General features: G+C 43.6%; 2 long non-coding RNA genes across 4 annotated transcripts; one reads left to right on the top strand and one right to left on the bottom strand.

Annotated features, from left to right (window-relative positions):
• Nucleotides 1-27,319: 27,319 nt before the first annotated feature.
• LOC120888972 (uncharacterized) lies at nt 27,320-28,497 on the bottom strand. The gene is made up of 2 exons (XR_005732616.2): nt 28,078-28,497; nt 27,320-27,771 (listed from the first exon to the last, which is right to left on the bottom strand). It is a non-coding gene; the product is annotated as an uncharacterized LOC120888972 (long non-coding RNA).
• Nucleotides 27,591-37,023, top strand: LOC144366328 (uncharacterized). 3 transcript variants are annotated; one of them, XR_013425357.1, is made up of 4 exons: nt 27,591-27,826; nt 35,724-35,816; nt 36,274-36,427; nt 36,563-37,023. It is a non-coding gene; the product is annotated as an uncharacterized LOC144366328 (long non-coding RNA). The 3 variants fall into 3 exon arrangements; XR_013425356.1 differs by having other exon boundaries at nt 27,664-27,826; nt 35,724-36,427; XR_013425355.1 differs by lacking the exon at nt 27,591-27,826 and having other exon boundaries at nt 33,510-36,427.
• The last annotated feature ends 35,066 nt before the right edge of the window (nt 37,024-72,089 follow it).

Below are 72,089 nucleotides of genomic sequence, written 5' to 3'. Positions count from 1 at the left end.
CTTAGTGTAGTTTTAATTTGCATTTCTCTAATTGATAGAGATGTTGCAACCCCTTTGGAAAGCAGTATGGAGATTCCTTAAAAAAACAGGAAAGGAACCACCATTGGACCAAATGATCCCACTCCTCAGTGTATACCCAAAGGAGTTGAAATTGAGCATACTATAGTGATATGGCCACATCAATGTTTAGAGCAGATAAATTCACAATAGCTAAGCTATGAAACCAACCTAGGTATCCTTCAACAGATGAATGGATAGAGAAATTGTGGATATACACAATGGAATATTACTCAGCCACAAAGAAGAATGACTTTATGACATTTGCCAGTAAATGGTTGGATCTGGAGACTATCGTACTATGTGAAATGAGCCAATTTCCAAAAAACCAAAGGTTAAGTGTTTTTCCTAATATGTGAAAGCTAAACCACATTAATAAAGGCAGGGAGGGGAAGAAGAGAAGTACAGTAGACTAACCAAAAAGGAATGAAATAGAGGGATGGGGGTAGGAATAAGAAAAATAATAGAATGATTTTCCTATGTACACACCTGAAAATACTTAAGTGAATCCCACCATTGTGTCCACAAGAATAGGGTCCTAATTATAATAAGATATAGTATCATTTTATCAAAATGGATTTTGCTGTCATGTATAACTAAGAAGAACCAAATTAAAAAAATACTGACATTACCAAGTGCTAATGTGAATCAAAACAACTGAAATTTTAATTAGTTGTGAGAAAGTACTCAGGAAATCAGTTTGGTAGATTCTTACAAAACTAAACATATACTTAGTATATGACCCAGCAATACCACTCCCAGGTCTCTATCCTAGAGAAATGAAAACTTACATCCACACAAAAGCCTATACACAAATATTTATAGCAGGTCTATGTAAACTAACCAAGACTGGAAACAACCCAAACACCCTTCCAGAGGCAAATGGATAAAGAAACAGGTGGTAGATCCATTCAATGAAACATTGTTCTGCAATGTAAAATAAACGTATCACTGATACTTGCAACAACTTGGATGAATTTTAAAGACATTGTGCTAAGTGACAAAAGCAGGCTTAAAAGGTCATATACTCTATGACTCTATTGTATGACAGTCTTGAAAAGACAAAATTATCATCAAGGACATGGTATTCATGGTTGCCAGGGGTTATGTGCTGAGGGTAAGGGGTCACTATAAAGGGATCACATGTGAGATTGTTTTCCTTTGGGGATGGAACTGGTCTGCATTTTAATCAAGGTAGTAGTTATATTAATCTATGCATGTATTAAAACTTATGAAACTGAAACAAAAATGGTCAATTTTACTGTATGATAATTTTTAAAAAAACATTTTAGGCATTAGGAGTGGTCAGGATGAGTCTAAAAATTAAAGGAAAATCTTAAATCCAACAAATCTCATTTTCTGGTTTCAGATTGCTTTGAAACTGCTTTGTTTTAGTCCTACTTGAAAGATACTGAAATAATCCTGGAAAATTCATTGCAAGCAACATTCATTCAGGAAAGATAATGGGCAACTCCAATCAGTAGACCAGAGAGAAAGAGAAGGTTTTGGTCCTACCTCAAAAGATTACTGAACTCACGTTTACACATTTTAAATTTTAAAAGAATATTATTGTAATTTTATTTCCATTGCCTGAAAATGTTTATTAGCCAATTGACTCAGAATCTCACTGGATACGAGTTTCAGAGGAGACCTTTGATTGTACTGTTGTACTTATTTGCTTTTTAAAAGTATCAAGATCATAGCGTTACTGTGTGAAATACCTTTCATTTGGGATCAGTTTTCTTAACAGTACATTGCTCCCGCCTGCTCTTCAACTCAAGGAGTTGTGGGTTTCAGGTGGACACCATCTGCCCTCGTGGCAAATGGATTCTGTGGATTTTATGGGTATGGTATTGTTCAGAGACAGGAGAGGGTGAGGACCACATCGTGTTAGTTTCTAGGTGAGCACTTTGGTTGCTATGCAACAAGGTCAAGATAATAACAGCGAGTTTGACCTATTGATTTAATTTCCCAAACCTCAACCTTTGGTAATGGGACAGTTCTCTCTACCCTCTTCCCGTTCAATGATCACCTAGGATTCAAGCAGTTAAATCTAACTAAGATACAGAATACTTGTGATAGCAATTCTGGGCTGAATTGAGAGAAAAGAACTTTAGACATGTCAAAGATAAGAAAGATGAAGTCTTGTCCACATCCAGGAGTATCCCATCACCCTTGCGGTAGCCGTCATAATTGCTCCATGCAGGGATTCCTTCTCGACATTTTTCTCCAAATCCCTGCCCTACCCCCCAAAAAATCAGCCAAGAAATTGGGAAAACTGGAAAAAGTGTTACAGCCCTCCCACAATCATCAAAGCTTAACCATCCACAGAGATGTTACTTGTTTGAAGGAATCCACTGAAGTGAAGCAAGATCTGGCTTGAGGTGAAAGTTCAAGTTGATGTTTCTGGAAACTGGGGCAGGAACAGAATGGTCCCTGGGCCCATCAGTCATGGCTGCCTGTGCTGCTGCCCATTGTCTGCGTCTGCTATTCCTCTGCTGCAAGTGGTGAGTCACGCTTGCAAATAAAATAGTTGAAAAAAAGCCCGGACACACCGTGCACTGTGAGTGGTGTTCTTCGGCAGTTGCCAAAGCCGTTCTGCACAGTGCTTGCTGTTCACCTTCTGGGAGACTGGGGGTTACACCGTTCCAACATCAGCCAAAGTCTCTGGCCTTTTCCATCATTTGAATATTCTCTGTAGCTGAGCTTCCCAGTGGAGTAGTTGTGGAGCGTCCTTGTCTGTTGAATGCATGAAGTGTGGCTGGTCCAAATGGAGATGTGCTAGATATTTGTAGACATAGACCAGGCAGGCCCCGGGGTCAATTTTGCTGACCCCTGAGAAGCCCAGGCAGGCCAGGGGCAGCCCTGCTGACCAGCGCTGAGCCCAAGTCCAGGCCCAGGACCATCCCTGGAGGAGCCCAGGCCCAGGACTGCCCACTGCACTGAGGACCACGCCCACACATTGCAGCGCTGCATCTCCAAACAGGCCGCCCAAAGCCATCATCAGCTTGTCTCTTCAGCAACATCTCTGAAAGTGGTCACTGCCATCTTGGGACACCTCCAATGCCATCTCAGGTTAACTCTCACTGCTAAGATCTTGGGACAACAGCCAGTAGCTGGAAACCCAGTACCAAGGTACTTACAGGTTTGATGCTACCCTGCCACCAACTAAGGACAAGGCTGCTTCCATCTAGGGACAACATCCAGCACCCAGAAGACCATCACCAAGGTCCCCGCAGGCCTGGGTACACCATAGGTGTCCTTGCTAGGTGTGCTAACAGCCACCATTCTGTTGCAGAGGGAGGAAAGAGCCTTGCTCTGGGCCACCTCTTTCTCTCTTTTCTCCTGTTAACAGTCAACGTCTTTTGATTCATCTTTCACTCTTCCTATGATCTAACACCGCGACATTCTTACCTCTTACCTCATGAACATCAACCTCCCCCCTCCGCCCCCATTTCTCACTTTGTCCACCATTAGAATCTGCAGACCCTTTTGCAGACCTACTGTTTGTATTGCAGATGATAATTGAACACATCATTCCTGTTTATTGTGATAAAACTGTCATTGTCGAAACAGGAGCTATTTGGTTTCAGGCTGTACATCGTTTGCAATGGGCGCTGTTCATATTGATCTCCCCTTTAGAGGTGAGACATGGTTAACCTGCAGGGACACTATAAGATTATAGGGTAGAGACTAATACCTCGGATCCGCACGGCGAGAAGGGAAGACTCACAGAAAGCGTGAAAAGACCAGGGAAGAAAGTGCCCCAAACACACCAAGATAATACAATAATAGAATGCATTGTCAGCACAGTAGATGGAACGCCAGAAAAGGAGTTTAGAAAGTACATAGACTGGATATCAACAAAAAGAAACAAAATACCTCGTTAGCAGTTTTACCATTGACTCCATGTTGAAATAATGACAACAAGTTGGATATATTGGTCTAGATGAAATGCATCATTGAAATAAATTTCACCTATTTAGCATGGCTACATTTAAAAGTAGGCATGGATATCACATTGCATCTGTTATTTAACAGTGCGGTATGTAGATTCCAGTTCTTTGTAAATGCAACTAAACAGCTGCTGAGAGCCATAGCCGAGTCCGAATGACGCATGGCATTTTTGCCAGAACGAGTGGTTGAGAGGTGACGCCAGCAAGCCACTGAGATGATAATGGTTATGTTAAGCTGTGTATATTAGTCCCCTGCTGTCCGCCGGCCTGCTACTTTGGAGTTCGCCTGGGGATTCCCGGAGAGTTCCCATTGGTTGGGGAAGTGCCGGAGGAGGGATTTCCGGTTGGTGTGTGGTGGGTCCCGAGAGAAGGCCTAGTGTGTGGCATCTGCAGGAGTGTGGAGAATAAAGGAGTTCCTGTTTTGAACCTACAAGGCTGTGTGGTGGCTCGGTTATTTTGTGCCCAGCCAGACTGCGGCAAACAGCAATTTTATTTATGAGACAAGTTTTGAGATATTAATAATAATTAGCGACAAGTATGACGAATGAGGTTTTAAGCACCACGTGATATCAGGACTCACAGAGTGTTGAAGATGAATACGTGTTGGGAACACGGCCACCCTGGTTAAGGGTCACACTGCTGCTAACTCTTCTCATTGCCATGAATGCATTGTAATAAATACCACTCAGTGTCCAGAGCGTTCTAAGGATCATGCAGGGCACCTCTCCTCCTGTTGAACTTCCTCAGGATTCCATAGCCCTCTTGCCCTGCGGCTGGGCTCCTGCTGTCTGCAGGACCCTCAGCTGCTCCATCAGTCAGATAGCTCCTAAAGCCTCCGAGTCCTTGTACCATCGCACTGAGAACAGTCAGCAGTTGTGCCTAAGACCAAAGCGCTTTCCATTGGCTAAATATTTGTGTCCCTCTAAATCTGTATGGTGACATCCTCTGGGATTAGTACTGGGGCCTCTAGGAGGTAATTAGGTCATGAGGGTGGAACCCCCATGGATGGGATTTGTGCCCTTATAAAAAGACTCTGGGGAGTCTGCCTCCCCTCTCTCAGCCATGTGAAGACACATGAGAAGACGGCCATCTGCAAACCAGGAAATGGGCCCTTACCAGACACTCTGTCCACCAGTACCAGCTGACGTTGGAATGCCCAGATTCCAGAACTGTGAGAAGTACGTCTGTTGTCTAAGCCGGCCAGGCGGTGGTCATTTCTTATAGCAGCCCAAGCTGACCAGACATCTGTGTCTCCTACGTGCCTCATGCAGCTCATGAAGTTGGGACTGTTCCTAATCCATCTTCGCACAGGTCAGTGGAAGCCCCGAGAAGTTACTGAGCTCATTCTGCCATGCAGCTTGTCAAGAGCAGACCCTGGACTCAGAACAATCCGTCTAGAGTCTGCAGACTTTTCCTCCCTCCCTCCCTCTCTCCCTCCCTTCTATCCCCCTCCCTCTTTCTCTTTTTGGCAGCTGAGTAAACACAGTTGTCTTTGTGGCCAGGCCAGGCCCCCTCGTGCCCCTGGCTCGCTCACTCTCTGTGGTCCCCAGCACAACCCCCTCCTTTCTCCCTCCAGAGACAATCACTTTAATATGCCTAACATGCCTCTCTGGGTTCTTACAGAATGCATGCTGGGCTTACCTGGCCATGGATAGAGCAATAACAGGAACCACCTTGCTGGCTTCTTACAAGGAAGAAATGACCACTTGTACCATACATGCATCTGGACTGGCCCCAGCATTGCACGAGAATTCATGGACCATCAAAGCCCATCATCACTCCTCTTAATATTTTATAGCCTAATCTCAGAAAGTGATAGCACACAGCAGGTTTATTTCTCTGATTACTAGCAGTTTTCTACAAATGTTTGCTAACCTCTGGGATTCCTCCTCTGAAAGGTCTTTGTTCATGTCCATTGCCCATCGTTTCTAGTAGGATTGCTGCCTTACCTTAAGAGGACACAGAACAGGATGTGGTCCACAGTTGGCCCTCCACACCCACTGACCATTTACAACTCTGGAGCATAATACAGATGCTCAGGCCCCACTAGCCCTCTCCTCCGGTTGGCCCCACTCCTCCTGCCCTCTTTCTCTCTCTCCCCCACCCCAGCTCCTCTGTGGATCCTGGGTGGGTTATTTTTTATTTATAAACAGCATTCCCTTGGGAGGAGCAACCCGTCTTAGATGCAAGCAATAAGGCAGCGTATATCTTCTCTGTGGAGAATCTTAAAATGATAACGACACTAAGAGGAGGTTTGGTTTTTATTATCTCCATGTGGCAGCAACTTTAAACAAAGCCGGAGAGGATTCACTCCTCCCAGAACAAAACAAAACGTTCTTTCTTTCTTTCTTTTCTTTTTTTTTTTTTTTTTTTGGTCTAAGTTGCAATCGCTCGAAGTGACTATTGAGTTGAGTAACATATTATATATGAGCTTATAAATTAGCAAATGTCTATGAATTCCCCCTTGAACAAATATTTTATTCTACATTGAAGGCAATTTGGAAAACTTGTAGTTATTATAGTTAACACTGATTTATCTACACACATTCCTTTTCAAAGTAAATTCACAAAGCTGGAACACTAGATTTGAATCACACGAGAAGAGCACAGGAATCGTAAAAATGAAGAAACAGAATTATTTCTTTTCTAATGTTCCATATGACCACCTGGAGTTTCCACGAGCCTTTGAAATTTCTAGAATTCATTGTAAAAATGGAACGTTTATGCTTCATTACTAAATTTCTTCTCATGTGTAAGACCTTTCCAACCTATGTATTTATCTTTTCTTTCATGTGAAAGAAGCATTTCAAAAATGAAATTAATAAAAATTGACTTTCAGGAGGGAAGGCAGATAGATGGGCCCATCTTGCTAATACTTCTATTTTGATGAAGCCAATGACAAATTTGGAGAAGCAAAGGCTCAAAACCAGAAATCACAACCCTTTTTATTATTATAATAGAGCATATGCACGTATATGTTTTCATTTTCCAAAACTAATTAAAAAGTCGTAATCTATTAATATTCTTTTCTGTGCTATTATACTTATTGTTAGAGCAGCCAGAGCTAAGATTCTGTGCAACTTACAATGTATAATTTAATCTCTCTACGTATATTATACGTGTGTGTGTGTGTGTGTGTGTGATCAATTTATAAGTGTTATGAAAAAAAAATTAAGCTGAGAAGGATGCTTCCTAGCTGGTCAGGGAAGGCCTGTCTGGGGAAGTACATTTGCGCAGAGACCTAAGGAAGTGAGGGAATGAGCCGTGAGAGACTTGGGAGAAGAGTCTTCCAGGCAGACAGAATGGCAGGCACTAAGGTCCTGAGACAGCAGAAGGTTTTGTGTGTGTTCTGGGATCAGCAAGCAGGACTGTGTGGCCGGGGCTGAGTGAATGAGAGAATAACAGAAAATGGAACAGGAGAAACAGATTATGCAGACGTGAGCTTATAGGCCTTAGTAAGGACTTTGGGTTTCATTCTTCTCCTGAGTGACCAGAGACATTCTTTTTCCTTATCCCAATCTTTTCTTTTAAAGGGACTGGGCATATCACCTTGAACTCATTATATACCCATTTTAAAGTTTAAAACGAGAGTCGATCTTACTGTCCTACGAGTCCATCCCCTGACCACCAACCACCAGTTACAGGAGGTTGAGAAGTTTAAATAACAAAAATCCGTGTAAGTGATGGATCAGCCCCTATATAAATATAGTACATGATCATTATTGGAATCGTGCATATTGGCACCAAGAAGCCAGAGAGATTTTTAATTAGCCAAGATACATCATTTTTAACCAACGGAGAGTTCAATAACTCTTTTTCAGTAAGACTGTTGAAGCAGTTTGGGATAAATTAATCCTTTGAAAGCTGGAATTTAAAAAAAAAGAAAAAAGAAAAAGAAAGATTTCTTTAGCTCTAGCCCTGCCATTTCCTGAATAATTTAGTGCCGTATTCTATTGGTCCAAAAAAATCTTCTCAATTAAGAAAGACAAAATTTCCTATCCTGGATTAATCAAAATTCATCTTAAGTGACTTAAATTAGCAACAGGAAAGGAAGCTTCATCAACTTGAAAATTAACTAAGTAACATTTGGCTTATTATTTGGAAGTGCAAGTCAAAAAAGAAAAATTAATAGAAATTTCCTAATAAAACAGCAGGCAGTGTGCTTTAAATTTCCTACTGCAAAACTCAGTAACAAGAATCATATGAGACACTGTATCAGGTGGCACAGTTGAGAAGACATCTCCGGGAACAACCTTAACCCCAGGGGAGGCAGACCGGACCGTGAAGGGTCTGGGCCGCTTCCTTTGGAGGTTGATGCAAATAAATTCGAGGCCTTTGTCAAAGGCTTCTGTATGGTCCTGTGTTTTCCTAACTTTTGTGGTACCATGAGCCCATCAGCATAAACACCAGTGGGGAGCTCTTAAAATCAGAATGTCGGTGAGCTGGCCTAAGGGTGCATGTTAGGGTTTAAATATGAGGTGCCCCCCGCAAAGCTCATGTGTCAGGCAATGCAAGATGTTCAGAGGGGACATGATTATCTGAGAGCTACAACCTCATCACTGAGTTAGTTAATCCAGTGACATGGATTAACTGGGTGGTAGCTGTAGGTAAGTAGGCTGGAGAGATGGGTCGCTGAAGGTGTGCCTTGGGGGTTTATATTTGATCCCTGATGAGCAGAATCCTCTCTCTGCTTCCTCCTTGCCCTGTCCTTGGCTACTCTCCTGCACCACACCCTTCTGCCATGATCTTCTGCCTCACCTCCGGCCCAAAGCTACGCAGTCAGCCAACTGAACCTCTAAAACCATGAGCCAAAATAAAGTTTTCTTCCTCTAGGATGTTCTTTTCAGGTTTTTAGGTTACAGCAACACAAAAATGACTGAAATAGTTCCTTTTTTTTCCTTTCTTTCTTTTTTCTTTTTTTTTTTTTTTTTAATGGTGCCTACATGCACCTTGCGGACCCTCTGGCTTGAGAACCACTGAGCTCGTTGGAGACACACTCCAGCATCTCCCAGCTGGGGAGGTGAAGCAAGGAGACTGAATGCCTGCTGGCCTTCCTCTGTGACCACCGTCAGACACAGAGCCTTCAGCACAGCTTGCTCATGCCCCAAATAAAAGTGTTCTTCCTGCAGACCTGCAGCTCGGCTGTTCCCTGCTCATACTGTGCCGAGGTCCCTGGGACTAGACGTCTGTACCGTGGGAACTGGCTACAGTACCAGACACTGGATCCCAACGGGTGGGACTGGGGGCTTTGAAAATGGGCTCCCCCAAGGGTCCCTGCTGAGTCCCTCATGGGTGGGAAGGTGGGAAGCTAAGGGAGACACCCGAGGAGAAGGAGGACAGCTCACTTCAGCAGAACACTGAGGCCAGCACACAATTTGGGTAGCAACTTCCCTGTGTGTGTTCAAAATAATATCCAGCTGGTCCTTGGAGCTGAGAGCGTGTTTTCAGATGGACTGCAAAATTCCACAGCCTGCCTGGAATGCCTCTAATGTCCTTAACGTTCCAGCTCTGCCGTGTCTTTGGGGCACACGGTCTCACCGAGGTCCGGGAAAACCCACCCAGGAGCGAAAGGCTGCGTGATGGACGCAGACAGCCAGAGTCCCTCTGCCCTTTAGAAATCGATTTCTTTTCCTTCCCAGAACCGAGAGCTGTGTTTACTGAACACCAGGTCCTAAGTAGGAAGTCTCACTTTCTCGCGGTGGGGGACTCCAGGGGAAGGAAGTAGCTATTACTCAGAATAACTTTCCCGTCTTAACCGAGAGTTTAACTGTAAAGGATGAGCTTGAGAAACCTCCCCTCCCCTCGGGAGCTGAGCTGTGCATGGCTTTAGAAAGCACAGGGTGCGCCCCCCCCTGCGAAGGTCAGGGGTCAGACCCCCGCCCTCTTCTGCTTTTCATGGCTGGTGGCATTGGTGCCACAAACCAGTCCCTGTTGTCCGCTGATTCATTTTAGTTGAGATGAGATAAAAAGTGCTACAGAGTCAACCTGCAAATGAGGAGGGCGTCAGTCCACACGTGGGAATGTGGCCAGGGCTACGCTGCCAAGGGCAGAGTTCAAACAGATCAGTGCAGCATCCCAGGCCAAACAGGGCTCGTCTTCCTTTCTGAGAAGAGATGATGATTCCTGGGCCATGCTCATGGAGTGTGTGCTCCCACCCGTCAGTGAACTCTGCTCCCCTGGCACCCCCTTTCTGCTCATTCTGGGATGTCCTCTCCCGCACTTTCTCTGCAGCCACTGAGCCTTACCAGACAGGGAGTGGCAATGGGATCACGTGAGCCCAAGGAATCGGTTTAAAAGTGAAGAGATCAGAGGATAAATGCAATTAACGTAATTAAGGAAGAATGTCCTGAGACACAGGTCGGTGCAGGTAGCTCTGCAGAAGGTTATGCAGGGGTCGGATAAAAACAATATAGAAGAAATCTTCACCACCACTGAAGCCAGAGCCCCAGACCTCACTTCTTCTGTTAGCGGTGGGGATTGTTCTTCCTGGAGAGGGGTTCTGGAGGCCCCAAAGCTTCAAGATGCTATAATGTGTGAAAACTAACAATGCAAGGGAAATCCGAGGAACCACATCAGGAGGAGGGAAGACAGGGGGGAAAACAGAAGGGACTGGAGCATGTTAGGTATCAAATTGTGTCAGGTGCATGTACCAAGACAGCACAATAGATCCTACTATTATATACCATGATAATGCACCAATAAAAATAATATTTTAAAAATGCTATGATTCGCTGGGCACGGTGGTGCGCACCTGTAATCCCAGCGGATGGGGAGGCTGAAGCAGGAGGATCATGAGTTCAAAACCAGCCTCAGCAAAAGTGAGGAGCTCAGCAACTAAGTGAGACCCTGTCTCTAAATAAAATGCAAAATAGGGCTGGGGATGTGGCTCAGTGGGCCAGTGCCCCTGAGTTCAATTCCCAGTAATAAAAAAAAAAAAAAAAAAGAAACTGCTGTGATAGATGACAGGCAGGAGCGGACATTGTATCTCTGGCTTGCTAATGTCCCCCATGGGCACTGATAATGACTGCTTCACCTGCTTTGGCCTGGGCCCCTGTGGACAGAGAACACAGTGGCCATCTGGGTAGATGGGACTTCCCTCGCTCTGCCCTTCACTAACTCGGCCACTAGGATTGGGTCCTATTCACTGAGGTTCTGGAAAGACGATTGAGCAAGTCCTCTTTTCTCCAGGATAAGTGTTCTCCCCCATGCCTTCCATAGACTGGTCTCAAGATCTGTCCAAACTGGCGGCCCACTCTGGTGTTTGGAAATGCCAGTGTAGAAAGGACAAATGTCCATCATGCCCCTGCCGAATCCAGCTACACAGGACCTACGCTGGTTGGACAACGCAATTGCCACGGAGAGGCTTCGACACTTGATCTCTGCAGTCCCCTCTTAGGTTTGAAACCGCACTGCAACCCAGGTAGCAGTCACAAAATGGCCATGGGAGAGGGACATCCCCAATACACTGCCCACACCCTTCTGAGTGTAAATTTCTCAGTCTTATTTCTTGTGTTCTCTCTTAGGAAGACCATAGAATGGTAAAATGTGGACTTTTGGGGGGTAACTCCAAGTTATTACATAGACACATGTTGGGTCATCTTCCTCTACCAGCGGTTTCCCTTTCTGAGGTTTGTTATTCAAGCTACAGCCACAGCCTCCTCTGCCCTATCCCAATATCATCTGACATCCAAAGAAGAGTGGGAAAGTGCAGATTTTTTTCATCTTTAATCAGTAGCAGAATGGTCTAGAAGGTGAGCCTCCAGTGGGAAGAGAATTTTCTTGTACTTTCTATTGCACTACCTAAGAGTATACACAAGGGGGCTTTTGTATTTTTATCTGAAGGATAGTATCCTCTGTGGGTTGGATGTGGTTTATTTCCTCTGAAACTCATGCTGAAATTTGGTTGCCACTGTGACTGTGTTAGGAGAAGGGGGCTATGAAGATGTGATCTGATTTTTATTAAGAGGGATCAATGCCTTTCTCATAGGAGTGAATTCTCACTCACAATGGAGCAGATTAGCTACCATGAGAGTGAGTATGTAGATTGTCCTGGCTCCTCTGCACCTGCCCCACTTATCCTGCTTTCTACAATGAGTTGAAGTAACATGAGACCTTCATCAGAGGCAGCCACCCTTAGACTTTCAGCCTCCACAACAGTGAGCCAAATAAATCTCTTCTCTCTATAAAGCAACCAGTCTCGGGCATTTTGTTATAGCCATAGAAATGAGATGAAAGCAATATCATTGAAATACTCTATTGTATTATTACATAGTTAAGTGGAAGAACCAGGACTGGAATCTGGATACTTTTGTTCCAAGGTCATTTCTGATAGAAAGACCTAGTTCTCTCAATAAAATAGGTCTGAATGACACGACTAAATGTCACATCTTGAAGAAGAGAACAAGACTTTGTGTAGAGGAGCATCCTAGGCGTCCATCCCAGAAGGTACAATGGAGTAGAGAAAAGCGTGATCTTGGTAAATTTTAGACCCAGGGATCTGGAAATTTCTAGGACAAAGCAGTTTTAATCATCAGGAAAAACTGCCTCATTCATCAAGGCTCAAGTCTGGAAAACGTTTGAGACCCTACCAATAATATCCAAAAAATTAAAAGGAAACCATTCTGCCAGAGAGGACTAACTTATCTGAGAAATATCCTTTAGAAACTGAAGGTAGTTTGACTTATCCTGAATAAGCCTTGGGTCAGGAAACACCCCCACCTGTTTACAATAATCCCCAAGCAAAAATATACTATTTAAATGAAGACCTTTACCTTGCCGCCACTCGGTGAAATTGTCTCACGGCTTTGGTGCTGGAGGGAGGGCCCTTCGATCATGCATTACCCAAGCTACATGGATTTTGAAGGCCCTATTAAACTCTTGACAATTTTTCTAATTGAGGGTGGTGATGGTTAAATGAAGATTTGAAGCAATTGAGAGATTTTTGATGCAGAGAAAATAGGATGGGACACATGAGATGCTCTCGTTTCCAGTGCTGTAGTAATCAGAGAGCAAAGGGGACCGTGGAGAGGGGCTGGTTCTCTTTCCCCACGGAGAAGGAAACGGCAGCTATCATCCAAAGAGTGACACCTACGTCAAGACACTGGATTGTCTGTTCAGCTCTAGCATCCCACAGACAAGACCAAAAACTCTTAACCGAGAAGACATTCGAAGGCACAATATGGCCACGGAAGAGGGGTGTCCCAAAGACACTGCTTGCTCCATTTTGAATGTTAATTTCTCAGAGTTTTATTTCATGTTTTTCCATCTTAATTAGCACAATAGCATGGGTAAAATGTAGACTGTGATTGATGATTTCAGTTCTTATAAAGGTAAGTATTCAGTGGTTTTACTTTCTGTGGTCAACTTTATTTTGATGATTTTTTTTGGGGGGGGGGGCGGGGTACCAGGGATCGAACCCAGAGGCACTTAACCACTGAGCCACATCCCCAGCCATTTTTTTTTTTGAGACAGAGTATCTCTAAGTTGCTTTAGTCCCTGCTAAATTACTGAGGCTGACTTTGACTTTCCAATTCTCCTGCCTTATCCTCCCAAATCACTGGGATTATAGGTGTACACTACCCATGCCCAGCTCATTCTGAAAAATGTTAATGGAAAAATATCAGAAATAAAAATTTGTAAGTTTTTAATAGCATACTATCTGAGTTGCAAGATGAAGTCTCATATTGTACTGCTCTGTCCCACTCAGGATATAAATCATCCTTTCGTCCAGTGTATCCACATTGTATATACTACCCACCCGTCAGTCACTTAGTAGCCATCTCAGTTATCAGACTGATTGTTGTAGAATGGCACTTATTTTACTTCGTGTAGAAACACTTATTTCAATTCATGGAGTCCAAAAGTGCAAAATTAGTGATGCACAGAAGGCACGTAAAATATGGAAGAACAGATCAACTCTGTGTGGCAATGCTACAGAGCATAGTATGCATAGGATTGGGCACTATCCATGGTTTCATTCATCCACTGAGGGCGTTGGAATAAGTCTCCCACAGATAACAGGGAAAGGCACTCAGTTGTATGACAGTAACAGCTTGGGGAGCAAATGCCCTTTACAAACATTTTTGAAATTTCAGTTAATCATCTATCTACACCTGACCTTCATTTCTCACTTTGCGTGATACCATTGCTTCTAAACACAAATGCTGAACTCTGGAAGTGGTGAGTAGAAGAGTCGCCACTTAAAGAAGGAGCGTGCAATGTGAAGTTTCTACGCTGTTATTTATTTTATTCTTAAGATTCTTTAGACTGTCCTTAAACATGAATCACGGTGATCCACAAATAGCAATTGTGCTGTATCACCACGTGCTTTGCAAAACCACAGACTTACCACTTCATCAAGAATTCTCTGTGTTCACGTCCCCACCTGTCCAGGTGTCTGTCCATGGCTGCAGGTGGAGTGTGGTTGGTTTTTTATCTTTTTGCCCCCTCTGCCTCTGGCAGCTTCTCATGGTTGTGCTCACAGTAACCTATATCTCATTTCACGAAAATTAAACGACTTGTGACTTTCTGTGTGAATTTCTGTTTGAAACGTGGATCCCCAACTCAACCATAGGCTTACGGAAGGGCAGGAATAGTACAGTCTTGATTTGCCACTGCCACCTCAAGCTGAGCACACCGTGTGGGACCCGTCATCAGTTTCCAGTTAAAACATGTTGAAGGAATGAATGACAGGAGTCCCCAGGAGAGGCTGCATCACCCAGGCCAGGCCTTGACCAGTACGCTGCCCTCACATCACCAGTGAACGGTTGCTTCCCGGCTGGGTTCCATGAGTAGTTACTCCAGTTGCATTATATGGTTCCAGAATAATTCTCTTCTTCCATTTTTATCGCATACGTCTCTTCTTCCCCAGACCCAGACTGCTGGGCCTCTGGAGCCCAAAGCAAATCACAGGGTGTGCACAGACCCTCCCCCACTAAGTCTCCAGACCCGCCTGGAGGGCTTAGTGAGACCGGAATTGCCAGGCTCCACTCCAGAGTTTCTGGTTGGGTAAGTCTGGGCTAAAGGCTGTCAATTTCCATGTCTACGGTACTTCCAGGTGATGCAAGGCTGAATCTACTGGTCCAGGGACTCTCTCCCCGGGGCCTTGACTGAAGTCCTCCTCCGACTCTGCTGAGCTGCTCCTGTTTTAGAACACTTGAACGCCTTCACCTCTACTCTGAAAGTATGTCCTATCAGCTTGCAGCTCTGGAAACTCAAGTGCCCGGGAGGATCTGACTCCGCAGCCTGGACGCGCTCTTTATTTCGTTCTTTTCAAAGCCCGTGGCAGGCAGGGCGCTGGAAGCTTGAGCTCACACAGAAAAGCAGCCTGGTGGCCTCTGGGACGGAGGGCTTCTTCCTCAGGAGCCGCCGGAGCCAGGAATTCATTCCTGGTAGCACTTGGCACCGTGCCAGGCGGGGTCAATTTTAGAGAAATCCCCCAGTTAAGGAGCCCAGGACTATCAAGTGGAAACTTCTAAGATCAGAGCTCCCACACCCTAAATGCTGTGAGTCCAGCTGAGCAGCAGCCATCAGAGGTGGTAAGCCACCTTCAGCCACCCCCTGAAGGAAAAGCCAAGGTGAGGAGAGTCGACAGTGAGAGATCCCTCCAGGAAGAAATGGTGGAGAACTGCAGCCCCCCATGCCCCTGGCCCCTCACGGCCGTGGACAGGAAGTGGCAGTCTGATTCCCCAAGTCCTAGTCCAGGGGAAGGCATTCAGTGTCTTCTTGACTGGCTTAGGATGCACCCCTGGGGATGAGGGTGCAGAGACACAGCTTGCCACCTGGTGCACACCAGCCCCCAGGCCCAGAGCAGGGAACCAGCTTCGCCTACCCAAGGGCGAAGTTAGCTGGAGACGAGACTTCAGCCAGTCTCCAGAGGCAGCCTACAGGCACCGAGCAACCCCGGAGGAGGGTGGATTCCAACGCCAGGCACTGAAGGGTGTTTCAGAAGTGACCATGAGCAGGGGGCATCTCCTGCAGGGACTGACCATGCAGAAGTCACCGAGAAAGAATCCCTCCCTGACCCCCAAGATAGAACTGTGAGCATCTGCCGAGCGAAGGGGACATCAAAGCAGAATGTGCCATCCAGACACGGGAGGCGTTGCTCTCTTCTCACACAGGTCTGGGTGATTACAGGCGCAGCCTCTGGGGAACAGGGCGAGGAGGAGAGAATCCCCCCAGGATCCCTTCCCAGGCAGCATGGGGGAGTGAGTGCGAGACACACTAACTGTAAGTTCCGAGTCATATACATTAGATCCGATGTTTTATTTATTGAACTGAGACTGTGTTGTGGCTAGGAGACCAGAAAAGGCTTGAGACTGAGGGGTTGAGACTTAATCCAGGTCCTGGAAAAGAACTCGCCCAGACAACCACCACAAGACACAGTGGGGAAGACTCCAGTTCCTCCAGCCCAGCTCCTTCCTCATACCAAGCACATTGAGCTATGACAATGCTTCTCTCCCCGTATCTGGGGATGGAATTTCTCCCTTTTGATAATGAAAACTCACACAGTCATTGTGCATTTTACTCCAGGCCAGGCACGGTACCAGTCATTTGTACGTACATTTCCAACCTCATTCTCAAGCCAACCTAGGAGGGACCATCATCGGTTGTGCAAAGAATCTCCAGCACGGTCAGTTTTATTTGCAAAGGGTATGAATGGCTCACCTGGGATTAAAAGACAGGAAGCAGGATGCAGGAACCCGAGTTTTTAATCCCCTGCAACAACTGGGGTGATTCAGCCCCCCAAGAGGTCAATGTCTGAAAAACCTCTGGAGGGGTGTGCTCCTGGGACCTAGTACTTAGTTAATGACCAAGGAAAGTGCGGCACATCCTATGAAGCACAGGACAGCTTCCTACAAGACTATCCTGCCTCAGATGTCAACAGAGGCATTTCTCTGTATCTGCAGGGTATCGGTTCTGCGAAGGCTCAAGTTCCTTATATAAAATAGCAGAACACTTGCCTGGAACCCACACATATCCTCCTGTCTACTTTAAATGATCTCTAGATGGATGGAGTAGGGGCAGGAGCAGGGAAGAGTCATCTCTAATGACTTACAAATAACTGATACATTGTAAATGCTATGGACATGTTCAGTACAGATGCAATTTTTTTTTCCCTGAATATCTTTGATCCCACTTGGTTGAATCGAAGGCTGTGGAAACCATAGATGTGCAGGGCTGAGGGAACTACAGAGTTTTGAAAACCCAGATCTATGGCCTCTCTCTTCTTTTGTTTCCCAAATGGAAATAGTTATATTTTTTTCTGATTATAAAAGTAATATGGTATCATTTAAAAAAAAACAGTCAATACACACATTAGAAAGTGGAAGTGAGCTGTAATCTCACACACCAGAGACAACAGTGGTTAACACATTTGTTTGCCTCAGATTTTTATCTCTGTGGACCTGCATAGGTACACATACACAGATTTTTTTTTTATTTAGGCAGTCTTTCTTTATGTTTCTCCTTTTTTAAAAATGGAATCTTGGATGTCATCCTTAAGCCTACATTTTTCCTTAACCATGCATTATATTTCACACTACGTATTGTAGATGTCTTTCTCTGATCAGTAGTGACTGGTTCACAGAGAGGCCATTCTGCCTCATAGGAAGTGGGTGGTAAATTGGGGGGGGAGTCTTTTCTTCCTTCCTTCCTTCCTTCCTTCCTTCCTTCCTTCCTTCCTTCCTTCCTTCCTTCCCCCTCCTCCTCCTCCTTCTCCTCCTCCTCCTCCTCCTCCTCCTCTTCCTCCTCCTCCTCCTTCTTCTTCTCCTTCTTCTTTTTTTCTTTCCTGAGGCACTCCTGGTACTTCGTAGGTGAAGTAGAAGGATGATGGTCATCCTATACTGTTCGAGCCAGCCCCTCCCATGGAGATTATCCCATATAATTGTGAATCTCACACCCAACATTCAAGCAGCTGAAAAGTCTGCTTAGGATGTTCTAAGCCAAGATACAAACTTCATTTTAATTTATACATAATTTTTGCATGTTTTTAACTTATGCTATATTTTAACTCACACTATATTTTCCAGAAATATTGAGAGATATTGAAGAAGGAGTGCACCTTGCTTTGTTCATTTTAAAAAATTTCATCATCAATACCAATTCACCCACCAATATCTGAGCTCCCAGCACAGACACCTGAAGAGTAAGAATTCCTGGCTGGCCAGTCATGCAAAGTCTCTACCTGGGGCAAACCTCTGCCACTCGGGGCATCTCCCCGTGTACTCACATCTTGCATTTATTTGCACAATGTAATACTTCATTACAGATTCTTCTTCTTTAATTCTCCTTTATGTTACAATTCTGTCAACATACATATTTCTTTGACCTATTGGAGATTTTGAAAATCATACACAGATGATATGATATATAAATTTCATTTTAAGATGGCATCAGGAGCACTCCAAGAATTTTTTTTTTAAAAGGCAGGATTGAGTGTGACCAAACTGAAAAACACAGATTCATAACACCACACTTAATGTACTCCCATTCCTGTGCACAGTTGTATCATGGTTTATTTAACAAATCGACCACTAATGGATATTGGGGCCTTCTGGTTTGATTACATATGAGCAATAGCTTGATGAACAAATATATTTGTCAATACATTTCTAGGCACTCACTGAATCATTTCGTAAGAAAGAAACCCTCATGGGACTGAAATTGCTAGGTCAAAGGGCATGCACATTTTCTACTTCAGTGTAGTTTCTCCAAATTATTCTCTAAGAGTAGATGAGACATACCTGTCTAAGACTGATGAGAAAGAAGACGTTGTCAGGCAGCGGACACTACTGTTGCTGATTCCGGGGGTGGAGGCAGTGACCTGGCTCCCACGTAGATCAGCAATCATTGCTCTTTGGGCTGCATTGTCTGTGCTCAGTGGTGGAGGCAGGGCCCTATCTAGAGCAGTGCCACCATGCATGGGCATGTACTTCCTGATCTTGGAACCCTTTGGAATCGGCAAGTAGCCTTTCACAAGTTCTTTTCCAGCATAAACTGAAACGAGTGGGTTTTACTGTTTGCAACAAATATTCCTGACTGACACAGAAACCTAACTCAATTTCAGGTGACTTTGGTTCATCTGAGTGATGTCTTTCACTTGGATCTTATCATGTGTGTTAAATCCAGTCCCCCAAAACTTATGTGGAAGTCTCAACCCCTGATATGTGATTAATATGTATCCCCAAAGTTCACGTATTAGAAATGTAATCCTGAAGGTCATATGTTGATGATATTTGGAGATGGGGCTTCCGGAAGGTGATTAGGATAAGATGAGGTTTCAGATAGGCCCCCAGGATGACTTTAGTGGTTTTATAAGAAGAAGAGAGACCTGAATTAGCATGCTTGCTCTGTTCACATATTATGATGGAGCATGAGGGCCCTCACCAGAGGCCAGCACCATGCTCCTAAACTTCCTTCCTCCAGAACTGTGAGCCAAATAAACACCCATTCTTTATAAATGACCCAGTACTGGGTACTTACTTATACCCTGGTATCTCAGACTGTGACCTTATTGCAGATGTCATTAGGATGAGGTCATACTGGAATAGGTTGGGCTCCTAACCCAAATTACAAATTTGGACACAGGAACACAGGGAGAATGCCAAATGAGGAAGGCATAAATTGGGGTGATGCTTCTAAAATCCAAAGAATGCCTAAGATTTCCAGCAGACCACCAGGACGTTCTTGGAGAAGCACAGAGCAGATTCTCCCTCACCAGTCTGCCAGCACCTTGATTTTGGACTCCCCGCCTGCTGCTTCACCCCAACTTCCAGTCTGTGGTGCTCAGAAATGAACGCAGACTCCTCATCTTTAATTACTGAATTTGTCATAGCCTAACAGCCGGGATTCAGTCACTGCCTAGCAGAACCATTGAACGGTGAAGCCAATGACGAGGCAGTCTCGGGAGTCATCCGGTCCACCCCCGCCTCTGACACACAAGGAATGAAAATCCAAAAATGCCACACGACTCATCCAAAACCAGAAAGCTGGTTGGTGGCAGTGCCAAGTCAAGCCCCTTGCTGTGGGCTCTGCCCAATATCCCTTTGCTGTGTGAGCCGAGGCAGCAAAGCCATGAGGGTGGTTTTGGACAGATAATACCCTTGGAGGCTCAGAATTGCAATGCCATCATCGCCCATCAAAATCACCTGGGAAGTCTTTGAAATACAGAGTGCTGGCCTTTCCCCCAGACCCACTGCAATGCATTTCCGACAGTGGGATTTGGGAATCTGCAAATTTTTAAAGGTCAGCTGGTGTGAGAATCCTTGCATGGCACCCAAATCCATGGCTATGAGAGGGGTGGGCTAGAGCTATGGGGCAGACAGACCTGTTGAGAACTGTCAGCTGTGTGACCTCGGGCACAATACAATGGTCCCTTGGTATCAGTAGGATACTGCCGCAGGTAGCAAAATCTGCAGATGCCCAAGACTCATATAAAGTGGCATGGAACCTACACGCATCTTCTCGTACACTTTAAATCGTCTCTAGAGGACTTGTAGTACCTGATACAATGTGAATTGTGTGTAGTGGTTGGGATTCTGCTATTCAAATCCCTAGATGAATTGATGGCTCCCTCCCTTGTCTGAGCCCCACTCCAGGCCCATCCACAGTCTGATTAGTTGTAGGGTTGGCTGTCCTCTCTCTGTCACTAGGCCTCTCCTGTAGCCCGGGATTGAGTGTTGTGGCAGAGAGGAGGCACTCAGGACACATAAATTGAATGGCATTAAATATGAGTGCTCAGTCTGGTCCAAACGACGCCCCCGCTGAACTTCTCAGTGGGCCTTGGGTCAGGACGCTGGGTGTCTCTGATTCACCGACGATCCTTTTCATTAGGAGGACAAAGGGTGAACAGGCAGAGCATCCAGGGTTGGCACTCACCTCCAAGGTAATTACCAGGGGATGGTGAGAGAATTCCGGGTCATGGGTTTCTGAAATATTCTTTCAAGGCTGCAATAGGCATCTCGTGGGGATCTCCGGGGAACCCACACGGCATATCCCCTCTCTCCTAGAAGATGCAGCTTGTCGATCCCCCACAGGAAAGAGTGGTAGTTAAGGAGTAAAAAAAAAAAAAATCAGTTGTGTGGAGGAGCTGAATTAATCATGGCCGCTGCTGTGTAAGAAGGCCACTTCAGGGAACACTATCTGCGCCTACATTTCTTATCGCAGGTAATTCGGGGTATTAGGTCAGGCAAGACGAAAGACAGAGACCGTGAGAACGAGAGAGAGCAATTGATTAATGGCATTCAGCTGAGTCATTTTTCTCTTGACTTTCTGCTCCTTCTCATCCATTATAACATCCTGACCTAACGGGAAATCTCTGCCTCTCTCTCCTCTTAATGAAATGTAGCCACGCAGGTTTGAGATAGACAGTAGCACTCGTGTGGACAGCTGTGAACAAAAATAGAGGAGCTCTGAAGGGTCAAGGTCACGGGCACAAAAGATGATAGGGGGTGATTAAAGTCCATTAAAAATCTCCGCGCTTCTATTTACCATAACTTTGGATTGCTTTCCCAGTATTACCACCGTGCTAACGAGTTGGTGCTGGGTGACTTGTGATTTTTCTGCTACTGTGTAATAAACTAGCGATCCCTGGAGAGAAAAGCATTTTCCATTTCTTTCTAGATGGCCTCTTCCTCTCGAAACCCAATTTCCAAACGTTCTTCCTCCTGCCTTTCTTTCGGCTCTAGGTTATCTGTCGATGGTCCTTACTCCTCCTGTGTGTGGTGTCTCTGAAATTCATTCTCTCTCTCTCTCTCTCCCCAACGTCTGCACATTGGCCAAGAATCTCATCACTTCGTTCTAAGAGCTCCGCAACCTCCCCTGCCCCAGACCTCTCCCAAACAACCTCCTCCATGGTTTGAATGTGTTCCCCCAAATTTCCTGCGCTGGAAATTTTATCACCAAATTCATGTGTTAATTGTATTTGGAGTTAGGTCACCTTTGGGAGATGACTGGATCATGAGCGCCCTTAACTTTTATGAATGAATGAATCCATTCATGGAGTAATGAATGAATGAGTTACCAAGGGAGTAGCTTTGTTATAAAGAGCAAGTCCTGCCTGGTGTGCCTGCTTATCTTGCCATGTCATGCCTTCATCATATTATGATGTAGGAAGAAGGCTCTCACCAGATGCTGGCAACATGTTTTTACACTTGCCAGTTGCTAGAACCATGAGCTAGTTGAACCTCTATTCTTTATAAATTCTCCTGTCTGTGGGATTCAGTTACAGCAACAGAAAAAGTCCTGACATACTCTCTCTGCCCCCTTCATTTGTCTGTCTATCCTAAGTATCTACCTATCCTCTCTATCATCTATCCATCTCCCTATCATCTATCTATTTATCTGTATCTATCATCACCACCCTATGTCCCCATACACTTTCCCTGAGTCCGGATCATGTTCTAACTCATGTTCCCTCTGCCCTGGAACACTTCCATTCAGCTCTGAAGTCACGCCTATTTTTCCGACTTTTTGCAAGATGCTCCTCCAATCAATCAATAAGTTTGGCAAGTGCTGCATACCTCAGGCCCTCTGGGTGTTTGCAATGCATATTTATTCATAAAGTCCCTTAGAAGTCCTTGGGTCTAATGTATGCTATTCCCTCCCTCCTCACCCACTTCTGAATAACTAAATCTTTTCACTCATCTTTCAGGCTTCTGCTTAAATGTCACTTTCTTGGGGAAGAATTCCTTGGCCCAACCTAAGTGAGACCATGCTATAACTAATTTCCCTAGCACTTTCCACTCCTCCTACAGCCCACCTGTCTGCTTTATAACTCCCCTAACGTCTGTATTTCCCACTGCAATGTTAGTTCCACAAAAAAGGGGACCACAGTTCTCTTTTTCTGTGTCTTATTCCCGGTGCACATCACAGTGCCTGGAATACAGTGGGTTCAGACATATTTATTGACCAACTAATGAAAAAACTGTAACTTTGGAAAACACTGCAACAAACAAATATTTTTGCCTTGAGAACTTTTCTCCCATTTTATAAAACAGACCTTGACTGGCCATGATGCATACTTTGTCCAAAATGCTGTGGTTTCCTTGATAAGCAACAAATCCAACCCATTGAAATCATCAATGACTCTTCTTGTTGCAAATCCAGAAATCCAGTTAAACAGATTAACAACAAAGGGGGCCAAAAGGTCTAGAGCTAAGACTAGCTTCCAGCAAGGGTTTATGCAGCAAGTCACATAATGTCACCAACGGCCTGGCTTCTTCCTGACTCCATTCTCTTTCTCCAGACTGCCTTCCATGCTCCATCCCCAGCTTCCCTCCAGGCCATACTCTGAAGAGGAAAAAGGGTTTTCTCTTCATATCACGCCGAGCGTCTTCTCAGCCTCCCGATGAGAGCTGGAGCTTTACTTTCCAAGAAGTCTTGCGTGTGACCTCCAGCCTCCTCGGCAATCATTATGGTTTAATCTAATCAGGGCTCTCTCTGGGGCTGGGGCATCACCACAGACCCAAAGGGCTGAGAATAGGAGGGAGGAGATTTTTGTCCGAGGAAATGTAAGGTATTTTTTGGAATATGAAGTGAATGCAGGGTGGCTAGCAATCCTTCAAGTTCAGACTTCTCCAAGAAGACTTCCATGAAAACTCAAGTGTTGTGAAGTCCTCTTTCCATGATCTTCCTTATAGGTGTCACTTGTCATCTGTAGCACAATGCCAGTCCTTCCATGTGCAGTACACCATTGTCTTTTGAGAGAATCAGCTACGAAAACCTGCTCTCTACTGCAAGGGTAGCTTATTTCTTCATGACAAATTATCCCAAAGCTGAGTGGTTTAAAAGAACCAACTTACTATGCTCATGGAATCTGTGGGTCAAGAGTTCAGAACAGGTGAGGATAGCTTGCATCTCACATAGCTGACAGTTGATATCAACTATCAAGTAAAACCTCAGCAGGAACTGTCTATGGGACCTCTTCATGTGGCCTGGGCTTCCTCACAGCATGGCGGCCTTGGGTTTCCTAAATAGTTAATGACTTCAAAGATAAGTATCCCTAGAAAACCAGAGGGAGTCTTTCTTATCTTTTGTATCAGTCCATTTTCTGTTGCTACAATGAAATACTTGAAGTCAGATACTTATAAGGAAAAGAGGTTTGTTTAGCTCACAGGCTTAGAGGCTGAAAGTCCAAGACCCAGAGGTATCGTCATCCATTTGGCCTCTGCTGAGGGCCCCTTTGGTCCCATGACAGGAGAATGGGAAGGAAAACGTCTACAGGCAGAAGGGGCCAAGCATGTAGAGTGAGCTTGGTTAATTACAACCTGCTCTTATGAGAACTCACTCACTTCACAAGCCCAGCATTAACCCCTTCTTTGTGCAGCACCCCCAATAACCTAACTGCCTCTCATTAGGCCTCACCTCTTAAAGGTCCCATCACTTCTTAATGTGACCACAATGAAAACCAAGACTCCAGCACATAGATCCTTGGGGGACACACGCAAAACACGACACCTTTTACAACCTAACCTCAAAAGTCACACAGTGTCCCTGGCAGAGTAGCTACTTACTTTCTGTCCCATATAAAGTCCATTTCTCTTTGGGAGGAATATCTATCTATTTATCTATACCTATCATCATCACAAGTTCCGTTGTGAGATGAGTTTGGATTAGGAGGTATCATTGCTCTGTCTTTTGGAAATAGAACATGCCCCACCTCACTGCATATGTTAAATATCTTAAGGGCAAAGACTGCTTTAGAAATAGTACTTGGATCAGTCGTTTAATTAAAAAACAAAAAATGTGTCCATTATATATTACTGTCAATATCAAGGCTTCTCTGTCTGAAATGCTTAAAAATTCCATTAGAATTTGTGCAAGATAAAAGGTTGTACACAAGATCAAAATAGGGAGGGAGGTGCTAGGGATGAATTAAGAACTTAAGAACTTGAAATCATCACTTGACATATTTTGTTTTGGGAAGAAAAAGCCTCTAGGAACTATCTAAGCAGTTTTCCAACTTCTCCACCATCTAGGGCCCCCTCATATGGATTCTTTTTTTTGTAGTTTCTCAAAAGTTGCTACAAACTCACTCACCTCAGGATCTTTGCACATGCTGCTCCCCCTGTCTATACTTATAATCCTATTCACGTCTAACCTTCTGGAGGAGAGTTTCCTTGACAAATTTCTCTTTGCTAACACCATTAAATATCCCATCTTTGGAGGCACTGCATGGATACTATTTTTTATCTCCTCCGCTGAGCTATAATCTCCACAAAGGCAGAGACAAAGATCTTTCTTTACAATCGTTGTAATAATGGCACACAGAAGTCCTCAAAGAACAGGTAGCAGATTCCATCACTGCCCTACCCAAATCCCTTTGTCCTTATCTCTTTGGTCCAGTGTGGACCAACTTCCCAAGGCCAGCACCTGCATTCCTCTGCCTCAGCTTTCCCTGACCACCAAAGTCTTTTTTAACTACTCCAGGAGCAGAGCAAAAGTTCCAGAAAATCCATGTTCCCCTGGAAGCAGTCTTCAACCAATGATTGAAGGGGATTGGTCTCTCACCCCTTGGGTAGGATAACTTTAGGGCATGTATTCAGAGAGAGGTTCCAAAGCATGACTAAGCTCCCTCAGTGGCAGCTGACTCAACAATGCACCCTTTCTCAGCGGCCTTCCTTTCTCTGTCTTCCTTCCTCACTTTCAGAGTGCCAATCAACTCCTTGTTCCCGAATTCTTGACTCAGGAGTTTCTTCCCTGGGAAGCAACACTGGAACACAAAATGCTGGCTGAATGAATGAGTGAGTCTCCTTGTCCCTGCACCCACTTAATCTACCACAGCTGGTGCATGAAAACTGATTGCCAGCAGCTACACACATTCCGAGCCAGGGAGAGCACATACACAGCAGGAAATATTCAAACCCTCATTTCCACCTCTACTGACATTTGTAATCGAGACACATGCAAAGGAACGTTATTTTACTTTAAAAGTGGCGCTGAATGAGATGATTAAATCAGTAAATAGCATTGCACCTGTGAATGGAATTAGCTCTAGTAATAGACAAAGACGGGTGAGATTCATTGCCAGACAAAGAATACTACTTGCTTTTCATCTGCTTGGCACTTGACTGGTATTAAACAGCCCTTCCATCCTGCTGCAGAAATGGAGACTAAGAGCCACTCCAGGTGGGTCCCCAACAATGGATTGGATGCAAACGTTGGAGAAGGAGAGGAAATTCGGCACGCCTTTCCTCTCTTTCCTCTGCAAACTGTGGTTATAATTTGGACAGGGTGCAGTGGGTTACTTATAGCTCTGGGGTCTGTGAGGATGCTCCTCTTTCATGGCCTGCCACTTCCCTCTTCAACTTTCCATCTTCTTCTTTTCCTTTCCAGTTAATTAATAGGTGTTGGCTGAGCGCTGGAATAATGTTGCACTGGTTCTATGGGAGATGAACACTAGAGAAGCTTGACATCATGTGGCTTCATCCTGCAAGGAGCTCTCTAAGCTCAGAAAATCAATGTTCCAAGATTTGGAGTTCTCCTTGAGCTACAACCCAGCTCTATCTCTATGGGTGGAGGCAAAAGAGGAGCCGTAAGCCCAGGGGAAAAAAAAAATGGGTTTTGCACTTCTCTCCCATCCAGAAAACGATCTTAAAATTTACTTGAATAATCCTTGACAGGGTAAAGAAATCGTAAGAAACCTAAGAACTCAAAGTATTGAAGAAGAGAGAGCAGTTTTTTCCCACAAAGTGTGACCCTGCACATACTTGAGCTGGGCTTGCATTTCTGACTATTTGATTCGGTCCCCTCCTCTCCACGGCTGATTGACAGGTCTGGGTTTCAAATGCTCTCCTCTCGAATTCAATCATCCTCCCATTTCACCAATCCAAATCTTACTTTGGGACCCTTCTATTTCCACCCAGTGGCTGCAAGTGGCCTCCAGGGGAGGTAATGACAGCTTGCAGAGGCCCAAGGGAGGCAAACAGAGCCCCTGCTCTAACCTGGCACCGACTCATGGCAGCATCGTGAATCCAGTGATGTCACGGCTTTCGATTTTTTCCAAGAGCTGCCAGAAGGGAGCTGACTTTCAAAACTTTATAAAAACTTAAGAAAAACAAACCCTTAGAATTTAAAGAAAAAATAACAAGCAAACTCATGGTCAGCAGTTTGTAAGCTTCAGTCTACAGGCAAAGTTTAAGCCTTTAGTTGGGTACGCAAAGCCCTTTATGATCTTGTCAAGTTTCTGACCCTGGCATCCTGAACTGCTTGTCAACTCTTTTGTCCCCCAACCCCTAGCCCCCCCCCCCACACACATCCTTGGTAGCCCAAGTTAATAAGTACAAATGACAGGGGAGGAACAGATGTATGCAGAGCAAATGTGTCATTTTTACTTAGAAAGCTTATTTAGGGTGGCCTTGAAGGGTGCCGAAGATGATGAGGGTCACCAAAGCCCCTTCCACCCCTCTAACAAGAATGTCCTAGTCGCTGGTCCACCTGACAACGTTGCACTCACTCTTCAAAACTCGCTTGGGGCGTCATCTTCTCTTCCTTCAAGGCTTTCTTCTCTCCCCAGGAAGAATCACCCTCCACCCTGGGGCCTTGCAAGCGCTGTCACAATTCCACCTGTCATTCAGGAGTCTCTACGGCCCTCCCAAGTCTGAGTCTCAGGGACTGTGAACTCTCTTGGGTTTGAGGGCTGCTGCGTCTTGCGGTACTTGGGTCCTCCATCTGGCTCGCAGAGACCGCCCTCTACTTCTGTATTCCGACATCGACACTCGTCCATCCCACTTCTGCAAACACACCACACATCCCGTAGCTTCTCGTGGAAATGAAACCAAAAGGAGAACTGAGAATTCAGCCCTGCCAGGCTCGTGAGTCACCACCTCCTTCCAGAGCGCACCTCGCCCGCCACCTGCCTAACCCACTTATGTAACCCAGTTTGGCATTTCCGATCCCTCCCTCCTCCGCCTGCGAGGCTGGGCAATGGGCCCACCTGCTGTGGGGTCAGGGGACTGCCGCGGGGGGGGGGGGAGCAGGTGGACAGCGGGGCTCGATCGCGGCAGAGCTGCGCCCGGCCAGATTGGAAAGCAGAACCCCTTGGTGGGAACGCCTGAGCGCGCACCTGGGCTGCAATAAGATCAGCAGGAAGGAGAATCAGCGCGCTCCCAGGTGCGGGCGAGTGCGCGCTACTGCCGCGTGGGCAGGGGCTGTGGGGTGCCTTACAGGGATGAGCTCAGCTCCCTAATAACCGCTGGGGGTTTCTGGAGAGGAGGAGTCACGGGAAAGGCCTTGACGGTGTGGATGAAGCAAGCTTCTATTTTTGGTGCAAGCCCAGGGGATTAAACAAGGAAACGCCTTGACCTTGGGGGCTGGGAAGCAGCACGCATTCTTTTGCTCCTGTGCTTAGTCCCAGCCAGGCCAGCCCCACGAACAGAGAGAAGGTCCGTCATCCCCAAGTGCCTGGCCAGGTGAGGAAGGAATTCTGATTCCAAGATTCATCCACATCCTGCCCTCAAAGGAAGCCATGTAAATCCACAGGAAGAAGGGGGTGGCCCCCCTCTTTCCTGGAATCACAGGCTCAAGCAGATTTGCACTGGGGTAGTAAAAAGTAGTTGGAAAGATAAATGCACCTTTCTGGCAGAAAATAGACCTTGTCCCCTTTGATATTTTGGAACCCTGAGGGAAATATCTTTTTCTGTGCTTTATTACTATATTTACATTATTTCAGTTAATCTCAAGACCACCTTTTGGGGTAGGTACCATTTTTCACCATGGAAAACTCACATTTGCTCCTAGAACAGGTCCTCGCTGCTGGGGGTGAGGTGACCACCGCCCTCCTTTACTCCAGGTGGGCTTGCATTCATCCATCTGTGTGGTGACCTCGGAGGAAGGGCCAGGTGGGTCAGGTGGGAGGGTGAAGAGCTGGCAGAAGGTAGGGATGAGGTGGTATCTTCCACCTCTAAGGGCTTCAATCTGGTTGGAGTGCACTTGGCAATAGGAGGGCCTGGGGCTTATGGAATTTTGTAGGAATGACTCAGGGATTCCAGATCTGGGCAGAGTTGCTGGCTGCATTTAGAGAGGAGGACACCACTCTCCTTTGCTGCATACAAACAGCACTGCTCTGGTGCTTCTAGGATGGGAGCCTCGGATGAGTGTTGAAATAGCACCCTTGCCTGCATTTAGCAATGCAGTGACAAAGACTGCAGACATGAGGTGCCAGGAGGGGACCAGGTGGGGAACAGGTGCAAAACGGTGAGGGTGGGGGTGTGACATGTCGGTGCAGGTGCCTGCCACTGCAGACTGACTCAGGGCACATGAGACACCCCCTTGGGAGACACAGAAACAAGCAGGGACACTGGGAAGGTGCATTCTGTCAGCCAGACTGGGAAGGGAGGTGTTCAGGCAACTCTATAATTTGTCATTAAAAGTAAATGTGACTTATATTACAAACACAGGCCCCTGAGGTCACCTGGGCACCTGAATCGTGCCATTATTTAAGATCAGGAAACAGATTCAACTCAGGACTTTAAAGTTGCACACTGCTGCTGTGATGTGGTTTGTTCCCCAAGGATTATGTGCTGGAAGCTTGGTCCCCAGTGTGGCAGTGTGAGAGGTGGTAGCCTAGGGAGACCCTTAGGTCACTGGGGGCACTACCCCTGAAAGAGATTAATGTAGTTCTCACAGGACCCAGCAATTAGTTTTTGCAAAAGCAACGTTTTGAAATTTTTTATTGGTACATCATAATTATATACAGTAGTGGGATTCATTATGCCATATTCATAACATGCACATAACACCATATGATCAATCTCATTCCCCCGAACCTTCCCTTTCTCTCCTTCCTCCCTCCTCAAGTCCATTTGCTCTCCTCTACTGATCTTTCTTCTTCTTCTATTATTATTATTATTATTATTATTATTATTATTATTTAAAGCATTATAATTACATACATAAGAGGGATTCATTGTGGCATATTCATACATGGACCACATAATTTGGTAGATTTCATTCCATAGGACTTTGCAATGCCCTCCCCTCTTTACTTTCTCTCTGTCCCTTTTCCTCTACTCCATTGGTCAAAAGCAAATTATTTTAAAAAGAGCAAGACTGACCCTAAAATTCTCTAGCTTCCTGCCTTATCATGTGATCTCTCCCTTGTTTTCCTGGTAGCACCGTCACCTTGTTGTTTTTCAGCCAAGTGGAATCTCACCAGAGCTGGTGCCGTGCCATTTGAACTTTCAGCCTCCAAAACTGTGAGGTCAATAAACCTGTTTTCTTTATAAAGTACCAATCCTTGAGTATTTTGTTATAACAACAGAAAATGATCTAAAACACACTACTAGGCAGAAGCACAGTTAGGCTTTGAAAAAGACTCTTCCTAATCCCCCAGGAGAGCATTGCAGTCTATGACTCCAGAATTGTCCATTCCTGTTACAGGTCCACCAGCCTTTCTATGTACAAAATATAATTGTATTTGCATGTTTGTTTTTTGCCTTGGCTTTTCCACCTTATAATGAAATTTATATAGAATCTACTGCTAGCAACTTTACTAAAACAATTAATAGGGCCAGTCAGGAAATACATATATATATGAATATAAAGATAATTCATTTATAAGGCAAAGTATTCCATTTTAAAAAGATGCTGGAGGAAATAGGCGTGTCGATGTTGCAGAGAAACCTAAGAATTATTGCTTATGTGAATTGAGTAACTGTTGAGGTTTGTGGTTTGTTTGTCTTTCAAGAATAACACTCTGGAAGACTTAATAATGTTAAGATAGCAATACTTCCTGAATTGATCTACAAATTCAGTGCAATCCCTCTCCATATCCCAGCTTCCTTTTTTTTTTTTTTTTTGGCATCAATTTACAAACTGACTCTAAAAATTCATACAGAAATGCAAGGGGCCCAGAATAGCTGAAACAATTTTTAAAACAAAACAAAGCTGGAAGACACAGACCTCCCAATTTCAAAACTTATGCCCAGTTTGAAAAAAGACTCTTCCTAATCCCCCAGGAGAGCATTGGGACACCGGCATAAGGAGACACATACACTGAAAGCACAGAAGTACAACCGTATATTTATAGTTCATTGATTTTTTTTGAACCAACATGTCAAGACAATTCAAAGGGGAAGAATAGTCTTTTCAATAAATGGTGTTGGGATACCTGGAGATCCTCATGTCAATCAATGAAGTTGGACCCGTACTTCACATCATCTACAAAATTAACTCAAAATGAATCAGAGACTCCAGTGTACATGCTAAAATTATGAAATCCTTAGAAGAAAACAGGAATAAATCTTTATGGCCTTGCATTAGGCATCAGTTTCCTAGATCTGACACCAAAAGCATGAGGCATGAAAGAAAAATAGATAAAGCCAACCTCATCAAAATTAAAAACTTTTATGGTGCACAAGGTAATAACAAGAAGGTGAGAACAACTCATAGAATGGGAGAAACTATTTTCAAACCATCTATGTGATAAAGGTCTAGTGTTCAGACTAGATAAATCTTATAACTCAACCATAAAAAGACATAAAAATTTTAAGTGAACAAAGGATTTGAGTAGAAATGATTTGCAAAGCTATACCAAAGAAGAGATGCAAATTGAAGTATTTAATGGAAAAAGATATTCATGCATCATCAGGAAGATCCAAATCAAAACCACAGTGAGATGCCACTTCACACTTTCTAGGATGACTGTTATCAATATGATGGACAAATGAAAGTTGGGGGGGGGTGGAGACATTGGAACCCTCATACACTGCTGGTGGAAATGTAAAATTATGTTTCTCTTTGGAAAATATGTGGCCATTCTTCAGTGAGTTAAACATGGAGTTAAATAGTAATTCTAGGTACATACCCAAAATAATTAAAAATCGATAACCCTGCAATAACTTGTACACAAATGTTCATGTCAATATTCACAATAGCCAAAGAGTGAAAATAACTCAAATGTTATTAATAGGACTTTAATGATGAATGGATAAGCAAAGTGTAGTATATCCATATGATGGAATATTATTCAGACATAAAAAGAACGATGTATGTATACATTTGATAATATGGATAAAGATTATGCTAAATGAAATAAGATAAACCCCAAAGGCCAAGTATTACAGATTCCAGTTGCCTGAAGTCTAGACAGACAATCCATAGAAACAGAAAGTAGGTCAGTGTTCACCAGGGGCCGGAGGGAGGCGAGTGTGGGGAGTTGACACTAACAAATAGGGGGCTCTTTTCAGGGGTGATGAAAATATTCTCGAATTAGTGGTAATAATTGAACAACTTTGTGTTTATATTAAAATTCACCTGAACTACATAATCTAAAATAGCGACCTTCATGATGTTACTTATATATCAATAATTTGTTTTAGAGGTCAAAAGAGAAAAAAAATAAAACCTCAAGAAGTGTATTTTCTGGTCCATCAGCACAGCCAACAGTTCAGGAGACATAATCCCCAGACACTCAAGAAAATTGGAAGATATGCCTCCTGCAGAGGAGTAGGGGGGCCCTCCATTGTACCTTGCATTAATCAAAGTTCTCTGGAGAGACAGAATCGATAGGATATATAGATACAGATAGGAAGATAGGTGATAGATAGATAGATAGATGGAATTTATTATGGAAATTTGGCTCACGTGATCATGGAGGCTGAGAAATCTCATAATAAGCTGTCCACAGGCTGGAGAACCAAAGAAGTTCCTAGCATGGCCCAGTCCATGTTCAAAGTCTAAAACCTGGGTGCAAAGACCAGAGAGCTGGAGCTCTGATGTCCAAGAGCAGCAGAAGGTTGTAACAGCTGAGACAGGAGTTGTGGGGCGGAGAAACTTGCCTTACCTTGGCTTTTTTGTTCTGTCTGGTCCTCTACGGATGGGAGATGCTCACCACACTATGTGACTTTTAGTCCCACTGATTCAAATGCCAATCTCTCCCAGAAACACCCTACAGACACACCTGGAAAGTCTTACCAGCTATCCCTTCAACTAAAGTTAGTCATCACATCCCTCATGATAGGACAGCTGTGCACCTCTACCCAGAGCTGGTGTGAAGAAGGACTTCCCTTCAGTCTCCAAGAAACTCAGCCATCCATAGCCCACAGTTGACCTCCCGTGTTGTTGCAGTCCACATGCCACACTGTGCCTAAGAAATGCAAGGGGCCTTGATGCACGACCCAGGTCCAAAACCTGCATGACCTTGGAGAATCCTGACTGGAAAGGAAGCGATCCCGTTGACAAACAGGTTCATGGCAGCTCTTCTTTGACGCTGAAAAACTGGAAACAACCCTGTGAAAATCACGGAGCATCCTTCCAATGGGATAGAGTGGAGCTCCTGAAAGTAATGGCTACAAAGAGCTTTCGGGCCATAAACTTAGATTAAGGAAAGCAAAACATCTGATACCAGATACCAAATCTTATTTGCACTGTGTTCTCAACTCTGAAGATATATGTCTATGTGTACACACACACATAGACATGTATATTCATATATATGTGGAGATAGATATGAAATATGGGGAAAATGCCAATATTAGTACTGAAAATTTAAGGGGGTAGACATCTTTGTTCAAAATTTTTTCCCAAATATTTCACAATAAATCGGTGTCTTAGTCCATCTTCCGTTGCTATAGCTGAATATCACAAAGTGGGTGATTATAAAGACTGTAGGTTTATTTAGTTCATGGTTCTAGAGGCTTGGACTTCCACAGCTTGGAACTGGAGTACGGCGAGGGTCTTCTTCTGGTGCCACTGGTGGAGGGAATCACATGTCAGAACAGGCATATTGGAGAGAGCTGGCTTTCCTAACAAAGCCCCTTCCACACCAACCCATCAGCCCATTAGTTCATTAATCCATGAATGGATTGAGGGCAGAGTGCCCATGACCCGATCACCTGCCAAAAGTCCCACCTCTCAGCAACGCTGCACGGGGAATCAAATTCCAACATGATGTTTGAAGGCAACAAACCATATTCTTAAAACAGCAGTATGTAATCCTTGGGCTGTCAGAAGAACAGTAATCCCTTGGGGGAAAGATTCAGGTGGCAAAACAGAAGGCATGTAGCACCACCCCAGATGTGCTGTGGTGTTGAGCTAAAGGACCTTGATGGCCTGGTGGCCGGCTCCGCAGCTTCTGTTGGGGAGAAGCGGAAGTGGGAGGGACGAGTCAGTGTGAGCAGGAGGTACGTCCTCGGTGGAGCTGTGGGAGGGCCAGCAGGCTGATGAACCAGACTGAGGACGAGGACTTGCAGGGCTTCTAAAGCCATTTCCTACACGTCGTCGTCTCTTTTGATCCTTATGAAACAGCTGAGATAATGATCGCTGTTATCCCTCCTGCTGTAGACAAGGAAAATGAATCTGTATTGGCGATACCAACTACTGCTGCCTTAACAGATAAGCCTGGAATCATCATTGGCTCAACACAGCAAACACTTATTCCCTATTCCCAGAATCATCACATCCACGGGCCACTTTCACCATGGCCACCTTACACGGGGCATTTCAGTGCAGGGGGGCCCCTTTCCTCTGTGGCACTGCCCTCCTGGAGGCCCTAGGAGCCTTATCCTCCCTCCAGCAGGTACCAGAGAGAGAAAGGGCAGTTGTTCATGGCCAGGCCTGGCTGTGGCAGATGGCCTTCTGTGGATTTCCCATTGGCCAGAACCAGTCCTGTGGCCATGCTTGGTTTCTCCCGTGTACCTAGGAGAAAGGAAATGAATGGGGGAAGGACAGAGGTCTCCACCACAGAGTCCCAAGAGGGCAAGGCCTTGATTGAAGGTCGCACAGCTCAGAGGAGATGGAAGAGAGACTCTGCCAGGTCCTCAGAGACCCTCCCCCGTGTCATGTTCTTTAGTCTCCTTCCACAAATCGCACCGATGTTATCATCATCATTAAAAGGGACAAGAAAGTCTGATGAAAGTATTCACTTTAAGTATTCATTTTTAAGTGCATCAGAAAATTTGTGTACAGTATTTTTTTCCCCAGGTTTTGTCCCCTTGATTAATTTCTGCAAGTCCCCATTACATGTGGGTAACAGTTGTGACACGGCTCCTTGCTGTACTCCTGATTCACGTCCTGGTCCACAGTTTGTTTATGCAGGAGCCACACTTCACCCTCTCCTTCTCTGCTTCTCGGATCCTCTCTCAGACAGAGGGATCTGCTGCCCCCTGGTGGAGGCTGGGGCTTCCTTCTGCCTCGTTTTCTGAATAGTAAGGAATGTCTTTAAAAAAAAAAAATGCCTGACTAATCAGCATCGTTAAACCAAAGGTTTATCATTCAAACATGACATCCTTAAAGAAGTAAGGATACCTGGATATATTTACTTTAAAACACTTATTAACAAGAAATGAGCAGGGATTTAATTAATATCATCCTGACACTTCAAACACTATGGAGATGGGCGTTCCTATCTGTTATGGTTTAGATATGAGGTGCCCCCAAAAGACTCATAGTGAGACACCACAAGAAGGTTCAGAGGTGACATGATTATATTATGAGAACTGAGACCTGATGGGTGGATTAATCCACTGCTGTGGAGTAGCAAGCAGTCAGGGTGTGGCTGGAGGAAGTAGCTCACTGGAGCTGGGACTTTGGGGTCTGTATTTGTCCCTGGTGAGTGGAGCTCTCTCTCCCTCTCTGCTTCCTGGATGACACATCCTGAGGTCTTCCCTCCACCACACCCTTCCACCGTGTTTTTCTGCTTCCCTGTGGAGTTGCCTGATTGTAGACTGAACTCATGAAACCGAGAGCCAAAATAACCTTGTTTTCCTTTAGATTGTTCTTCTCAGGTCTCTGGGTCACAGTGACAAAAAACTGACGACTAAAACACCCTCCGTGCTACACAGACAGAAGCTGGTGCACTCGATAGTAAGTGAGCAGATCGGGCTTCACCTTCTTAGAAACCTCTCGCCACTGTCTTAACCTCTTGGAACCCATTTCTTGTTTGTCAAATAAGGAAGGAATAAATATTAGCAAAAAACAGTGTAATAAAGCCTACTTCTTACATATTGGGGAGAATGCATGGGATGATAATAGCTTCTGAAACATGATTGCAGTGACTGTTTATTTCACAGATAAAGGAATGTAGGCTCAGACAAGCAATTCTCTCAAAGACAGATGGCCAACAGGTGGTAAGACCAAGATTGAGTCTGCCCTCTTTTTACCTCCTGTTGCTAGGGACATGCTATCTTTGTCCATTTTCTGTTGCTATATTGACATAACTGAGGCCAGTTCCTTTAATGCAGTTCCTGCATTAACCCCTGCCAAGTGGGGAGACCCCATGTTCCAATCCTCTTCCACCAGCCCCACCTCTTAAATGTCCCAGATTCTCTCAACATGACCACACTGGGGACCAAGATCCAGCACAGGAAGCTTTGACGGAAAAACCACATCCAAACCATGGTCCATCCCTCCTCTGTTTTAAGAGATATGAAGTCAGACACAAGGACTCCTAAGTGTCACCAGCTCATCGTTCCCAGGTAAGGATCCTCTCCATTTAATTCATAAAGTGTCACCACCACTGTCTGCTCAGACTTGACTGCTTTCCTACATTGCTCCCCATTCCAACTTGAACTGAAAGCCTTGTTCATTTATCTTCCATCTTTATCATCCAGGATGAATGCTATTTGGTAACACCACAGTTTCTTGGGCCACCTCTGAAAAAACATGCCAAGAATCTTCCCAGTCTACACTCACCTCGACGCACTGGGCCAACGCCAGGGCTGGACAGCAGCAGCCTCCAAGGAAAATGGGAGCCCAGTCCCACCACGTTCTGAGATGTCCGGCACTTCATCCTGAGTCTCAGTTTCCTCCACGGTGAAATGGAGACTCCGACCACACAGCTGGTCACTTCCCCAAGAGGGGAGGAGGCCACAGAGTCGGACCCGCAGAGGCCTGTGGCCAATTGTGAAGTAAGTCCCGTGTGATGGTCATAACCAACCAAACCTCGACCCATTGCCAGACAGCTCTTCAAATAGGAGACAGATTTCTCCCCTTGGCCATAATCATGACTAATATATTCCAGGGCGTTTTTGCATTTTCCTCCCCTTAAAATAAATCCAAACCCAAACAAGCAGTCAGAAATAGTCCATTCTATGAATTTTATAGAGTAGCTCCTTACTACGGTTTGGATAAGTGTCCCCAGAGGCCCGTGTGTTAAAGGTTTGGTCCCATAGTGCTTTGGGGGGGGTACTGGTCAAGGGATGTGACCTTAAAGAGGATATTAAGACCCCAGACCCTCCTCTTCCTGGTACTGCTTCCTGGTCACCATGAGGTCAACAAGCCTCCTCCTGCCTGATGTTCTATGCAGCCACAGGCCCAAAGCCACAGAGCCAAATAACCTTGACTGGAAACCCTGAAATCATGAGCTGGAACACATCTTTCCTCCTGAAAAGTTGATTTGGCTCAGCTATTTTGTCCCCGTGATGAGAAGACAACTGAGACCCTTGAAAAGCAAGATCAGGGCTGAATGCTCTGAAGGAGGCAAAGATGGCCGCCATTTGGTTCCCACCCTCAGCAGGATCACGGTTTTGTGGAACCAGTCAGACACTCACATGAAGTGTTTTATATCAGGAGAAAGGGAGGAAGGAAGGTGTTGAAAAGTTTAAAGAGGTGGAGAAGATTGCTTTCCGTTTAGTGAAATCTGCCAAAGCTCTTCAGAGGAGACAGTATTTGAGTTGGGACCGGGACGTTGGTTAATACTTGGGCAAGTAACTTGAGCAGAAGCTTGAAGGCAGGAAAATGCACTCTGTGCAAAAGAGAGGAAGGAGCACTTGGATTCAAGCAAAGGGATCATAAAGAAGAGGCTGGGAGGCAGGTTCATAGAAGTGGAAACTTGAAAGTCAAGCTGACGGCTTGTGTTTTTGAATGGGAAACCAAAAAACGGATCTGGCAGGAAGTGACAGAATGTCCTGGAGTAGATGGAGGTCCAAGGCAGGCAGAACATCACCGAGGCCATCACCGTGGCCCAAGTGTAGAGATAGTCTGAATGTGGACAAGAAATAGGGAGATATCAGGATAAACAGTAGAAAGGGCCTGGGATTCAAAGCTGGTAAGCAAGTCAGTTTGTTTCCACATCTCAACAACTCTGTGGGAGTCATCCACTTAATGAATGGAGGTCAGGCATGTGCTAGGGGCTGAGGACACAGAGTGACAGGGACTCACAGGGACTCTCGTGGGGCTTAGCTGCCCCTGGGAGGGAGGCCGGCCCTGAGCAAGTAATTCAGTACAGAAACAAGCGAGCAGATAGCAGGAGAATGTGACCGTGTGTCCTGGGAGTGGGACCAAAGGGTAGGGGAGCTACTAAAGGGAGTTTCTTGGAGGAGGTGACATTTTGGCTGAACCTTACGTGGGTAAGCACAGAAAGCCTTCCCTAGAGGATGTTGGAGAAACAGGGATCTTCAGAACTTTGAGTCCAATTAACATTTTAGGGAGTTACATTTTAGGCTTCAGGCACCAAGGTCCCTCTGTGGCCCCCAAACCAGGGACAATCATGATTCACTATCCTGCAGAGTAGGTGAATCACCTATCTCTTGTGATTCGCTTGTCTCCTTGTGTAGTAGAGTCTCCATCTCTAATAGTGCCTTCGTTCTCCCCACATGGCTACGGGCCATGTCTCCCATCTCTTTTCCAAATAGCTGACCTTTGAATGTCCAAATGGATTTTTATTCAGTGTCTCTAAAAGACTAAGCTTGTAGGTAACGGCACCAAACTGAAGCATCTCCAGAAGCTCATATGCACTGAATAAATCAAGACTCGTCCATTGGCATGATATTACAAATGTCTCCAGTCCATTTAATAGACCACTGGGCAGTTTTCAGAAAAAGACAGGTGAATTTTTCCATCCAAAGGGCAAGTCAACCCATCTGGTATGACAAATGCTGTTTTTGGATGGCTTCCTGGCCTGAGATCATTTGCCAAAACCTTTTTCATGAATCAATAGTGAGGATAATCTAAGCGATTCCCAATAGATTCAATCGCGCCTTGGTTCCAGGCGTAAGACATCAATTTGGTTTGGTTATAAAATTTAATATTCGATAATTCACAGAGAATCTAATTCATTCACCATCTGGTTCCAGAAGACCTTTGGAAAAATTCAGAAGCTGGCAAGATTAATATTTCCCATCTCCTTCCTGATCTTCCTCAAGACCTTTCCATTCCCACTAAAAGGTAATAATCTACCTGGAACATTACCCTTTATTTCAAAAATGATAAGTTCATTCCACTTGGTTTACTCTGTAATATGTCTAAGGACTTCTCCTTCTCTTGCTCTGAATAATAATCTCAAACCATATTAAATATTCCCTGTCCCATAGTTGAGAGCTGTAACTGCATATACCCATCAAGTTATGACCTAATTAATCTTCTTAAAACACCACTTTATCCTTTCCTAACCCAGAGGATTTAGCCAAACACCTTCCCTTACACTGTCTCAATTTGTTCTCATACCGACCTGGGAACATACCTGTGAAATAGGAAAAACATGCCCGTTGATCCCCATCTTATAGGTGAGGCTAGTACATCCCTGAAAGGTGACTTGGTCAAGATCTGGGGCCCTACTTCTGCCTTCAGTGTGCATCCTGCTCAAGATATTTAACAGCCCCCACCCCACTGCAAAATACAGTGGTGTCCTTGGCATTCAAACCCTTCTGTCTACCTTCCCACCTGTTTCAAACCAAGCCCATTTTTCTCTGCACCCAGTGTGCCAATCACTGAAATGATGAGTTTTTGCAAAAGAAAAAGAACTTATTCACGAGGCAGCCAATTGTGTGGACATGGGAGAGCCAGCTCCAAACCCACATCCCAAAGGATATAGGGCTTGGGGTATTTATGAGAAAATGATTCAGGGTGGTCTGAGGTGTGGAAAAAGGTGATTTGTAGTGAGAAAAAAATGAAATGCTCTGTGGTCCAGACACGTGTAATCAAACTTCATGGCTCTTCCTAGGACATGTATTCAGAAAATGGTGGCATCAGAGTACCCGGAGGGTGGAGTTTGGGCCACTGGCATCAAAAATCACCCACTGGACACTTGTATAAGACCAAGGGAAGGGTCAGTAGCTTCAACAGTTTTGAGTCACCCCCGAGTTCTTGAAAAAGAACTGAGGCGACTCCCACCACCCTGTCCCATACATCAGAGGTGCTATCAATAGCAAAGCCAGTGGGAGCTGTGTCACCTCTAAAAGTGTCATCAAAGCAAGTAATTAACAGGTTGTGTCCAGGCTTTCTCTGGGTTTCACACCTCCTCTTCTATATGGGCCATTCAGTTGGTGATTCTCCTATTCTCTGAGTCCTTTGTGTTCCTAGGGGTCTTACCTGACCTCCCTGGATCCCCTTAGGAGCTTGTGAGTGGGCTGAAGAGAGACGGTACCCTGCAAGGATGCACGTGGAATTTCATCTGTATGTGTTCATGTGTGTTCGGGGAACAAATCCAGTTTTCATTAGATCCTCAAAGAGATCCTGGACATCCCCCCCCCAAGAAATAAAAGGTTCAAAATCGACTTGGTACATTGTTGGCCTTGCCCTGATTGTCCTTCCCGTTCCTCTTGACCTATCTAATGCTGTACTTCTTCATTTCCCTTCAGAACTTAAAGCCAAGTACTGACATTGGGGCACTGCAAATTTCCCTCTCTGGGATAGTTTACTGGTTCTATTCTTTCCAAATATTAATTCAAAAAGGAAGAAGCCAGAGTATTCTTAGGATGGCCTTTAGAGATGCAAGTAACATGTGATAACTTATCTCAATTGATAGCACAACTATCTCTAAGCCTTAATCACTCCCTTCAGAATCGACTCACATCCTCCCATTAGCAAGTGGTCCTGCGTGATAAAGTGCACGTAGAGCTCAGTAGATATATTTAACCACGCTGATGCAGATAGGTGTCAACTACCAAAGGAAAACTACATTCTCATCTATAAAAATTGTAGAATGATTTCCCAGATTTGGAAAAAAAAAAGAGTCTAAAAAATTCAACCATTCTCCAGATGCCAAAACAGGCTGACCCCACGACTTAAGGGGACCAAGGGCAGATGAGGCGTTGGAAGAACAGATTTTCTTTGGGGCGCATGGTGAGGTTAGCTCAAGAGCAGGGAGATAGATGGGTGGAAGGTGGCGGTGGGGATGCTGGCTGTTGGTCACTAGATTTGACCTTGGCATCTTTCCAGCCTTTCCAGCCTCAATGCATCCTTTGGTGTCTCTCTCTTTGTGTGGCATACACTGCACCCCAACAGGAATCTGCTACCGTTCCTGTGGTTTCACTTTGGGCTCCTCTCCTTCTGCCCTTACTGATAACCTGAATTGTCTTGAAGTCTTGTGCCCGGATGTGTTGACATGGCACCCGGCACAGCTGGGAGGTGGAGTCCACCTTTCCCACCTCCCCAGATTCACTCATCGATCATCATGAACTGCCCCACCATCTAGCTCGACTGCACTCTCTGCCTTTTCTTGTCAGCTGTGCTACCAGTACACTCACTGGAAATGGGCACTGTCTTGGGCTGCATGGTGGTTTCCAAAAAAAGCACTGTCTACTTCCCAATCCCTGGACCCCATGGACATAACAACCTTACTTGGAAAAGGGAAATTGGCAGAAGTAATCAAATTAAAGATCTCGAGATGAGAACAACATTTTGGATTATCTAGGTGGGTCCTAAATCCAGTGATAAGCGTCCTTATATGAGAGAGGCAGAGGGAGATTGTAGAGACAGAAGAAGCAATATGACCAGAGTCACAGAGATTGGAATGAAGTGACTCCAAGCCAAAGAACACCTGGGGTTTCCAGAGCCGAAAAAGGCAAGGAATGGAATTCCCTCAGAACCCCTAGTGGAAATGCAGCCTTGGATACCTTGATGCCGACCTCTGACCTCTAGGACTAGGAGATAATAAATGTCTGTCCTTTTAAGCCATCTGGTTTGAGGCAATTAGTTACGCCAGCCATAAGGTACTAATACAGGTACCCAATTCCACCATGTCGCATAAATAATGAGTAGCTAGTATCTCGCAGGTGCTTATAAAGTGCCAGGTCATAAGTCCTTTGCCTGGATCAGCCATGTGATGCTCTGAAGAACACTGTAGAGCAGGTACTGTCATGTCCTCCTGCTATATGAAATGAAGGCCCCCAGAGGGTAAGCATGCCCATCCCTGTCCCACAGGTAAGTGTGGAAGGCAAGGTGAGACTCCGACAGCCCACGTGCATAACCTCCAGGTGACACTGTCCTTAACGGGTGCCCCTGAGGCCATCTGGACACACAGTGCCACCAACTCCACAAAGCCTTCACCTCTCCACTGTCCAACTTAGCTTCCTGAATGTAAGTTTCATGATTCATTGACCATTGCCACAAAAATGCCTTTAATCAAATGACCCCCAAATTTCATAGTTTTACAATATCAATCACTTATTTTCATGGCAGCTGAGGGTCATGAGGCTGCAGGTCTGGCTGTGGTTGGCTGGGCCAAGATTCGTTCCTATTCCCAGGGCCCTCTACTTAGAAAGCCCCTCGGCTTGGCTGTCCGGGGGGAGGTGACCAGAACACTTTGCCCTCCTCTCCTGCATGGCCCTGCTTCCCTAATTTCTGGGGTCGGTTTTTGGGTATTTTCTTGGATTCTTGGGTCCTTGACCTTTGGCCTCCTGTGCCCTTTGTCCTTGAAGGGCGGGGATGGGGGCATGAGACACGGGTAGAGGGAATATCAGTGTTTGGTACCCATCTACTTTGCGTATCTTGGGATGGGTCAAGGTGGTGGGGGCCATTCCTGACCCAAGTTGGCGACGTCATGTACATTTGGTGGGCACTTCTGTTCATCTATAATCTCAGGACTACACATCCCAGCAGGGGGCTGCAGCCTCTTGGAGGTCTACCATGCCCCATGCATTAGGCTGTGGGAAGGGGAGGTGACTTCCTTGGCTCTAGCCAATGTCCCACATTGTCATTTTGCATTGGGCCCTTGTACTATGTAATAACCTCTAGCTGGGGCAGCTCAATTCTGTGTCCTTTTATTGTTCTTCGTTTTAGGTATACATGACAGTAGAGTGTATTTTGACATATTATACATACATAAAAATATAACTTGTCTAATTAGAATCCCATTCTTTTGGTTGTACATAATGTGAAGTTATTCTGGTCATGTATTCATATATGAATATAGAAAAATTGTGTCTAACTCATTCTATTGTCTTTCCTATTCCCATCCTCCCTTCCTCCCCTTCATTCCCCTTTGTCTAATCTACTGAACTTCTCTTCTGTCCATCCCTCGAACCTTTATTGTGGTTTGGCTTCTACATATCAGCAAAAACATTCAATTTTTGGTTTGTGGGGGCTGGCTTATTTCACCTAGCATGATATTCTCCAACTCCATCCATTAAAAAAAAAAAAGCAAAAGTCATTATTCTTCATGAGTGGGTAATATTCTGATGTGTATATATGCCACATTTTCTTTATTCATTCATCTATTGGAGGGCACCTAGGTTGGTTCCATAGCTTAGCTATTGTGAATGGAGCTGCTCTAAACATTGATGTGGCTGCGTCACTGTACTATGCTGTTTTCAAGTCCTCTGAGTATATGCTGAGGAGTGGGATAATTGGGTGAAATGGTGGCTCTATTCCAAGTTTTCTGAGGAATCTCCACACTGCTTTCTAGAGTGGTTGCACCAATTTGCAGTCCCCACCAACAATGTATGGGTGAACCGTTTCCCCCACATCCTCACCAACATTTATTATTACTTGTATTCTTGATAATTGCCATTCAGACTGGAGTGAGATGGGATCTCAGGGTAGTTTTGATTTGCATTTATCTCGTTGCTAGTGATGTTGAACATTTTTTCATATATTTGTTGACCATTCGTATTTCTTCTTGTGTGAAGTGCCTGTTCAGTTCCTTTGCCCATTTATTGATTGGGTTATTTATTTTTTGGTGTTAAGTTTTTTGAGTTCCTTGTATATTCTGGAAATTAGTGCTCTATCTGAAGTGAAGATGGCAAAGATTTTCTCCCATTCTGCAGGCTTTCTTTTCACGCTCTTGATGATTTCCTTTGCTGTAAAGAAGCTTTGTAGTTTGACACCATCCCATTTATCAATTGTTGATTTTACATCTTGCACTTTAGGGGTCTTATAGAGGAAGTCAGTTCCTAAGTTAACATGATGCAAAGGTGGGCCTACATTTTCTTCTAGTAGGCCCGGGTCTCTGGTCTAATGACTAGGTCTTTGATCCACTTTTGTGAGTTGTGCAGGGTAAAAAATAGGGGTTAAATTTCATTCAACTACATATGGATTTCCAGACTTCCCAGCACCATTTGTTGAAGAGGCTGTCTTTTCTCCAGTGTATGTGTATGGCACCTTTGTCTAGTATGAGATAACCGGATACATGTGTTTTTTTTTTTTTCTTAGTGTCTTCTATTCTGTTTCGTGGATCTTCATGTCTGTTTTTGTGCCAATACCTTACTGTTTTTGTTTCTCTAGCTCTGTAGTATAATTTAAAGTCAGGTATTGTGATGCCTCCTGTTTTACTTTTCTTGCAAAGGCTTACTTTGGCTATTCTGGGCTTTTTATTTTTCCAAATGAATTTCTTGACTGCTTTTCCTATTTTATGAAGAATGTCGTTGGAATTTTAATAAGAATTTCACTAAATCTCTAGCACTTTTGATAGTATGTATAGCAGTTTTGATAGATATTTTGACAATATTAATTCTGCCTCTCCAAGAGCATGTGACATCTTTCCAGCTTCTACAGTTTCTTTCGCTAGCATTCTATAGTTTTCATCGTAGAGGTCTTTCACATTTGTTGTTAGATTGATTCGCAAGTATTTTTTTTTTTTGAGGCTATTGTGGATGGGATAGATTTCCCAGTTTCTCGTCCTGCAGATTCATTACTGGTGTACAGGAATGCAATTGATTTATGAGTGCTAATTTGATATCCTGCTACTTTGCTGGATTCATTTATGAGTTCCAGAAGCTTTCTGGTGAAGTGTTTTGGATCTTCTAAATATAGAATCATGTCTTTGGCAATTAGGGACAATTTGAACTCTTCTTTTCCTATTTGTATCCCTTTAACTTCTTTTGTCTAATTGCTCTGGCTAGAATTTCAAGGACTATGTTGAGTAGAAGTGGTGAAAGTGGGGACTCCTGTCTTGGTCCAGTTTTTAGAGGGAATACTTTCATTTTTTTCTCCATTTAGAATGATATTGGCCTTGGGTTTAGCATAGACATCTTTTACAATGTTGAAGTTCCTACTATTCCCAGATTTTCTAGTGTTTTGAGCATGAATGGATGCTGAATTTTGTCAAATGCTTTTTTCTGCATTGATTCAGATAATCATGAATTCTTGTCTTTAAGTCTTTATGGTGATGACTTACATTTATTGATTTCTGAATGTTGAACCAAACTTCATCCCTGGGATGAACCCCCACTTGATCATGATGCACTATCTTTATAATATGTTTTGTATGCAATTTGCCAAATTTTTGTCACAAATTTTTGCATCTGTGTTTATCAGGGATATTGGTCTGAAGTTTTCTTTCCTTGATGTGTCTTTTTCTGGTTTTGGTATCAGGGTGATACTAGCTTCATAGAATGAGTTTGGAAGGGTTCCTTCCTTTTTGGTTTCATGGAGTAATTTGAGGAGCACTGGTGTAAGTTCTTCTTTAAAGCTCTGGTAGAACTTAGCTGAGAATCCTGTTGGTGGGCTTTTGATGGCATCTTCTATTTCATTGCTTGAAGTTGATCTGTTTAAGTTTTCTGTGTCCTCCTAATTCAATTTGGGTAGGTAATTTGCCTCTAGAAATTTGTCTATGTCTTCGTGAGTTTCTATTGGATTATAGAATTTCAAAATAATTTCTGATATTGTCTGATTTTCACTGGTGTCTGTGGTAACATTTCCTTTTTCATCGAGAACTTGAGTAATTTGAGTTTTCTCTCTGGATGGATCTGAAGCTGTAGAGTTTTTACCGTATGTGTTTATAGTATCCCTCCTCTGTGTGACCTCACCGATTGGGGAGGGGGTGGGAGCCCAATGGTAGCAACAATCTATGCAAACAATATACAGCAGTATACTAACTAGGTCCTTGGTTCCTATTGTGATATCTACAGTGTCAATTGGTACAATATGCAGAAGTAGGAGGATGAGTAATTTCCATCGGTAGAAACAGCAAATAATCATGAGTTAAGTCTGTCATGAAATCAAACAATAGGTGTCATCTATGACTTTCGCCATATTGTTGCTGTGGCCTTGGTGATAGGGGCACCAATTAGTATTGAGAGGTATTAAGGATGAGGTTGAATATGAGGAAAGAAGAAGAGACAGGAGGGCAGATTTCACAGGGTGAATAGGGCAGATGCCGTGGTAACTTGGGATATGTTGTTAATGAGAAAGGGAAAGAAAAAATAGAAGTAAGAATATAAAGGAGAGAGAGAGAGTGGAATTAGATGGTCAATAATAGAAAAAAAGAGGGAGGGAAACAAGGGAAATAGAGTAGTGGCAAAGACTATATAAAAACCAAAATATGCTGATCAAAACCCTTAACCCACAAATTACAGTGCAGAGCAAAATACCACCTACAAAAAAAGAAAGCTAGAAATGAGGAGAGAGAAACAAATATGCATATGTATAGAAGTCCTTGAGTCAATCAGCATACATTCAAATAAAACAAAAACCAAATATAGAAAACCAAAAATGAAAATAAAAAAAAAATCAAAATTATATATATTTGTTTTGTTGAGACATAGATATCAATCCAGTGGTGGGCCTTGCCTTGCAGGCAGCAGCAAAACTGTGGGCCTAGTAGGCAGAGCATTGAGCCAGGTGGTGGGCCAGAGGGTGAGGGCACTGGAGGCTTGGGCCAGGGGTCCTGGGCAGGTGCTGGACTGGTGCCAGAGCCAATGGGTACCAGGGCCTGGGGACCCCATGGGTTGCTGAACTGGGGAGGGCGCCAGGGCCAGTTGCTGGTCAAGTTGAGAGTGAAGTACCCTCACTCCCACCCTTCCAACTTCCTGACCTGCTCCAGCTAGACGGCTTAGGTCCTGAGCTGTGCAGGGCACTCAGAGTTGGAGAGAGCTGGGTTGTCTCCATCCTCTCCAACGTGTGTTCCCCCAGGTGAAAAGCCCGCAGTTTCTGATTTTCTATGGGTTTGTTAGGCTCAATTAAACCTTTGCTGGGCTCGGATAGGTTTACGAGGGCCTAGGTGCAAACTCAGGATCTGGGTTTCCAGTTCCTGTTGGTGCTGGGCCCTGAGGTCCCAAGGTGGCTCCTGGATCAGCTCTCCACGGTCGATGGGTAAACTAGGGTGACTTTTTTTTTTCAGATCTGTTTAATGAGTCAAACAGTCTCTGGTTCATCAAGGGCAGACTGCCTCTCCAGTCTCATGCTTTTTTACTCTAAGCCTGAGAGAAGCAGTATTCCCACTGATTGAGTTTCTTCTACTTGACCTTGAAGAAATGCTGCCTCCCTCTAATCCGCCACCTTGCTCCTGACTCAATTCTGTGTCTCCCCTGGGGCCTGGAGGGAGGGAAACTGCCATCTGGCGCATGGTCTTCCCAGGGCAGGGAGGGAAGCAGGAGAGCCAACCCAAGCCACACAGGCACATTCTGAGCCTCTGCTCACACTGTGTCCACGAACGTCTCACGGAGGAAGGTGAGTCACCACACCGAGCCCCAGGTCCATGAGCAGGAAGCACACTCCACCCCGAGGAGGCTGTGGCAGGGGTGTGAAGGCACAATACTGTTAGGAGAAAGTAGAGAACTAGGACTGAAGACTCACCCTTCCACAGTTCTTGTTCTGAAATCACCTCCTTCAGAACAGACCTGTGACTCACCAGCTCCCAGCACCTCCCTCCTCACAGCCGTCCTTCTCTGGCTGTACCCAGGAAGGTGTGCCTGAGGATGTCACTTTAACCCTGGGTGCACTAAAGGTAATGATATCCCAATCCAGGAAAAAAGCTGATGTTAAGAGCGTAGTGTTCAGAAGAAATGTGTTTGATCTTGTTTGAGTGTGTGTGAATAGTTTCATCATGGAGAACGCTGATAAAGTCAACAATAAAGGACTTTCCAGCACAAAAATCTAAGATGGAATAGCAGTCTAGAGGGATAGTAGCATGAAGATTTGGTGGCTATCAGGGAAGTACTGCATTTGGGTGGGACCCATTTCATCATAAAGGGAACCATTTTACATGAAAAAAAAAACAGTCATGTGTCGCTCAACAGGAATGTGCTCTGAGAGATGTGTCATCGGATGGCACGTCAGAGTGTGCTAACACAAAATGAGAGGGCCACGACTTCTCTAGGTGACCGAGCCTCTTGTGCTGGCCCTTCATGATGCAGAACCTGGCCATGTCAGTAATTATTATCGTGAGGATGGCCTTAGGCCTGAGCCCAAGCAACTCCATTTTAAAAACTCCACTTTGAAACCTGCAGTTTTACCAGGCACACCCACAGAGCCCTCCAGTAAGGCCTCAGACAACTTACTTCCCCTCACCCTGATAAACAGAGGGAAACCCCTGGCAGGCTGTCCTGGTCTGATTAGAGGGAAAGGCGAGAAGATCAGGGTGGAGACCAATTGACCAGAGACCAATTGACCAGACCAATTGACCCAGGGTAAATGATGTCATGGAGAAATCCAATGGTAGCAGATTGAAAGGGGAGGTCAAAAGCCCCAAAATTTAGTATAAATAATAGAGCAAATGAACAGGGGTTCAGCCAGCCGAAACAAGGATGCACTGGAGCTGGAGAGCCTGATGAGGACCTGACATCCCATCACTTGTCATCGTTCCTGAGCCTCTGCTCTCAAACTCCTCCTCCTTGTCTGGACCTTGGTGAGAGCCGCAACTCCTCCCTACAACCCCCTCCTCAACGGGTCGTCCACTCCACACCAGGAAAATCCTGCCTTGGTTCTGGACCTGATCACTGAGTGAGTGTGCATCTGCTGGACATAAAGCCCCAGGCTTGAGACTTTTGAACTCGGCCGCAGAGGGAATGTCTGTCATGAGTCTGTCATGATTGACTGTGTTTGCAGTGCTTAGACTTAATCTAGAACTGTTTGCTGTGAATTAATTAATCTAGAACTGTTTGCTGTGAATTAATTAATCTAGAATTGTTTGCTGTGAATGGATATGTCTAATGGAGTGCTGATCATTAAGGATTGTCATTTTCTTGATTAAGAACCGATAGAGTGAAATTGTATTGAGTGATTTGAGTGAATAAAGCATTGCAAAGAGGCAGAAGCGCGTGAACATTCTTTATTTCTCCCCTCAACTGCGTGTCGCCATTTTGCCCCCTCATGACGACTATATATCGGGAGTTACGTCCTTTACTTCTACCTAAACAGTGAGGCAAACATTCTTAGATGCTGAAGGATATGGAAAATGACAAACCCCCAAAACTGTCTGACCCAGAGGAAGAGAGAAGAGGAAAGCAATCGTTAATCCTCTCCCAGAAAATCCTTTCCCAGTAACAATCAGCCTCGAGGGTAAGAAAGCAAACCTTCATCCCTTCCCACGTGCACCCCCAGCATCTCCACCAAAGCAAACGTTCACCACTCCCAACCACGGTGGGTCCTGAAGGAAGGAGGCGGACACTGAAATGCTGGGCCCTTGGACCTTTCCCCTCTCCCATTGCCAATGAGTCCTGGAAGGAGAAGAGCAACTGGTGCAGCTCGGGTGGCAGTGGGTCATGGAGGGTGGGGATGAGCAGGGAGCACTGAGTTCTGTGCTTTTCCCCGGTGACAATGAGTTTCGGACTTTTTACAACTTTTTTCCTGACCACCCAAACCCGCACATTCTGCCTCCGTCTCCAATGATTCATTCACCCTCGTTGTAAACTATAAAACTCAGAGCCCCTCTGCCACCGGTAGCCATTTTACTTACCCCAGAAAATGAGCCCTTTCAGTGCCTGATTGACTGACTCCGCTGCAGGAAAAAGGAAAACTTGCAGATGGGTGAAGTCCACTGCCGTCCCAGTTATCTGTGTTCTCATGATGGTGCTGAAGCCATGCTGGTGTTTTTTGCTTACAGAGGTTAACTTAGAAACGTAGAGCAGGTTCTTGGTTTCTCAAAACTCCCTTCAGGGTATAAGTGATCCAAAAGCTCAAAAGGCACTCCTCCAGGGTAAGGCGACCTTCTACTTTCATCCAAGTTACAACTCCTTGGAGACCTGGCTGTCTTCCCCAACCATGGAGAGCCCCACAGGCAGTCACTTAAGTCACTTTCATAGTCTCTCTTGATTCCTTCACATCCCTACGCTTCTGACCCATGGGCTTGCTGAAGGATTAACCTGGACCAGTTGTCTGTCTGCTCCTGTTCCCGGTCGGCTGAGCTCTGACACACAAAACTTCTATAGCGGCACCAGCTGTGTTCAGAGGAACGCTCCAATGGGAGAGAAACAAGAGGAGATGATACATAGAGGGAGAGATAAAGAAATTGGCTTCTGCCATTAGGGAGGCCGAGGAGGCTGAGGGTTTACCATCTGCAAGTGGAGACCCAGGAAGCCTGGTGGTGTAGCTGGAAGTCCTGAGAGACAGACAGCCAGTGGTATAAACTCCAGTTTGAGTCGGAAGGACTGGAAACCAAAAGTACTAAGGGCAGCTCAAGTGGCCAAACAGGGTGAATTCAAGCTTTCTTCTCCCTTTGATTCTATCTAGATCCTCTGCAGTTTGGTCATGCCCCGTGCACACAGGGGAGGGCCATCTGCTTCACTCAGTGCATTGATTCAAATGCTAATCTCTTCTGGAAACACCCTCATAGACACACCCAGAATAACGGTCCATCAAATATCTGGCCACCCTGTGCCCAGTCAAGTTGACCCAGAAAGCTGACCACCACAACATCCACCTGATTCTGCAGCAGACCCACTATTGTCCACCTCAGAAGGGTTTGACAGTCCTTCTGTCTATCATGGAGAGGAACCAGTTTCTCATGCTCACCAACATTTATTCCAAAACCTACTTTACTGCCCAAGTGTCCACACCTTGCCTCTCACTTGAGCATATCAGGCCACAAAGCTCCATCCTCAGAGAAATGCCTCTCTTTTCTAGACCAGGTCTTCCCTCTTGTCCTGCCTCTGGTCCCTCCTCAGTCTTCACACTCACAGGACACTCTGACTTCACTCTACTTGCCTCTGGTGATGCTACTTTCTTTTGATGCTCACACCATTGGATCAGGCCACCTACCATGTCTCCTTCCTAGTCACCACCTCCCAACCCCTCCACCACCCAGGATCACTGGTGACCTTTCCCATTCTGGGCTTGTCTTCATTTGGGTAATCTCATGATCCCAGTCCTCTGGGGACTGACTTCTCTTCTATAGCAATCTTTTCTTCTTTTTTTCCCCAAGATCACATCCTATATCTTATTTTCACTAATAATTATGCCATGCCGGAAATCCATTTTCAAACACAGTCGATCCTTCCTATCTGGAGATTCTACATCCACAGGTTCAACCAAATATAGAATGAAAGTGATAATAGAAATGTCATGCTTTCAATAGACCTGTACTGTGTATTCAAGCCAGTGATGGCTGCATCTGAACAAGCACAGGCCTTTTTCCTTGTTGTTAAACCCTTATCAGGATGCTATAACTATCTACCTATTTTTTACATTGTATTGGGTTTTATAAAGTAATCTACAGATGATTTTAACCTATACCGGAAGACGTGCATGGTTCTCTGCAAAGGCTACATAATTTTATATAAAAGACTTGAGCATTCATGATGCTCAGGATCCAAAAACCAAAACCCTGGGATCCTGAGGATAGCTGCACCCTGTAATCTCACTGCCACCTCCTGTCCTTCAAGCGTATTGGTTCTGTTGACTCACTTTTCACTCCATCAAGACGGCCAGGCTATGAGTCACAGTGTTTTTCAATATCTGGTCACATGATTAAAAGCAGCGATTTACAATGCTCTCAGCTCCCGTGTCCCTTTTGCCCTTCCTCCGATGCACCAGGATAGATTTGAGCCTGGTTGAATCGATGTTTGTCTAATTCCTTCTGAGCCAGCGAACACTGTCAAAAAAAAAAAAAAAAAAAAAAGTCACACAATCTGGCTAACTGGTTGGACAAGTTAAAGATCATAAATATTAAAAGGCTTACACGCATGCCCCAGAAATCCTCCTACCTCAGCAAATCTTTCAGGCTCTCCTCAAATCTATTTCCTCTCTGTTTTCAGCTGATGGACTTACCCCCATCCTTACAGGAAAGATAACAGCAATCTATCTGTTGATGACTCCCTGTTTAAATCCCCAGCCCTGACTGCTTCCCTGAGCTCCAAATTTGTGTATCTAACTGCAGACCTTACAAACGTCTCCATTTGGATGTCTTAGCTTATCCAAATAACACTGATGATTCTTCGTCAGATATTGCTTCTCTTCCAGTTTTCCAAATCTTAAAAAGAAAAAAAGGCTTTCCTTTCTAGTCAATTGCTTATTGAAGTGTCCAGAGTCTTCCATGAAGGCCCATGTTAGATGCCACCCAGTTATCCATCCACTCTTTCTTCCTTACTAACAGAACTTGGATTTAGGGGTCCCTGTGACCAGCCAGTATACGCACCATGATATATTGATAGGAAACGGTGGTCATGTGACCCCCATCTGGCCAATAAGATACACTCAGAAGTTCTTGGAGGTCTTTCCAAGGAAGCTCTTGGAGAGTAAGACAGCCTTCCCCATCCCACCTTTCTTTTTCTTTTTGATCAAAATAAGAACATGGTGGCTTGAGGCTCAATCACCATCTCAAGAGCAGAACAGAAGCTGTGTAACCAGGATGGGAGAGCACAAGGGGTGTGGGGCCCTACTCACTGCCTGTCTCTTCCTTGAAAACATGAACCACTATTTGCTTGAGATGCTGTAATTTGGTTTCTGTTATGTGCAGTGCCCCATAGTGTTCATGGACACACCCGTGAGACTAATAAAGAAACAGGTTTTTTTGAAGTTCTTGCAGCAGAACTATCTACTCAAAAGGGAGTTGAAGGCTTTGGCTGCGTTTCCATTCCAATCAGTTAAGCCAAGAAATCAACATTCAGAAGCAAGTGAGTTCCTAAATGTATGTTTTCTGTTTGGGTTTTTTTTTTCTTTTTTATACTCAGGACACCAAGTTCTCTTGCTTTGGTTTTGAGTTGCCACAAAAATATCTGTTTTTCTTTTCTCACGACTTCCCCTTGGATACATTTGGAAACTGGCATTTAAGATCCTCACATGTTTATTTCTGTGGGATTCTTTTTCCCCCCCATAGAAACTCTTCTAAGAACATACAGACCAGAGCACTCCCAAGTTCAACTGATATCTTTTAACAAATAACTTATATGGTGCTTGCTATGTGCCAAAACACCAAGTAGAAGAGTTCTACAAATATGAACTCACCGATTCACCCCTCGGGATGGGTGCTATCTTTCTCTTCACTTTTCAGATGAGGGAAATGCTACGCAGAAAGGCTAACTGATTTATTTTAGTGTCACACTCTAGTAAATGGCAGAACTGGAGTTAAAACCCAGGCAATCTGGCTTCAGAGTGCCAGGCGAAGCCCATACCAAATGGGACGACGAAGCCAACCAAATGAAGACCCAGAAGCAACAAATTGTGGTTCTCAAAGAACACCAGTACCTACTACAAAGCCCTCTCGAGGTTGCAAGGAAATATAGGAACTAATAATCTGTGTCAAAGAGCTCACAGTAGAACAAAGAGGATAGAAATATCTAATAACTTACGGTGCAAAGCAAAGCAAAGTGACCTCAGAACACAAAGAGGCACAGGATATTATCGTGATGAAACTTCCCAGGAAGTAACCAGACATCTCTGTCTGGGGTGAGATGGGGCCAGGACAAACACTTTTGCACAGCAAACTCCGACTTTCATCTCAGCTTAATGGGTTGTGTGGCTTTAGCCAACTCGCTTCCTCTCTGGGACTTGAACTTCAGTATCTGCAGAGTAAAGGGCCCAAAGTCCACACAGGTACCTCCAGCCTGACAGTTGATGAGTCTTACATGGTGTTTTTTTATTACTGAGCTTTGCTTGCCTCAGCCCATAAGCCACAAGCCAGTGCTTCTGTGCTTCCTGGTGGCTCTGATGCAGTTTTTTTTTTTTCTTACCAGGAACGACTTTCCATATCAAAAAACATAACACTAATGTACTGTATTCAATGCCTGCATAATAATATGTGACATGTGCCCTACTTTATTCGATCAGTCCTGTTTTATTCATAGTTAGGTTATTTCCAAATTTGCTGCTATGAACATTTTTGTACCCAGATCATTATGTCTTGTCCAATTACTTCTGGAGAAAAAATTCCCAGAAATGAATTTTTGGGGTCAGAAAGAAAGAACAATTGTAAAGACTGTTGGTACCTATTGCCAAATTCTTCCAGAAAAGTTTGCACATATTAGAGTCCCTTTCCCTATAACTTAATCAACCTGGAGCATTATCCAAAAAGACAAAAGATAGGAAAAGAAGATGTAACAGAAGAGGAAAGAAAGGAGAATAATGTTTGCCATTTTACTCGCAAATAGTTTTATCCATTCCATTTGCCTTTCCTTGATTACTAGTGGCATTATCAGCTTTTAATAAACTCACAGGCCAGTCATAGTTCCTCACGAGTTATCTATTTTTGGACTTTCTGCATATTTGGTTATTACCATTTATGTTTTCCTGATAGATTTAGCCATCAATGTACTATTGAATTTTACATTTCATAGCTTTGTTTTTAGCTATTTTAAAGCTACAAACCCAATATTTTATTTCATATACTGCAAACATTTGCTCCATTTTACTATTTGCTTTTTAACATTATGGAGTCTTAGTTGAACTAAATTTATCTACAGCCTGGAATAGAAAAAACGTTTTCTGTTAAATTCCAGATACTATTTTAGACCTTCTGGTCTTTATGGTCCCTGCTGTGATAGCATGAAATAAGCCATAGACAACACACAAATAAATGAACATGATTATGTTCCAATAAAACTTTATTTACAAAACAAGTGGTGGGCCAGATATAGCCTGCAGGCCATGATTTGCTAACCCTGGCCAAGAGTAATATACGTGTCTATTCAGTTTTCCACCTAAGGTTCTGGAGTTGAACCCTTCTAATTTCAGCAATAGATCATCTCAACCTAGACCCGTTCCTTGAGGAAGTTCACAAAGAGTGGGACACATGGGCTGCAGTCCCTCAAGTGTCTTTTCTTCCTGCAAGTAGTCAACCATTTCTCTGCCATTTGATTGGGGATGCTTTGTTTAGAGAACCAAAGCTGCGTCGGTTCTAGGAACTCTCTCCTGTATGTCTCTTTGTGAAATAAAAATCTGGGAGTATTTTATTGTGAAATAAAAATCGAAGTGTTCTTCCAAAACATATTTTGGAAAAGGTTATTTCTTTTATTTCCAAAAAAAAGTATGTCTTTATCTGAAATATTCAGTTTCCCTGCCTTCATTATATCACCTGATCTCATGTAGTATTTGCCACCATATCCCAGGTTGGGTTTGTGAGGTGGCTTTTCTGTTGCTCTTCCGTGTATTTTCTCTTTGGTGCTTGACTTGTAATTACGGTGGTTGCTAATGAGCTAAACGTGGGGACGTGGTACTGCCTATGATCTGAACCAATAGATTTCCCCTAAGTTCTTTTAGATGAGGGGAAAAAAAGAGGATGCTGTATTTTCCTGTTCAATTATTCATTTCATTTTATGTTATAAAAATACTTTATTAGAAGAGATAGATGTAGGTATTCAACAGCACTAAAGTCACCAAATCTAGCCTGATAATGCTCTTCTGAAAAAGGGGGGACATGTAACCCTGCCTTTTATTTAGCTACATGCTACTGGAAAACCCAGAGATTTCCACGCTAGTATTATTCTTCTGATCAGAACAAAATCATTTCCCTTTCTGATAACCTGTGCCATCTGAAGAAGGTAAAGCATTAAAGTGATGATGTAAGAAATATAATTAATGTTTCTGAGCATTCATTATAGGTCTAGACTCTGCTAAATATCAAGCATTCACTTTTAACCCTCACAGCCCTGCAGAGTGTATACTAATATTGCCCCATCACATAGATAAAGAGACTGTAAGTGATAAAGTTGTCCCTTTTTATATGTGGGGGATTCGTTTCAGGACCCCCACCCCATGATACCAAAATCCACAATGCTCAAGCCCCTTACATAAATTGGTGTAGTATTTACATACAACCTACACTCATGAGTTATATACTTTACATCATCTCTACATGACCTGTGTTACCTAACACAGTGCAAAGCTATGTCAATAGCTGTTCCACTGTATTGTTCAGTGAGCACTGACAAGGGAATATCTTCATGTTCAGTACAGATGCACCATAGGTCTAACCTCACTTCAGTCCAAGGTTGGTTGATTCCATGTGTGTAGAACCCAGAGAAACAGAGAACAGACGGTGTGAATTTCTTGCATAAGTAATGACAGATCCTGAACTTGAAACCTTGTGTGTCTGAATGGAGGATCCATGCTCTTTAAATTGTCTTTCTCAAAGATTCAGAATTATAATTCTTAGAAATATTTCCAACAACAGTAGTAGGTACAGTGGCAACAGGCATCTATCTATACAGTGTTCTGTATGTGCCAGGCCTTGTCTTAAATGAAATGTATAATTGAACAGGGAAATATAGCATTCTCTTTTCACTTCTATTAATCCTCCTAAAAACCTGCATTGGGCAGTACAACAACTCTCCCCATTTTTCAGATGAGGAAACAGAGACACAGAAAACTAAGTCCGTAAATGTCAGAGCCAGGAGTTGAGCCCAGACTTCCTGGCGGGTTCCTCTTCACAGCCACATTTTAGTTACAGGATATTCAAAAATCACAGGAAAACTTGGAGACCACTAACCATTATCAATCACAACTTAATTTATGTCTTGATGATTTGAGACAGATACCAGCATCTAAAGCAATCAAATCTTTCTTCATATTGGCCACCCCTGTGTGGCAGGGGAATCTTTGCAAATAACTTTCTTCCAGTCTTAGGATACTTTTTAACAAGCGAGGTCCAATGACTACTTCCAAATAACAGGTATCATGTTGCCTTCTTAGAATTACCCACCATCTCTTCAAGAATCAAGAGTTCTTAAAATTCTTTATTCTATATGCAGATTTTTTAAAAAGGGGGGACGTGTGACCCTACCTTTAATTTAGCTACATGCTACTGGAAAACTCAGAGATTTCCACGCTAGGATTCTTCTTCTGATCAGAGCAAAATCATTTCCCTTTCTGATAACCTGGGCCATTTGCCATGAGAAATTGTCATTTCAATTAGACCTGATATTTGCCGTTTTGGGGGCATCAGGGATCCCTGACTCAGCTTGCTTTAGCAAGGAAACTGTTAATAACAAGGCAGGCTTATCAGTTCATAAGTTTTTATAATACACTCAAAACTAACCAAACAGTTTTTTAAAAATGAAAGGAAGAGGTTTAGCCCAGCCCAGGTATGAGCTGGCAGTCTGCTTAGGAAAGGGCTGCTTTATATGATGCTGACTGGGCAATCATAGCCAGCATGCTCCTGCAAGAAGCTGCCCTGGGGACACTGGGTGACAGCTTTCAGGTATTTCCAAAGATCTTTATTACAGCCACCTTTGCCTGTATTATCCTTACCACTAAATAGGCATCTACCTCAATCTCTGAGTAGGCAGGGCATGTAAAAACAGGGGGATGTGTTTTTGATGAATGTGTCCACCAGGAGTGATAGATAGTGAGAATCTTAGCTATGTCACCAGAGGGGCTGACTGTTCTGATCATAGCCCATGCCCCTGTTGGTTCCCAGTCAATCTTGACCATGGAAAAGAGACAGGGAGAGGCAGCTTGGTAAAAATGAAGCTGTCATGCTTTGGCTAGCAAAACACCACCTGTAATCTTCTACTAAAGAGATGGGCTCCCTGAAGGGACTAACTGCTTTATTATCTCTAGTCCCACCTTCCCAGATGTAAGAGTGTCAGAGCCTGGTTTATAGCTTACATTTCAATGAGATCTCAGATCAATTCCAACGTGTCAGGGAATCTAATAAGAACAGATGGTGAAATTGATGTGTTTTATTTAAAGTTTGCTGCAAAACAATTACATGCATCTCACTTATAATCATCTACTACAGTTGATAAGTTGCTAGCTACAGCAGAATATTCTTTTCTTTTTGGAGACAGGGAAATACATTAGGTTCCCTGCATGTTGTAGTATGTCTATCTGACAGTCTGCGTTGAGTAGCTGTGAAATCATTGTAATTAGAGGCTGCATGGTTGCTGGTTGTGTGTGTGTGTGTGTGTGTGTGTGTGTGTGTGTGTTTCTCTACTTCAGCAGAAGGAGAGCATTAGCTAAGGTGCCCGATGCTGCAATCAGTCAACCAACAGCTATTTGCTGACATCTTCATACAAGGTTGTCTGCTGGCTAGCCAAGGGCGGCACAGAAGCCCAAGATAGTCCCATTTCAGGAAGCTGAATATTCATCTGAAAATAGCAGTTACACCCAGGACTGAATGTGCTGATGTTCAAAGGAACATTAGACAGTAGGTGTTGTTGGAGTTCAGCAAAGAGGAATGAGGGCCTGCGGGGGTGACCAAGAAAGGCTCCCAGAGAGGACAGGATGTAGTGACTCCTAAGAATGAAGAACATGTGGGAGGCAAGGTCAGGGGACAGAGGATATTCAGGAGTGGGAAGCACCTGGGTCAAGGCACAGAAATGGTAGTGCCCACGCTGCATTGAGGAAGAGCAGCAGGTCTCACGGGAACAGTATGGTATAAAGGGATGAGTAAAGTAAGGCCAGGATGGGGGAAAATCAGAAGGCATCTCTCCTGTGCACCAAGAACGAAATTCTAATAGGTGCTGGTCTTGAGTAACTCCGAGCATGCCTACACCCTGGAAGGTAGGTAGGGGGACTGCAGAAGCCTCCTGTGCAGGTCTATGGGGTCCCAGCTCTGAATCCCTGAGAGAAGATGGAAAGAAGCTTTGGGGGTTTTGCAAAAGAAGTGATCAAAACATGTGAGGAGGGAGGAATGGCTGGGTTCTGAGAGATCTTTGGGAGCTCCACAGTCCTGGTATACCAGTTGGTTCTCTAGTGCCCTCCACCTGTGAATGAGGAATTAAGTAACACACCACTCACTCCTACCACAGACGGACGTCCCATGCTCCTCTCTATCATATCACCACTTTTTAATGAGAACACCAAGAAGCCCAAAGGGGAAGCAATATCAGGAACATCTTCCTACACCAACATGGAACAAACGAAGTGCAACATCAAGATCTTTTGTTCCAGCCCTGCACGGAGAAACTTCATTCACACCACGGAATTGAGCTCCAACAGAACTGGGCTAAGCTTTGAAGGCCTATCAGTAAATGAACCAGACAGAACTGAACCTCAAGGAACTTACAAACCATGGAGAAAGACAGGTAATAATGCATACTTAACAACTGAGTCATACGGGAAGAAGATTAATAGGATTCTCCAACAGGGGTTCAAGGAAAGTCACATACAGGCTGATATACAAGTGAGCCTTCGCTCACCCTCCAAGCCTGGGAGCCTTCTGTAGTTGTGAAGACAACCTTTCTCAAATGGCCTGTGGGTCTCTAATTCTCCAAAGGCTGATAGGGTCTGTCTGGAAATATTTTTTCTCTTCATAAGCCTTTCCCAGATCCCAAGATGTAGCTAAATTGGCAGGACATGGGTATTTATTTGCAGAGATCTTTTCAACACAATCTGGTTAGCAGTCAATCTGGGACAGTGTTTGCTTGAAACCATCTTTGGGATGTCAAATGGAGGCCTTTGTCCTCAGGCCTGCTTGTCTGCCCCACCGTGGGTTACCTCCTTTCTGGAGTTCTGCCCTGCTGTGATCTCCACCACACTCTACCCCAGCTCAGATTCTCTAACTTCTTCCCCAATCTGCTTTTCCTCCTGTTGTTAGCTGGGACTCATTTTGGCTATGACTAACTGGAACCTGCAATAGCAATGGCCTAAACAGAGTAGGACCCCCCCCCCCCAGCACCCCGCCTTCTCGCCACTCTGAGCTTTGGCAATTAGTGGATCCACAAAGTCGCTAAAACCCTGGGCCTGGGCCGGCCTCTACTGCTCCTTCCTTAGGATAAAGCACTCATCTCACAGTCTCAGGAGGCCGCTAGAATTCCAGCCCTCATATTGGACTTTCAGGAAGAAGGAAGGAGCATGGGTTAAAGAAGAGGGGGAGATAAGGATGCATGCCATATGGCTATTAGGTTAGGTTCCTGAGACTGATTACATGAAATTCATTCTTCAGGTGAGAAGGGATAATCATGGACAACCACCTTAATGGAGATAGCGAATACCTTGGTTGAGGTGATGGTTTTGTATGTGTAAGCTTATGTCCAAACTCAACAAGATGCATACGTTGAATGTGTACAATTTTTAACTGTCCGTTATAGCTCAATAAAACTAAAACAAAGAGAAAAATGTATGACAGCTGCTGATCTGTGCTGTATGTCATGGATGTAGGCACCAACAAGCAATTTTATAGCCACGCACTTGGCAGTCTCATCCATTTTTGAACTGTGTGTGGGTGAGGCCCACATTTCTCACTTCTTGACTTTTGTCTTTAAGTTCAGACACTCTATTCCAGCCACCTGCTCTATACCCTTGGTTGTCTATAGACCTTGAACCCAGCCCCTCTACGGTACAAATCATGAAATCACTCCCCACCTTCCCCTTCCGCTCCCCTGTGCTCCTATGACTTCATAAAGTGACCCCAGACTGTGTTCCACTCAACAAACACCACTGCACTCCTACTGTGTGCCAGGCCCAGTTTCAAGTGCTTGGGATCCATCATGGAACACATACACCCATAGCAGACTCCCACCGTGAGGAGCTCATATTCCAATTTCCAGTGTTTGGGCTGAGAGTCCTCTTTTACATACCTTGCATTCTAGGCAAACTGAGTCATCTGCTGTGTTCAGGAAGAGCGTACCCTTGGTTTGCGTTTTTAAATATCTTCATATGTCTTTATAGAATGTCTTTGTAGCAGAAGTTCTCAACGAGGGTGGTTTTGCTTAGCAGGGGATGTTGGACAATGTCTGGAGACACTTTGAATTGTCACAACTGCAGAGGATCAGCTATGGTTTGGGTGTGGCTTAAGCATGTCTAAAGGTTCATGTGCTAGGAGCCTGGTCCTCAGTGTGGAAATGCTGAGAGGTGGTGGAGTCTTTAAGAGGCGGGGCCTAGTGGAAGGTGGTTAGGTCATGGGGGGAACTGCCCTCAGGAAGAGACTAATAATGATGATGTTGCACAGTATTGTTACTTCTCACCAGGACGGGTTGTCCCTCATGCATTTGGCTCCTTCTGCACACAGCTGGTTCCAATTCTGTTTTTCCACCATGTTGTTGTGATGCGGCCAGAAAGCCCTCACCAGGACATTGGCACCATGCTCTGGAACCTCCAGAACTCTGAGCTAAACAAATGTCTTTTCTTTATAATGTTCTCATCTTCAGGTATTTTGCTATAGCAACAAAAAATTGACTAAGATAGAGTTTTAATGGCACGCTACAGGTAGAAGCCAGGGAGGCTGCCAAACATCTTACAGTATATAGGGCAGTCCCCACAACAAAGAATAGCTGGTCCCAAACGTCAATAGTGCTAAAATTGAGAAACCCTGCCTTACAGCCAAGTCATACCTATCTTTCAATGCCAGCTCAAATGTCACTTTCATGAAAAAAAAAAAAAATCTCACTCCTTCTCCCAATCTTGATTCCGAGGAGAAACTGCCAAGTCCCTGTTGGTCACACCTGGAAGAGACTCAATTTGGCATCAAGCTGCAAGAAAGATTGCTTCAACCAGCCTGAAAGGAAGGGCCTGGTGATTAAAGACCACACAAACACAGCAGGGGACAGGACTGTGCACCCACAGAGGTTCCCTACAGAAATAATTGAAAGCAGGAAAAAAAAAAAACCTTTGCTTGGATTGGCGCTGAACCACTTTTGCAAATGGGTGACCAGCCACCTCAGCTGCCCTCAGAGTCCTAACTGCAGAAACCAGGAGCCACAGTGAAGGGTCCCCAGGGGCTGTCTCTGTGCTGCTCTAACAGGGCGGAGGAGCAGAGGGTCGCCTCACTCATTAACTCAGCCTTTTCTGTCCAAGTCTGAGTCGTCCGTCCGGGAGGCTGAAGCATCCTGGCAGTTCTAGAAACGGCTGAACCTAAAGAAACCAGCTCAGTTTATCTCAGGCTCCCGCTGAATCCAAACACGCCAGCTTCAGCCTTCTACTCTCCAGCTGCTCAGAGCAAGGAGCACCAAGTTTTAACCATCAGGCGGCTGAACTGGCAGTGAGCTCTGTGGGATCCCAGTTCTGAATCTCTGAAAACCTGGAGTCTATGAGGCTTTTGCAAAAGGATTGAAGTTGGGTAAAGAAGAAGAAAATGGCTCAGAGCTGCAATCCGTCAAAGCCCAAAGCCAGAGCGTTTGAACATTCCACTTGGAGATCTAGGCCACCTGGGAGTATGTGGCACTCAAACAACTTAATGCAGAACAAAACTTGCAATTCATAAAACAGCATTCCTCACCGACCAAGTCAGTTCTCGGAGCCACCGGACCTAATTCTTGGGATCTGCAGGCACCATGTTCACCTCCATTCATGTGCCATGGCAGGTGGGGGGTGGAGTGTTGGGAGAGGCAAGAACAGCAAGAACCTGCTAATATATATATATATACACACACACACACACACACACACACACATAGGCTTCTGGAGGCTTGTATATTTGCATACCCACAGAGACACACAAATGTAACTGTTTACACAACTGGGAGAATTCTGGCAAGTGAGTGTTTAGTGTGTGTCTCTGCAGGAAGCAGAGAAAAAAAAAAAATGTGTGCTTTCCAGGGAGGGAGTGGTGGTGAGGTCACTTGGCCACCTTTCTTCTCTAAGATTGAGCCACAGTCTGACACACCAATTCTAAGCTCCAGGTCCGCCTGTCCCACAGAAACAATACCAGCCACGAATATGAGCCGCACACAGAATTTCAATTTTTCTGGTAGCCATATTTTAAAACGGTAAAAAGAAATCAATGCAATTAATTTCAATAAAATCAGAATACATTTGACCCAATATATCCAGAATATCATCATTTCAAAATGCAATCAATATAAAAACAGTATTGGGCTGGGATGTAGCTCAGTGGCAAAGCAGCTGCCTTACATTTGCAAAGCCCTGGGTTCGACCCCCCAGTTCCAAAAAAAAAAAAAAAAAAGGACAAAAGCAGTATCAGTGAGATAGTTTACAAAATTTGATCATACTAACTCTTCATGTACTTTACACTTAAAGAATATTTCAGTTTGAATTAGCATATTTCAAGTACTGAATACCATACGTGCCAATTTACACTGAGGATCTAGAACAATCCAGTACCTTGATAAGGTACCAGCAGGTGCCCCAAGGCACTAACGTGTCATGAATACAACAGGATGCCAAAATAGCACCTGAAACATAATGAGGTGGGGATTTTTTTTTCCCATTTACTAAAATTTCTCTTAAGGGTGAGGCAGACCACATCTAGTTGGGAGAAATCCTTCGAAGAGTTTGCTATGCCAAAGATGAGGGTAGAATCAGGAGGTGGGGTTGCTTCCATGGCGGATGTTGGGTAAGAGACTGACGACTGAACTTGAACTTCCCGGGGAAGTTGATGGACACTTGAAAATAACCTTTGTTGTTTTAGAACCAAGATAGAGGACAACGGTGACTCACTTTATTACTGGAAAATCTTCAACAACTTTAATGTCAAAGAAGGCATAGAGGAAATTGTGAACCACCCACGTGAAAGAATCTTTTACCATGACGAAAATAAATGTCGAATCATGGGGATCGTCCTAATATAGAATTAAAAGTGGAGGACAAAGAAAGATTGAGTGTAGTTATTCATACAAACTGATCTATATTTAATAAGTGCAAAGGAAGAAAAGAAATTTGCCAAATTCTTGCCATCGCAAATAGCATTGGGGTTGATCTTTCTGGACTTTCCAATGTTTCTCTAATGAATTTGTATTTCTTTGAGGACTGAGGAGACAAAACAAAACCAATGACTCAGTAACCAGAATTCCCCCGATTGTGAAACCACTTAATTACCTTTTTGTGTTGGAAGTGTGTCTGTGTCCATATGCAAACGTGTGCACATGTGTGTCTACAGGGGGAATGTGTTCCTCCCAAGCTGTCTCCTGAGCCTAATCCCAGACTAACGCTCCATAGATATAAGGGGAAGCCATCTCCCTCCACTCCCGCATAATCATTTCCTTGAATTGTGTTAATTTGGCTGCAAGAACCTTTCTGCAGCCATTCAGATCTCATTTCTAATCCCCACATCTCCAACTAATTTTTGAGAGATAATATCTCTCATAAACATCTCCAGCTAAGTGTAGAGTTATTTTCCCCCTCTTCACTTTCTGTGTAAATAAGGCAATAAATTTCCTCTGCTCTCCAGATTCTCTTTCCTAAGTCTCAACTCAGGGCAAGAAAGCAGAGGTGACTATACAGACAAGAGTCCAGCCCCCTCACGTTCTTGACACCTGATCCTGCCAGGTCAGCTCTACAGCATCTTAGCGATTCATTTTTCATGGCCTGTCTTATATTATGGGATTAAGTGGGAGAAAGAAAATTCAAGCTACTCACGGGGGAAAAAAAAAAAGAAACCTGAAACAATGATTTAAAAAAATGTTTACTCATAAAATATTTTAAGACCATGTCATATCCAGCTCAGAGGCATATGTTAAGATAAGAGTTTATAGAATAAAGTCACATATTAGGGCATAGTTCTCTTTACTACAATATGATAGATTGGATACCCCAATTCACTCACTCAAATAAAATGGCCAAATATCAGATAAGAAACCTTAATATAAAAAATCCTGATAAATTTTTAATTTATCAGGATTTTTTTTTATATTAAGCCATGTAAAAGTGAAGCATATTCCAATCTCCAAAGTGAAGTCAGACATGAGACTCTGGAAGTACCAAAGCCAGCATCTACCTGGAGAGATTTAGCACTACCTGTAATCCTGAGCTTCTGTTCTAATGACTATACCAGGTCCAGTAAGCAGAGGGTAAATCCAAGTGCAGACCCAAGGGGGGGAATAAAAATGAGATTCCCTTTAAAAAAACTAGAACTCAAAAACTTTACCCCAATGACTCAGGAGGCTGAGGCAGGAGGATTAGAACTTTGAGGCCAGCCTCAGCAACTTAGGGAGACCCTAAGCAACTTAGTGAGACCCTGCCTGAATTTTAAAGGAGCTGAGAATATGGCTCAGTGGTAAAGTGCCCCTGGGTTCAACCCCCCAGTATAAAACAAACAAACAATCAAACTTTACTCATAGTAAAGCCCACTGAGCAGAAGGACTAATGAGGAAACCACCAACCATCTCAACCCTGGAGTTGCAAGAAGAAAAGATAACCCCTAAGATTCCAGAGCCACAAGTTGGACTTGAAGTGGATTGGGGTTCCTCTTACCTATACAGTCTGCAAATCCTTCAAGGAAGTATTTAATCTGAAGCTGACATTGATGGGTAGTGATCACAAGTGACTGGCAAAAAGTTCTCAAGTTCAATGGAGGCCCCGGAGGGTCACCATATATACATTTCTAACAAAAATGAGCTGTTCACAGTCAAAAATAGCAAAGCACAGAAAATTAGGCACATTCTGGTGATGTTTTTTTTTTTTTTAACCTGGGCAAACTCTTCTAATGGGGAAAAAATGAATTTTAAAAAAAATCTGCTTAAAAAAAAAGACATTGGCATGGGACGCCAGGCCCAGCCCAGATCTGCTCACACCAGCCTGCGGGGGGCTGGGGGGGGGAACCCAGGCTCACAGTAGGCCTGGGTCCATCCCTCCACTGGCAGACACATGTCGGAGCCCAGCCTCCAGTATAAGACCACCTCTTCTGACCAGCAGACTACTCGGGAGCCCAGGCCTAGTCCAGATCCACCCACACTGACTTACGCAGGACCAAGGTAGTTCTGAGTTCCCCCTCCATACACATGGGAGCCTAAGCCTAACCCTCTTCCATCTTGGGATACTGCAGTCATCATCTAGCCTTGCCCACACAGTAGCCCTTAACTTTTTGACAACAGACAGGGCCTAGAACCAGCTGCATCTCAGGGCAGACATCCCAAATGGAGTGTGAGGCCCTCGCTTTCAGCCCCATCTCTGTAAGACTTTGCATTCATCTTGGGGCACATCCACTGTCATCTCCAGTTACCTGGGCTATGGCCACCACCACCTTTAGATGAATCGCACATACTCAGGGACACCTGCAGGGTCTGGAAGCCCAACACCAAGGTGAGGTACAGACAATCTGCATGGGTACTACAAGAATATAGGGAAGAAACTGTAATGTCTCAGATCCACACTAGAAGAGGGGAAGACACATAGACAACATGAAAAAACAAGAGAGGAAATTGCCCCAAACAAACCAGGACACTGTAATAACAGAACCCATGGACAGTGAAGTTGATGAAAAGTCAGAGAAGGAGTTCAGAAGGTTCATAACTAAAATGATGTGTGAATTAAGGAAAGACCTAAATGAGCAAATACAGGCAAAAATCGATAACTCCAACAAAGAGATAAGCCAGCAAATAGAGGTAGCAAAATATTACTTCAAGAAGAGATAGAGGGCTGGGGATGTGGCTCAAGCGGTAGCACGCTTGCCTGGCATGCGTGCGGCCCGGGTTCGATTCTCAGCACCACATACCAACAAAGATGTTGTGTCCGCCGAAAACTAAAAAATAAATATTAAAAAATTCTCTCTCTCTCTCTCTCTCTCTCTCTCTCTCTCTCTCTCTTCTCTTTCACTCTCTCTTAAAAAAAAAAAGAAGAGATAGAGACTCTGAAAAAAAAGAAACAGTCAGAAATCCTTAAAATGAAGAATACAATAAACCAAATGAAGAACCCAATAGAAAGAAAGACTAGGTCACTTGGAAGAAAGAATGTCAGATAATGAAGACAAAGTATACAATCTAGAAAATACAGTCGATCACACAGTAAAGATAGTAAAAAACCATGAACAGAACACCCAAGAATTATGGGCTAGCAACAAAAGACCAAATCTAAGAGTTGCTGGGATAGAGGAAGGCACAGAGTTTCAAAGCAAAGGAATGCACAATCTCTTCAATGAGATAATATCAGAAAATTTCCCAAGCAAGAAGAATGAATGGGGGGGCTGGGGATGTGGCTCAGGCGGTAGCGCGCTCGTCTGGCATGCGTGCGGCCCGGGTTCGATCCCCAGCACCACATACCAACAAAGATGTTGTGTCCGCCGAGAACTAAAAAAATAAAATATTAAAAATTTCTCTCTCTCTCTCTCTCTCTCCCCTCTCTCACTCTCTCTTAAAAAAAAAAAAAAAAAAAAAAAAAAAAAAAAGAAGAATGAATGGGAAACCAAATACAAGAGGCTTACAGGACACCAAATGTACAAAATTACAACAGATATACACCAAGGCACACTATAATGAAAATGCCTAGCATACAGAGTAAGGAAAGAATCTTAAAAGCTGCAAGAGAGAGGAATCAGATCACATATGGGGGAGACCAATTTGTATCTCAGCAGATTTTTCAACCCAGACCCTCAAAACCAGGAGATCCCAGAACAACATACACCAAGCTCAGAAAGAAAATGGACGCCAACCAAGAATCTTATATCCAGCAAAACTAGGCTTTAGATTTGATGAAATAAAAACCTTCCATGATAAACAAAAGTTAAAAGAATTTACAAGTAGAAAGCTTGCACTACAGAATATCCTCAGCAAAACATTCCAAGAAGAGGAAATGAAAAACTGATGAAAATCTGCAGAGGGAAGGATTACACTAAAGGAAAATCTAATCAGAGGAGAAACCAAGTCACGTTAAATAACAAAAATAAACAAAAATGGCTGGGAACACAAATCAATTCTCCATAATAACCCTGAATGTTAATGGCCTAAACACACGAATCAAAAGACATAGACTAGCAGATTGGATTTAAAAAAAAAAAAGACCCAACAATATGCTAACTCCAAGAGACTCATTTATAGGAAAGACATCCACAGACTGAAGGTGAAAGGTTGGAAAAAATCATACCACTCACATGGACTGTGGAAACAGGCAGGGGTTTCCATCTTCATATAAAATAAAGTAGTCTTCAAGCTAAAGTCAACCAAAAAGGATAAAAAAAGGACACTACATACTGCTCAAGGGAACCATACACCAACAAGATTTAACAATTATAAATATATATGTCCTAAACAATGGAGCATCCACATTCATCAAACAAACTCTTCTCGAGTTCAAGAGTCAAATAGACCACAACACAATAATTTTGGGTGAGTTTAACACACCTCTTTTATCACTAGATAGATCTTCCAAACAAAAGATGAACAAAGAAAATACAGAATTCAATAATGCAATCAATATCTTATACTTAACTGGCATGTACAGACTATTTCATGCTTCAATGAGAGAATACACATTCTTCTCAGCAGCACATGGATAATTTTCTAATATGTGGCATATATTATGCCACAAAGCAACTCTTAGCAAATATAAAAAAGTAGACATACTACCCTGCATTCTAAGAAATAAGAAATAAAAGCTACTCTAACACCTGGAGACTAAATAATATGCAACTGAATAAACAATGGGTTGCAGAAGACATCAAGGAGGAGATTAAAAAATTCTTAGAGGTGAATGAGAACACAGATACAACATATCGAAATCTCTTGCCACTATAAAAGCAATGCTAAGAGGAAAGTTTATTTCATGCAGTTCATTCCTTAAAAGAAGAAAAAGTCAACAAATAAATGACTTAATATTACATCTCAAAGCCCTAGAAAAAGAAGAACAAATAAACACCAAAAGCAGCAGGAGACAGGAAATAATCAAAATCAGAGCTGAAATCAATGAAATTGAAACAAAAGAAACAATTTAAAAATTGACAGAAAAGTTGGTTCTTTGAAAAAATAAATAAAATTAGCCATGCTAATAAAGAGAAGGAGAGAGAAAATTTAAATCTCTAACATATATGATGAAAAAGGAAACATCATGACAGACACTACAGAAATGCAGAAGATAATTAGAAATTATTTTGAAAAACTTGTACTCCAATAAAATGGAAAATATCAAAGGCATCAACAAATTTCTAGAGTCATATGATTTGCCCAAATTGAATCAGGAGGACATACACAATTTATACAGATCAATTTCAAGCAATGAAATAGAAGACACCATCTGAAGTCTACCAACCAAGATAAGCCCAGGACTGGATGGATACACAGCCAAGTTCTACAAGAAGAAGAACTAATATCAATACTCTTCAATCTATTTCAGGAAATAGAAAAAGAGGCAACACTTCCAAACTCACTCTATGAGGCCAATATCACCCTGATTCCAAAACCAGGCAAAGACACACATCAAAAAAAGAAAACTTTAGACCAATATCTCTAATGAACATAGATGCAAAAATTCTCAATAAAATTCTGGAAAATTGAGTACAAAAACATATCAAAGAGATAGTGCACCACAATTAAGTGGGTTTCATCCCAGAGATACAAATTGCTTCAACATTCAGAAATCAATAAATGTAATTCATCACATCAATAGACTTAAAGATAAGAATCACATGATCATCTCAATAGATGCAGAAAAAGCATTTGACAAAATACAGCACCCCTTTATGTTCAAAACACTAGAAAAATTAGAGATAACGAGGACATATCTCAACATCATAAAGGCTATCTATGCTAAGCCCCAGGCCAACATCATTCTAAATGGAGAAAAATTGAAAGCATTCCCTCTAAAAACTGGAACAAGACAGGGATGCCCTCTTTCACCATTTCTATTCAACATAGTTCTTGAAATACTGGCCAGAGTAATTAGAAAGACAAAAGAAATTAAAGGGATACACATAGGAAAAGAAGAACTCAAATTGGCACTATTTGCTGATGATATGATTCTATACCTAGGAAATCCTAAAAAGTCCTCCAGAAAACTTCTAGAAGTAGTAAATGAATTCAGCAAAGTAGCAGAATATAAAAATCAGCACCCATAAATCAAAGGCAATTCTGTATATCGATGACAAATCCTCAGAAAGGAAAATGAGGAAAACTACCCCATTTACAATAGCCTCAAAAATAAAATAAATTAAAAATAATTGGAAATTAACTTAATGAAAGAGGTGAAAGATCTATACAATGAAAACTACAGAACCCTAAAGAAAGAAATCAAAGAAGACCTTAGAAAATGGAAAGATCTACTTTGCTCTTGGATAGGCAGAATTAATATTATCAAAATAACCATACTACCAAAAGCACTATACAGATTTAATGCAATTTTTATCAAAATCCCAATGACATTCCTCATAGAAATAGAAAAAAGCAGTCATAAAATTCATCTGGAAAAAAAAGATACCCAAATAGCTAAAGCAATCCTTAGCAGGAAGAGTGAAGCAGATGGTGTTACTATATCAGACCTTAAACTATACTACAGAGCAATAGTAACAAAAACAGCAGGGTATTGGCACCAAAACAGACTGGTAGACCAGTGGTACAGAATAGAGGACACAGAGAAAAACCCACAAAATTATAATTATCTTATATTAGACAAAGGCACCAAAAACATGCATTGGAGAAAAAAATAGCCTCTTCAACAAATGGTGCTGGGAAAACTGGAAATTCATATGCAACAAAATGAAATTAAACCACTATCTCCCATCATGCACAAAACTCAACTCATAATGGATCAAGGACCTAGGAATTAAACCAGAGACCCTGTGTATAATAGAAGAAAAAGTAGGCCCTAATCTCCATCATGTGGGATTAGGCTCCAACTTCCTTTAAAAGACTCCATTGGCAGAAGAATTAAAATCAAGAATCAAGAAATGGGATGGATTCAAACTAAAAAGTTTCTTTTCAGCAAAAGAAATAATCTGTGAGGTGAATAGAGCGCTTACATCTTGTGGCAAATCTTTACACTTCACACATCAGATAGAGCACTAATCTCTAGGGTATATAAAGAACTCAAAAATCTAAGCACCAAAAAACAAATAACCCAATCAATAAATGAGCTAAGAATGTGAACAGACACTTCTCAGAAGAGGATATACAATCAATCAACAAATATATGAAAAAATGTTCATCATAGCTAGCAATTAGAGAAATGCAAATCAAAACTACTCTTAAGATTTCATCTCACTCCAGTCAGAATGGCAGCTTTTATGAAGACAAACAACAATAAGTGTTGGTGAGGATGTGGGGAAAAAGGCACACTCATCCATTGCTGGTGGGACTGCAAATTTGGTGTAGCCAATATGGAAAGCAGTATGGAGATTCCTTGGAAAATTGGGAATGGAACCACCATTTGACCCAGCTATCCCTCTCCTTGATCTTACCCAAAGGACTTAAAAACAGCATACTACAGAGACACAGCCATATCAATGTTTATAGCAGCCCAATTCACAATAGCTAAACTGTGGAACCAACCTAGATGCCCTTCAGTGGATGAATGGATAAAAAAAGTGGCATATATACACAATGGAATATTACTCAGCAATAAAAGAGAATAAAGTCATGATATTTGCAGGTAAATGGATGGAGTTGGAGAATATAATGCCAATCCCCAAAAAACAAATGTCAAATGTTTTCTCTGATATAAGGAGGCTGATTCATAGTGGGGTAGGGAGGAAGAGCATGGGAGGAACAGACAAACTCTAGATAGGGCAGAGGGATGGAAAGGGTAGGGAGGGGGCATGGGGTTAGAATTGATGGTGGAATGTGATGGACATCATCGTCCAAAGTACATGTATGAAGACACGAATTGGTGTGAACATACTTTGTATACAACCAGAGATATAAAAAATTATGCTTCATGTATAGTAAGAATTGCAATGCATTTCACTGTTATATATAAATTTAAAAAATAATTTAAAAAAAGACATTGGGTAGTAGGGGACTTCTGTTTCTGAAAGAATGGAGTAGGCATACTTTTCCCTATTTTTCCCACTAAGTACAACTAAAAACTTTGATTATTATATATACATACATATATATACATATGTGTGTGGTGTGTGTGTGTGTGTAAATAAAATATCCTCAGACACAGGAAAATAAGAGAATGTGTCACCATTCCCTAAAGAATGGCTAAACAAAGTTTTCTATACAGAAACGAAAAAGATAAAAGGAATGTTTAGAAGATGAGGCAAGAAAAAAAACTAAGCCA

Source organism: Ictidomys tridecemlineatus, chromosome 8, assembly GCF_052094955.1.
Source record: "Ictidomys tridecemlineatus isolate mIctTri1 chromosome 8, mIctTri1.hap1, whole genome shotgun sequence".
NCBI classification, from domain to species: domain Eukaryota; kingdom Metazoa; phylum Chordata; class Mammalia; order Rodentia; family Sciuridae; genus Ictidomys; species Ictidomys tridecemlineatus.
Note: the sequence above shows the minus strand (reverse complement) of the source record. Positions and strands in the feature narration are given on the sequence as shown.